Source organism: Ziziphus jujuba, chromosome 4, assembly GCF_031755915.1.
Source record: "Ziziphus jujuba cultivar Dongzao chromosome 4, ASM3175591v1".
In the NCBI taxonomy this organism is placed as follows: Eukaryota; Viridiplantae; Streptophyta; class Magnoliopsida; order Rosales; family Rhamnaceae; genus Ziziphus; species Ziziphus jujuba.
Window position 1 is genome coordinate 26,847,443 of NC_083382.1, and position 72,089 is coordinate 26,919,531.

Sequence of the window (72,089 nt, forward strand, 5' to 3'; positions counted from 1 at the left end):
TATATATTGTGTCAAATATGGACTAATGTTTTGAAAAAATTGGCAAACCATTTTTTTAAATTAATCATAAAAATGTTAACTTGAAAACAAACATAAATTATACTTAAAAAAAAACCTTGTTTGTATATAAAATGTTTAAATTTAGTTTTTATTTTTTTTTTCTAAAAGTATTTGAAAAATTAATTAGCTAGATGGCTAACTAATGCTATAAGGTAAACTCTTTGAAATGAAATAAAATGGTTGTTTTGAGATGATGATGATGATCATAATAATAATAATAAAGTGTTGCTTTTTTTTTTCATATTTATATTTTATAAGTTTAGTGATTGTAACGTGCATTGTTAATTGATATAACAATTTAAAATAATTATAATTAAAATTTTATTCTTTTTAAAAATATATCTTCGTAATTTGTTTAAATTTTTTAATATTTATAGATTATTTTATTATTATTATATTCTAATTATTATATTTTTATATTATTTTATTATATTAATTATTTTATATATAAATATTTATATTTAAAATTAAATATTTATAATTTTTATAAATTTATCAATATTTTTATTAATATTTTTATAAAATTATATTTTTGATATTTTATGTGTTGTGTGTTGGGTCGACTCTTTGAATAATCTTTTAAAAAGTGGATATAAAAAAAATAAATGACATACAACTAATGTCTTTACTAGTTGGCCCAACATTACCCGTTCCCCTCTGCTTTTGAGAGAAATTCTTGGGTGCACAATGTGAACCAAGCTATAATATGACTTGGTACACATGGCCAATTGTGTGAGATCCTGTGGTATTAATTGCATGTCATTTAAACAAAACAGCAGGATCGACCGCCAAAGTTTAATGCCGTTCTGTTCGGTTCCTTGATTCGATTTTTAATTTTCTTTTCCCTTTCCGATATACACCTTCTTCTTCATATCTTTGTCAGAAAATAGAAATCTCCAAGTATGACTGAAAAAAAAAAAAAAATTGGTAGAAAGCTAACGAACCCACCACATCTATTTGTAGAAATTGCTAATATGATTTCCAGTAAGTCCCATATGAGTTTTGATGTAGATTTTATATGTTGGACACTGTAAAAAAAGATGATAGAGATAGTCGCATGATGATAAATTAGATAGTTTTTAAACTCCTACATAATTATAAATCTACAACGGTTAATGGTTCACAGTTTCTTAAAGTCTAGACCAAAAAAATCCATCTTTTATTTATCAAAAAAATAAAATAAAATAAAATAAAATCCACCACATGAGTGAACCGAAGGACAGTGTTACTAGTAGCTAAAGCCCTCCATAGTTTTGGAATCTCATGAAATAAAACTGCATACAAAAAGCCAAATTGTTTATACGAAGCCTGGTTTAGGATTAATGTGTAAAAGATTTGGGTTTGTCTGGTTTCTAGGAGATAAAAGGAAAAAAAGAGTTGTTCACTTTTCTCTTATTTTTTAGATTTATAGATTAAGAGTCAATTTGATTCAATCAATAGCAATTTTTTTTTTTTTTTTTTGTTTTTTTTCATCTATTTCAACATCACACTTATGCTCATAATTTGATCTGGCATTAGTTTATGATAGGATCACGAGCTAATGCATTGGTCTTTAATGATGCCGACTGGACAAACCTATTGTTGAACAATGGAGGTTCTTGTTTCATTTTGCAGCAGAGGAGGAGGAAAACAGCCTAGCGGTAACGGAAATAAGACAGAAACGTTAAAAATAAATAAATAAATAAAATAAAAAATCTTTAAGAATAAAGGGATTCGCTGACATTCTGTATCCAAGAATTTCTTATGTTCATCATAAATGATACACAATTGATGATACCATATATAAAAATATAAACAGTTAATGCTAAAAACAATTAATACTGTTCCATTTCTTTTCTTATATATTCTCTTCATGTTTAATCTTTTTAAAAAGTTCTTAATTTTTGTAATTGCAGTAACCAAGTTTAAACAAACTAATAAATTATCTCTACAGTTCTAATATGGTAAAACCGTAATAAGGATATTCTATTCGGCAATATACATCATCTAAATGTCATTTCATTTAAAATGTGTATTGAATATTTTTTAAATTTGATTATTAATTTATTTTTTTATATGGCAATTAACATGAAAAACATGATTTTGTCATAAACTAAGTTATGTATTATGTAATTGTTTTTTTTTTCTTTTCTATAAAAATTACTTTATAACTGTTGGCGCATTATAGAATTGAATAATATTAGTTTTATTTGGATTTTCTATTTTTATCAATTTTAATTTGTCCTTATTATTTCCAAATCCTAGCTCTGGGCTACTAACTTTTCTTCTTTTACTTGTTACATCTTGAAAATTGGCACATCAAATCCCTTAAAAATAGTCCAGATAACATGGATCATTTTTTATAACTCCTAGATTCTGAACTTGATTTCAGTTTGTGAATCCAACACAATACTAGAACAAATTGCTTTTGACTTTCTTTTTCTTCAAAACAATCTTTGACTTTTTTTTTTTTACAACCATACAAGTTTATTTTTATTTAAAAATTTACCAGCATGGTACATGATAGAAAGAGATTTGGGTCTTAATATTATGCGAACTGTGATCCATGAAATTACCGATTTTTCTTGATTGAGGCAATCAAATGTGTTTTCATCAAGAACTGCGTAAACGTCAAAAACTGGTTGTAGACTAGATAGAAATACGCTGTGAAAGCTAAAGCTCAAGCTCCTTTATATTAATGAGTTGGAGTGCATTACCATGGTGAACCGTACAAGTAAATTTTAGTAATTTTATTAAATTGAGCTGCATCTATCAAGGTGAATCTCTAGGCCTGTTGGCTCTGGTTTTCTTTGAACACTTGCCCTGCTTGATGCAATCTCTATTACTCATACTTCATTTCAAATTTAATAAAAGCATGAAAGAAATTAATGCTCCTTTGAAAACAGATAAACTAGTGTGCATTTTTTGTTTGATATATGTATGTTGAAGTTCCAACAAATTTATGATATTTGTGGAGTACCAATTCCTTTCTCTAATATACTAATGGGATCCACGTGAGACCGGAGTATTGTAGATTTTTTCATTGACGTTCCCAAGCATCTAAAAGAAATGAATTAGCTTGACATTTTTATTAATTTACTACATGAAGCAGCATTTCGTCGTCTCTTGTATAATAATGTAGAGATTTTTTTTTTTTTTTGGGCTGAAACTGGGAAGTCCAAGAAAGATAACGAACAGGGGAAGAGTTTATTGAACCTAATTAAATGGTCAGCAGGTGAAAAATGGTGCATCAAGATTTTGGGCTCAATTCCTTATTCCCATAACTTATTTTCAATTCATGATTCGCCAACAAAAATTAAAAAAAAAATAAAAAATTATTTTCATATTTTTTTTTTTAAACAAGCCTATTTTCATAATAGAATTAACGTAAGGATTATAAAGAAATTAATCGAAGAAAAGAAATCATATTATAATATAATCATATTAATTGAATTAACGTAAGGATTATATGTACATCAGTCCTTAGAGAAAAACAAAAACGACAGTCGCAATAGGACTAGCCTCAAACATGTCACCTCCAAAATAGCTGATTCCATTACATAGATGGGTACATGGGCGTCGTGGCAATGAAACGTGGCAAATCGAAGTTGATGCCTGTAGACTGCCCCCAAGATGATCTTGACCGCACAGGCCATAGAAGTTAGAACAATGTTAAGATGCGATTAACGAAATATTTATTTTCATTGGTGTGGCAATCTTGATCTATCATTGTTATAATATTGTATCACGTTGTAAGTGATTATAAAATATTAAATCTTACAAAATTTTCTCCATCCAAACCTCCCTCTTTCTGTATTCATCTTCCATTCCTTCTCCTTTAAACGTAGAATTGAATGGCTGCATGAGTTTATAAAATTAAATGCAAACTGAAAAGTAAATGTAAAGGCATCTCCATTCCCCTTTTAGAGTGCATAATTTGTTCTAATTAAATCTGATCTGGGATTTTCAATACATTGAAATTCATTTATTCGCAGGAATAAATTGAAGTAAGGACCAAGTATTTATAACACGAACAACATTGAACCAGCAACATTGGGGATTATTATATATATATATATATATATATTTTTTTTTGATGAATGGGGATTATTTTATATATATATATGTATATATATATAACGTTGCATCTCATCATTCTGGATAGGCTTCAATAATGGATGCAACCGCAGGAATGTTGATGATTTTATAACGGGGGAAACCTCCCTCTTTCAATATCTTCTTCCATTCCTTGTCGGTTCTCTCTTTTCCACCTTCGGTAAGTGCTAGCGTCACCATATCAAACATCATTCCTATCTCATCAAAAATATTGTCGTTCCCTTTTGCTTTCAAAACCATGTCTATTATTATAACTTTGCCACTCTTTTCTGGTACAGCTTTCCTACAATTTTTCAAGATCTTTACGCAGTATTCGTCGTCCCAGTCGTGCAATATCCACTGCAATATTAATTCAAAAACATTAACAAAATAGATGGTTAATTCATCTTCTTTTTGTTGATTTTAATGATAATTTTATTATTAGCTAGCTAGCTAAAAACATGGCCTTGCCTTGATGAAAACAGCATCAGCATTTGGAATGCCCTCAAACATATCACCTCCAATGTGGGACACCCCATCGTAGGCAGGAGCTGTGGCGATGACATGTGGCAAATCGAAGTTGATCCCTTTGATGTGGGGATACGCTTTCACGATCTCAGCCATGGTCCTTCCGGTCCCACCACCCACGTCCACCAGCGATTTCACACTGCCAAAACCATCTTTGTACGCTGAGACAATTGCCTTGGACATGATCCTAGACGAGCACTCCATGGCATCATTGAACAGTTTGTTGAAATCAGGATTCTGAGACGCGAAGGCCCAGATGCCACTGCCATGGGCCTTGTTGAAGGCAAATCCACCTTCCTTGACGCATCCACTAAAACAGTGCCATGGAACCAATAAATTTGCATGGTTCTGCATTAAAACCATTGGAGCTAGACTGAACTCCGAGTCATGTAGAAGCCATGTGGATGAGTGGGTCAGCCCATAGAAAGTAGTATGGTCTCCACCATCCGATTAATTGTGATCATGATGTTGCGTGAATATTTTTCTACTGACTAACAACCTCATGATGCGTTCAAGAGCGTTGATGTCAGGAGAGGCTGAGTTGGTATCTAAAGCAGAGGCAATTTGGGACAAAGTGACTGGGCCAGAGTGAGAGTGTATAATATCAGCAATACGGAGCTCCACCGCACATTTCAATGCCATGGAATCTACAAACCCAAACATGTATTTCCATATATCTGCTTGCCCTCTAAGCATTGCCTCTTCCGCTTCTCTATTTGCTTCCATTCTTTCTTTCGGCGAGAAGAAAGTGTGTACAATATGATCTCGATCTGTTTAGGCCTGGGTGTTCTCTCTCACTGGATTTATAAAGGTGCGAATTAATTTGATGGAATTTTGGTGGACTACGTGAGGACAAAGTGCAATCAAAGAGGTTCAGCGCATGTGGGGCTACTAAATTAATTTTATTATTGTTCAAGAAAAAAAAATAAAAAAAAACATTAATGATTCTTCTTGTTTGCCTCACTTTAAAGATCTATCTTTATTCATAGTGTAAAAAAAAACATAAAAATTAAACAATTTTAAATTCCATCATTTGTGAGTTTACCCCATTTCTCTTTTTTAGAAAAAAAAAAAAAATTACATTCACCATAAATGATTCAAAACAAATGCCACCATAAAATATACACAAGTAAATGCTAAAAGAATGACTTTCAATTTCTTTAATTTTTTTCTTCATGTTTAATGTGTTAAAAAAACAAAATCTTCTTCATTATTTATTTTATACAAATTTCTTTACTCAAAATAAATTTTAAAAATATTTTATTAGAATAATCCACATTTATTTTGAATTTAGACCATATTTTTATTATTATATGCCTAAATCTTTTTAAAGGTTTTTAAATTTTTGATTAATTCTATTTTATTTTATTTTCAATTATTATTTTCTTTTATTTCAATATTTTAAACTCATAACCTTTGCATTATGCTTTATCACCTAAAAAAACTTCACTTAATTAATTAATTCTAGTTAAAAATTGGTTTTCATATTGCTAGTAAGCATATCTTAGCGAACTAAGTTATATGTATATATTGTCGTAAACTAAGTTATATAGATATTACATGACTGTTTGTTTTTCTTTTTTTTTTTTGGAAAAAAAAAAAATTTACTCGAAAATTCGTACATTACATGCAGACAGCTTGGAAGGCTTACTACTCTTGACATAGAAAGCCATAAACGTGCACGCAACATTTTGCTTAGCGATTTCTTCTTTTTCGTTTTTTGGGCAAACATTTTAGGCTTTGTTTCAGTTTTTTGGCAAACTATTTAGGCAGATACGACGATTCACCTAAAAAAAAAAATAAAAAATTAGGCAGATATGACAACAACTTTTGGTTCCATAAACTTAACAGGAGAGGAGCCGGATTTTGAGAGAGTGGACACAGATTAACGGTATATATATATATATATATACATATATATACAAAGACATTTAATAACAGAAATATAGTTTAAATCAAAATAAATGTGACAAATTTCAATAAAATACCTTTAAAATGTGATTTAGTCAAGAAATTTGTGTAATATGAAAATATGATTTAAATTCAAAGTAATTGTCAATAATTTTATAAAATACTTTTGAAAAATTACTTTGAATAAAGAAATTTGTGTAAAAGTAATAACAATTAAGGTTAAAATTTCTAATTATTTTATAAAAAATGTTTAACTGTAATATTTAATAAAATTAGCTAACAATGTGTAGCTATACTAATTTTTATTATACATTTAATACCTTAAGCAAATAGCAGTCATTCATATTTGATAAATAGTTTCAAGTATATTTCTGTAATCTCGATTCAGTATTTTACAGATTAATTTTACTTTATGATTTTTATCATTTATATACCAAAGAAAAAATTTGCCTCACTCATTCAAAATCCTGGCTCCACCCCTATTAATATATACACAAAGTTGTTTTAGGTAGCTGAGAAGAAGAAAAAGAAAAAAAAACAAAATAAAAGTTTACTCTTAGCAGGCCATAATAATGGATATCTGGTTTGGGATGTATTATTTCTTTGTATAATGATTCAAATTTCAATTCCTTTACCCTTCATTATTAAAAAAAAAAAAAAAATGATGGAAAACCTCCCTCATTCATTTAAAATTTAACAAAGTATTACAAAGGTTAAAATTGGAACACTAAGACAACGTATATCATTGTCCCACAGAGCAGCCATTCAAATTCTCACATCTCAATATCAAATATATTAAATTATATATGAAATAATATGCAAATAATATGACATATTTTTTTTTTAGTTTATATTAGTGATTCATTGTTTATTTTAAGATTTACTTAATCTATATTTATAGTTTTTTTCAACAAATAAAATTATTTTAATACAACCAATTAAGTTGATTAAGTGCTTTAACTTTGTCCTAATATAATTAGATAAGACTTTTAATTGTAAATCCAATTTATGATAAATAAGAGGACAGATATGAAATACTGAGAACTAAATACTATTTTGCTGAAATGCAAGAGTAATTTATTTAATTTTATAGAAGACTTGCATCTCCAATCAAAAGCGAGCCAAAATTTTATTTTTCCAAGAAATGTTTTAGAATTTTCGATACCCAAATTCTTTAATTATTTTTGGAATATACTGAAGTGAGACCATGATGAATTTAATATCCATGACAGTCATTTTTCCAGATAGGTTTAGATAATGAAAGCAACCGCTGGGATTTTGATAGGAAAGCTGGCATCACTGAATCAAACGCCATTCTTGTCTCATCAAACATGGCATTACCGTCTTAAATTTAAGGTGTAGACTATGCCGAGAAGCACTTGCAACGTTAATCAACAATACCAACTTTGTTTTTGTCGTCTGTTCCAGATGTCTACATGAAATTTCGTGTATCACATGCACATTTGTAAGGCTTACTCTCAGATGGCCATAAATACAAAATATTTTAGGCCGAGGTTCTGTTTTCTTTTTGTTATTTCTTTTTCGTTTCTCTTTTTTTATTTTTTATTTTTATTTTTTATTTTGGTGTAACATTTTAGACCGACATCGATTTCTGCTACTTCATGATTCCTGAACTCAACTAAAATTATAAAATTAGAAGTTGAAGGTAAAGATCTAAGTTAGACTTTCATAAAAGAGTTTTTGATATCAAATACTTTGGTATAAAATACTCTACTCTGCTTTTTGGTATGCTTAAGTAAATGGATAAGAGTATAGTCTTTTAAGTATAGACTGTTTCCATATGCTTAACAAATTAAACCATTAACACTGCATACTCTTGATTTCTATTGATAATGTAAACCTCAGCTAAATCTTAACCAGAAACACTAAGAACAAACGAAATTAAAACAGTGTTCAATATTTATATACGTTAAATTACATGAAAAAAAAATCAACAAACTACTTAATTATGCATTAAGGATAAATAAGTAATTAAGGTTGAACCTTATTTTTATGAAAATTTTTGGCTGTTGTGGTTACAAATATGTTGGGTGAATTGGTGTTAAACCATCCAAGCTGCACCAAGGGGGGCCTCTAAAATGGACACTTGGTTTCTCCCGTGGAACATGGAAGATTGAAGAACTCATTGCATGGATGGATGCCCTGGTAATGACACGTGGCAAATTAAAATTGATCCCTTTAATTTGTGTTATGTTATTTGGCAAATCTTATACATAGCCCCACCTATCTCACCTCCCATACAAATTTAACCACTAAAATCTTGTCCTGAACGCTTAGCAAATGAAATTATCATACTTGATGAGTTACAAGATTAAACAAGAAGTCCAGAAGAGCCACCAAGTACCAACACGTATAATATTACAGCAATTTTCATCATTGAACTAGAATAACTTAAATAAAATTTAAAGCTTCTTAAAAAAATTTAAATAAAACTTAAAATGTTTTTGTTCGTTTTAAGTCTTTTTATTTACTAGAACCTTGGTTTTGTTAGAATTTTGGATGGTGGTTGTAGAGATAGCTTACCATAAACTTTACACAATATTAAGATTATATATTACTATTCGTCACCAATGACATATCAAAAATCTAAATGAGAAAGTAAAACTTTAACATAAGTATTAATAACTATTTCAGCCAAAAAAAAAAAAAAAAAGAACTATTTATAACTAATATATCAGCATGAGCTCGCTGGTATCGGTTACCAATGTGATAAATAATATTTTTCATAAACATTGGTTGATTTAACAATAATACACCTGCTAGGAGCTAAACAACTCTGACACCAATTTGTAGAAAGTCAAATAGCTCATATGTGGGTGGAAGACTAAATATGATAAATAGATGGGCAAATCAACACGCAGAATAATGGAGATGCACATACAAACGGGTAGGGCAGTTTCCTAGAAAGGTCACTTACTTTAGATCTTCAGCAAATTACTTCAACTATATTATAAATTCACTATGTTTAGAATAGGGGATTTACCCCAAAAAAAAAAAAAAAGAAGGTATAAGAGACTCACATTAAATACAGCCAATTAATGCAGAACTAGATCATCTTCAAAATAAATGTATTATCAGTAGAGAAATTTTTCTGTACACAATATGTACTAAGGTGGAATTTCATGTATCATATCCTAATCATTTTTAAAAAATCCACATCATATTTTTTTCATATTGCAAATACCGTTTACTTTTTGTTATCCCTTTTTTATTTTATTTTATTTTTATTTTTTTACTTCTCTCCCATTTTTGTTTCATTCCATGCCATTTGTTTTGCCCAGAAAACTAGAACCTTTACCCTATCACTATAGCACAAATATATTGAAAGCTTTGCAGCCAAATTTGATACCAAAAAATCATTTCTAAACTAGAACCTTTACCCTATCACTATTGCACAAATATATTCAAAGCTTTGCAGCCAAATTTGATACTAAAAAATCATTTCTACTTTAAAACATGTTTTAACACATAAATAATTAACCACCAAGCTTTGATTTCGCACTCAACATGACACATTATCTCCAAGAATCATAACTAATTAGCTCACCAAATTAGCAACTTGAGTACCTAATGGAGTTGCTAGTGATGTCACACTTTAAATCTTCAACAGTTCCACTAATAATAGCCTTAATACACACTTTTTGCTCACCAACAAAAAATGCACAAAACAAATCAAAAGCATCAAAAACCTTGAGTTTCAAGCAAGAAATAAAGCTACTTAAGGATAAATTAGTGAGTTTTAGCCTACTTATCATGCTTTCCTACAAATTTTAAGATCTTTACATCTTCCCAATCATGCATCACTGATTGAATGGGGAAAAAAAGAGTAAAAAATATATAAATAAAATTATAAATTGGATTAAATAATGTGACAATGTATATTTATATATATATATATATATTTCTCCCATCCAGGATTTTTTTTTTTTTTTTTTTTATATAGAATATGTATAGGATTCACCTTATCACTAGTAATAGGGCTATAAAATGCACCTTTGGCTATGGGTTAGAGTTGAGGTAGGAATGTGGATCATATTCCTCACCCCTATGTAACATCCCGTTCCAAACTACATCGGAATTCTTGCACGTTGATCGAGTGGGTCAAAAAGTTGACTTTTTGTTCCGGGTGAAATTTCTAGTTGACCGTGGTACGTAGCGAAGTATATGATGCCCCGAGTTCATAGACTAGTAGCACATCCGAATCGGAGTTACCGTTTAAAAGTTATGGTCAAAATAAGTCGAGATCCAAACTGTCCAAAGGTGCCGGGAGTTGACTTTTTCTGGTTGTAGAATTTTGTTTTGACTTTTATATGGTTGTAAAGTACTCGTTGATACAAGTTCATAAACTAGCGGCACACTTAAATTGGACATCTGGTTAAAAAGTTATGGACTCGCAAAATTTTTCGTATACCGTATTATTTTATATTATTTTATTAGTGTGTAAAATTGGAGGCCACGTGTCAAGTCCTTAGCCATTCCCGTGAGTTCATAGTGGCACCCATGGGATGGCTTCTTATTGGCTCAACTCGCGTGGGAGCCGTGTGAAGAGAGAGGGGAGGAGAGAGAGAGAGAGCTAGAGAGAGAAACCAATCGGCCACCACCGATTAGCCATTTTTCGGCCACCCTTTCCATACACGCGCCACCCCACCTTGAAGACCACTTGAAAACCGGCAGGCCAGCCAAAAATCACGGCCAACCGACCGTCGACGAGCCTGGATCGAGACTTTTTCCGGCGGCGGCGTTGATTTCTTCAAACCCAGATTTCTCCCTACTCCGGCCTCCGTTTGCCTCACCGCCGGTCCCATTGAGTCATCCATTCCCCGATCTACCTTCCCACCAAAAATCACCGCCAATGGCCACCGGATGCACCGCCGGCGGTGATGGGTTCCGGTGACTACGGCGGCTCACCGGAAAATTGACTTTCCGGCGAGTTTCCAGCTACACCGCCCATCCTTTCCCACTAATTCCGACCCTCTAAATCCAAATCCGGTGTCCATTTTCCTCAATTCTTAACGGATTGTGAGAATCGAGGGTCTAAACTCCGAGAACTTTCCGGCGAGATTCCGGCCACCTCGGGTCCGATCTCCGGGAAGTAAGACCAGATTCGTAATCCTCATTACACAAGCTTCGATTTGGTATATTACTCGTAAATTTTGGTTGTTGTTTGTGTTCGCTCCCCGGGTACCCATTTGGGAGTTACCCGATTAAAATATTAAAATAATTAGTTTTGTGTATTGTGGATATTTTAGGTGCACGTATGGGTAGTGGAGTTGATCCTGCAGAAGATCTCGATTGATACACGTGCTTGAGGTGAGTGACCCACCTTCAAAATTATTTTGGGATGTTAAAATATATATATTTTGTGTTAATTGGTTATTTGAAAAATATGTTTGATGTGTTGAATATTTAGTAAATTTATATTTGGAATTTTGATGCCAAAATTGAATGGAATTAAATATTTGTACATTATAAAATATTTTGGTTTTAAGGAATTTGAGATTTTGGTAATTATTATAAAATTTCATTGTTGGAATATTCATAATGGAATATTTCAAAAATATGTTTATGTGTTCAATATTATGAGAATTTCTATCTAGAATTGTATTGCCAATTTATAATGTTTTTAATATATGTTTTGGTGCCAAAAGAATATATTTGGGAATTAAAAGAAATTGTGATTTCAATTTTCTTTTATAATTGTTATGTTTATCATGTGATTTAATTATATTTTGAAGTTTGAGGAATTGAAGGAATATTTATTTTAAATTATTGTTGAAATTGATGGAATTTATTATTGATGGATTTATGCCGGTGATATTGAAGAAAAATATGGGAATATGAATTTGAAAAGTGATATAATTCTCACGGTAAGTTTTGGAAAAATTGTTATTTTTAAAGAATAATATGGTTATTTGTTTTAGACACTCATACAGTATTGGTGTTCTGTACTGTATATGTGGATGAGCGCGCAAGTTATGATGTCTCCCGTGAGTTGCCATCGGATTGAGGGCAGGCAAGTTTTAGCTAGTGCACATAAGCCGCCCCCCTCCATGGCCGGGTTGACGGTTTAAGCAGCGATGCTGTCGGGACGCCGAAGCTACCGTATCCAAGTTTCTCTCTTTAACCTCTCCCCAGATGGTGCTCGGGACGCTGGGTATCATAGGGCATCACTGGTATATAGTGTGGTGCGTTAAGTTATTTCCTCGATACGAATTTCAAACCAAGATGCTTTAAAATCGTATTTAAATTAAATGTAGTTAATTTCTTTTATCATCTATTTCCAATTAGTATTTTTTAAAATATAATTATTCATATTTTATGTCACTTATTTTAAATCAATGTTTTTAAAATACATCTTGCCGTATTTTTATTATATAGATTGGTTGAATATTTTAAAATGAATTTTTATAATATTTTTACCACTTATTTTACAGGACTGTTTGTAATTATTTAAATTATATTTTTGATACTGTTTATTTTAGTTTATTAAATCAAATTTTATGAATTATATATTGAATTACTTTTATGTTATATTTCTTTAATGCAAGTATCCTGAATTTATTTTATTATATTTCATTCGTATTTGGATTATTTAAATTTTATTAAATTAATTATTACTTGATTTTTTGGGCATAAAATATTAGGTTTTACTAAAATGTTTTAAAAGGGGAACCTTTCCAACGGAGTGAATGGTGAGGGTTTTGAGAGAAAATATTATTTTCAATTAATTATTATTTATTTACTTATTTATTCTTAATTAATCAAATGTGCTATAATTATCGTTATTATTATAATTTACAGTAGATAGTGTCACTTACTGAGATGATTAGCATCTCACATTTTAAATTCCGTTCCCCTAGGTACAAGGATTGGGAGACATTTTTCTAGAGCGAGCTTAATCTTCGTCACTGTCGTATTTCGAGAAGTTCTCTTTATTTTCATTTATTTCTATGGTAATATTTTTTTCATCCTTGTTGTATAATTTCTATACTTAATGGTACTTTATGAAGCTCTGTATACTATTTTGGACATTTATTTATTAATTATGCACTGATTTCCTATTATTAATTTGAAGTGCTACAAATTTGTGGAATTAAATTGTAGTAATGTGGGAGGAATAAGGTGGTATATATAGAAGTGTGTTTTCAGTGCAGGAAAATTTTGGTAAGTTCAACCCTTTGGGGAGATTCTGTCGGATTTTCCATTGGAGAATCCGGTAGGGTTTCCCTGGGATCAGGGCTTGTCTAGAGTTCTGGTGAAGAATTTTGGACCGATCCTGACACCTAAATATGAATATGTAATATATTTTTAAAAATATATTTTTTGTTGAAAAAATATTTCTATTTAATTTTTTTTTAATAGTAGGGAAACAACAAATCCTCACATGCCCTTAAAAAAAAAAAAAAGAAAAAAGAAAAGAAAAGACATTGAATGTGGTTAGGAGTACTTTTAGGAGGCAAGGTAGGGTACGAAGGAGGCCAACCTCTACCCCATCCCACCACGTTGCCACACTTAAAGAGATGGAATCACTAATAAAAAGATTTGGTGGAGACTTAATGGAGATTCAAAGCTATTTATGGCTTTAAAATCGTCAGATTCTACTTGCAAACCTAAGGAGATTGAATGGCTAAGTTTTAGGAAGTTTAAAAACATTAATATAGCCTTGTTGGCCAAATTGGTTTGTAAATTGGCAAAAGGGAGACAAAGGTTTATGAATTGAGGTGTTAAAGTCTAGATACTTCAACAAAATTTTATTTTTTTGAATGCCAAGTCAAACCTTGAGATTCCCTTGTCTAGAGGAGTATTTTGAGTTCCAAAGATGTTGTTTTTAAAGGAGCTTGTTATAGATTTAGAGATAGTTGTAGTATTAACTCTTGGATATGGTTTAAGGTTTCAATAGAAAGTAATCCACCATTCCATTATAATAAAAAGATTTAAGTAAAACACTACTTAAATCAATCATAACACCATTACAGATAGTAATACCAACACGAACTTTTCCATAATAGTTATAAGTCTTATAATCATAAATATCTCTACGTGATCCTCTTTTTAACTCACCCATATATCTCCTATATTCCAGCTCCAACTTAAGGGAGAAGACAAGATAGTCTTGAGAAGAATGGGAGGGTTTTAAGTCCTATGAGAGAATGCTCATCACCCTCACATAGATTAGTGGAAGTTCCCTTTCAATGAAGTCCATTATCACTTTATTTTGATGTTGCATCCTAGTGGAGGAGTACATCCTCCACTGGATCCTCTGAGCCATAGTAATTCTTATTAAGAATCAATCGACACATTTTTTTCCTTCTTGTATTAGCTCCAAAGCTACAGTTTTCTTAGACACTTTGTCCATCGATTGGATGATATCTTCATCACTTTGAGTGGACTTTACCCTATCCGATAGGTCTTTTCCATTCTCCAATGAAAAGATGGCCAACTCCATTAGCTATTGGTCTACCCTTATAGATTTGAAAGCTTCATGAAGATTGGGTTCTCCAAGTAATCTCAATAAGATTTGATAACATCTTATTCCAGAAAAAACCATCCCTTAGCATGCTCTGATTAGTATAATCCAACAACCTATGATACATGTTCTTCTAAATGTCAATCTCATCATACGGTGAATTAGGTGGAACATGAAACTTCTTCAACAATAACTCAGATAGCTCATCCAAATTTTCAAAGTCAACGTGTAGTTTTCTGAAAATATCTTCAATCACGGCATCATGATCTATGATTCCAAAAAATCCCCTTAAAATATGCTCAGGCCCAATAATCCACTTCTATCTATAGCAATAAAAGACACCTCGTCAATAACCCTAGAAACACTAGAGCGCATCTGATAGGTAGCCCTCTGTGACAATGGAGAAGCAAATAAAAGAATATATAAATCACAAGCAGGAATAGAAAGTTCAATTTTGTTTTGATTTTTTGGTTTAAGGCATAGACATACCTCCTCTACAATGCTGCAAGTAGCCCCAACTAAGTCGAAGACTTTATAAGCAAAGGTGGAGTAGGTGAGTACAAAACTAAGGTGAATTGCATTTGTTAGAAGCAATCCTAATTCAACTGCAAATTTATGTCGAAAGTAATCCACCATTCCATTATAATAAAAAGATTTAAATAAAACACTACATAAATTAACCAAAACACCATTACAGATAGTAATACCGACCTATTTTTCGTAATATTTATAAGTCTTATAATTAGAAACATCTATATTTGATCATCTTTTTAACTCACCTATATACATCCTATATTCCAGCTCCAACTTAAGGGAGAAATTAAGATAGTCCCTAGAAGAATGGGAGGGATTAATGGAAGTTTCCTTTCAATCAGGTTCATCATTACCTTATTTTTATGTTGCATCCCAGTGGAAACGTATATTCTCCATTGAACCCTCCTAGCCATTGTAACTCTTATATAAGAAGCAATTCACATATCTTTTTTCTTCTTTTGTTAGCTCCTCAGCTACTGTGGTCTTAGACACTCTGTCAATCAATTGGATAAAATCTTCATCATTTTGAGTAGATTTACCCTATCCAGCAGGGCTTTTCCATTCTACAAGGAAAAGATGGCTAGTTCCACTAGTTTTTGGTCTATCCCTATAGATTTAAAAGCTTCTTAAATATTAGGTTCTCCAAGTAATCATTTAGCATGCTCTGATTAGCATAATCTAGCATCCCATGATACCTCTTCTTCTGACTATCAATCTCATTATATGGTGAACTAAGTGGAACATAAAACTTATTCAACAACAAATCAACTACCTCATCCACTTTTTGAAAGTCAACATGTAGTTTTTTGAAAATCTCTTTAATTACAGTATCATGATCTATGAAATGTCATCAATAACCCTAGAAACCTTAGAGCCCACCTGATAGTTTGGTGCCTGTAAAAGAGAAAGAAATAATTAAGGGATGAAAGAAAAGCGAGTAAGAGCAAAACCATAAAAAGTAAACATTAAAATAAGGTGGCCACACCAACACTGGAGCAAGCAAAAAAGAAAAAACACATAAATCACAAGCAGGAATAGAAAGTTCAATTTGGCTTTTGATTTTTTGGTTAATGGCATAAACATACCTCCTTTACAATACTACAAGCAACCGTAACTAAGTCGAAAACTTCATAGGTAAAGGTGGAGTAGGTGAGTGCAAGCCTAAGGTGGATTGCATTTTTTAAGAAGTAATCCTAATCCCATTGTAAGTTTTTGCAGAAAGTAATCTACCATTCCATCATAATAAGAAGATTTAAATAAAACACCATAAAAATCAACCATAACACCATTATAGATAGTAATAAGGTGGAGTAGGTGAGTGCAAGCCTAAGGTGGATTGCATTTTTAAGAAGTAATCCTAATCCCATTGTAAGTTTCTGCAGAAAGTAATATACCATTCCATCATAATAAAAAGATTTAAGTAAAACACCACAAAAAGCAACCATAACACCATTATAGATAGTAATAAGGTGGAGTAGGTGAGTACAAGCCTAAGATGGATTGCATTTTTAGAAAGCAATCCTAATCCCATTGTAAGTTTCTGCATAAAGTAATCTACCATTCCATTATAATAAGAAGATTTAAATAAAACATCATAGAAATCAATCATAACACCATTATAGATAGTAGTACCAACTTGAACTTTTCCATAATATTTATAAGTCTTATAATAAAAAACATCTCTATATGATCCTCTTTTTTAACTTACCCATATACCTCATATATTCGAGCTCCAACTTAAAGGAGAAGACAAGATAGTCCTGAGCAAAATAGGAGGGTTTTAAGTCCTATGAGAGAATACTCATCACCCTCATATAAATTAGTGAAAGTTCCCTTTCAATCAGGTCTTTCATCACCTTATTCCTATGTTGCTTCCCAATTGAGGAGTACATCTTCCATTGAGCCCTCCTAGCCATAGTAACTCTTTTATAAGAAACAACACACACATTTTTTTTTTCTTCTTTTGTTAGCTACGCAGCTACTGTAGTTTTAGACACTTTATCCATCAATTGGATGTTCATCACTTTAAGTAGACTTTACCCTATCTAGTAGGTATTTTTCATTCTTCAAGGAAGAGATAGTCAGCTCCACTAGCTTTTAGTCTATCCCTATAAATTTGAAAGCTTCTTGAAGATTGGATTTTCCAACAAATACCAATAAGATGTGATAAGTTCTTATTCCAGAAGAACCATCCTTTAGCATGCTTTGATTAGAATTACCCAACACCCTAAGATGCCTTTTGTTCTGAATGTCAATCTGATCATATGGTGAACTAGGTACAACATGAAACTTATTCAATAATAACTCAGATAGCTCATCCACTTTTTGCAAGTCAACATGTAGTTTTTTGAAAATCTATTTAACCACGGCATCATGATTTATGATGCCTAACAATTCCCTAAAAATAAGCTTGGGCCCTATATTTAGACTTCGATTTTGAGTAATCAAAAACACCTCGCTAATAACCCTAGAAAACCTTGAGCCATCTGATAGTTTGGTGCCTGTAAAAGATAAAAAAATACTTGAGGAACGAAAGTAAGAATAAATAAGAAAAACATATAAATCACAAGCAAGAATTGAAAGTTCATTTTTGCTTTTGATTTTTTTGTTAATGGCATAGACATTTATCCTCTACAACAGTGCAAGCAACCCCAACAAAGTGTAAAGGTGGAGCAGCTCAGTGCAAGTCTAAGGTGGATTGCATTTGTTGGAAGTAATCATAATCCCGCAGCAAATTTCTGCATAAAATAATCCACCATTCTATTATAATAAGAAGATTTAAATAAAACACCATATAAACCAACCACAACACCATTACAGGTAGTAATACCAACCTGAACTTTTCCATAAGATTTATAAGTCCTGTAATCATAAACATCTCTATATGATCCACTTTTTAACTCACCCATATACCTCTTATATCCAGCTCCAACTTAACGTAGAAGACAAAATAGTTCCAAAAAGAATGAGAGGGTTTTAAGTCCCATGAGAGAATACCCATCACCCTTTCATAGATTTGTAGGAGTTCCCTTGCAATCGGGTCCATAATCACCTGATTTCTGTGTTGCTTCCTTATGAAGTAGGACATCCTCCATTGAGCCCTCCTAGCCATCGTAACTTTTATATAAGAAGCAATTCACATATTTTTTTTCTTCTTTTGTAAGCTCCTCAGCTCCTATGGTTTTAGACACTTTGTCCATCAATTGGATGATATCTTCATCACTTTAAGTAGACCTTATCCTATCCAGCAGGTCTTTTCCTTTCTCCAAAAAAGAGATAGCTAGCTCCATTAACTTTTGGTCTATCCCAATAAATTTAAAAGCTTCTTGAAGATTGGGTTCTCAAGTAATTCCAATAAGACATGATAAGTTCTTATTCCAGCAGAACCATCCCTTAGCATGCTTTGCTTAGAATAATCCAAACCATCCCTTAGCATGCTTTGTTTAGAATAATCCAACATCCTAAGATACCTCTTGTTATGAATGTTAATCTCATCATATGGGGAATTAGGTGGGACATGAACTTGTTCAGCAACAACTCAAATAGCTCATCCACTTTTTGAAAGTCAACGTGTAGTTTTCTGAAAACATCAATCATGGCATCGTGATCTATGATGCCTAGCAATCTTCTCAAAATATGCTTGGGCCTCATAATTCCACCTCTATCTTGAGCAACCGAAAATGCCTCATTAATAACCCTATAAATACTAGAGCTCATCTAATAGTTTGGTGCCTTGTAGAAAGAAAGAAATAATTGAGGGACAAAAAAGAAAAATGCAAATAAGAACAAAACCATAAGAAATAAACATTAGAAAAAGGTAGCCCTCACCAATAATGAAGCAAGCAAATAAGAAATGGACATAAATTAGAAGCATAAATAGAAAGTTTAGTTTTACTTAGTCCAAATTTTATTTGAGGTTAAATGCATTTTAACCTTAATCCAAATTGCATTTGGAGTTAAATGCATTTTAATATTCTTTATTTTGGAAAAATTTTGGATTTTCAATTGTAAAATATTTCAATTTGTACTTTTAAATTTCAATTTGTTTCATTTTGTTCAGATAGATTTTTGACTAATGACAATAAATAGTTTGGGATATTAAAGTGCTTTTAAAAAAAAATAAAATAAAATATTCAAGGTGTTATAAATTAAAACTAAAGTATCTAAATGACAATAAATTATATTTTAATATTGTTTAAATATTGCAAAATTATCGACCATCTTTAGTCAGAAAAAATTAATTGGATATATAATTGTAATAAATTATTGAAACCTGAATGCCTAAATTATAAAAACAGAAAATAAAACGGTCCAAAAGCGCAAACTACTAAAATGTAATTAATCTAACATTAGGGATCATTAATCTCATTTTGGATAGGCCTTAATAATGGGTAAAATCGCTGGAATTTTGATGATTTTGTAAGGAGGGAAACCACCAAATTTCAATATCTTGTCCCATTCATTTTGAGTTTCTCTCTTTCCCGCATGTGCTAATAGCAAGCATTGTTAAATCAAACATCATTCTTGCTCATCAAACATGCAATTACCTTGTGTTTGTAAACCCGTGCGTATGTTATAATGGGTTCCCACTTTTTTCTGGCATTGCTCTCCTAAAGTTTTTCAGAATTTTCACATTATTTTAGCTATTCCAATCTTGCTCTATTCACTGCATTTCCAAAAAATTACTAATAATATGTATTTTATGTATGTAAAAAAGATAATCAAACTATAGTTTAGGATTTTCCCTTCATGAAAACTACATCGGCATTCGAAACCCTTCACACATATCACCTGTTACCAAAAAAAAAAAATATATGTATATTCAAACATATCACCTCCGATGTGGGACACCCCATGGTACACAGGAGCTGTGGCGATGACATGTGGCAAATCATAGTCGATCCTTTGATGTGCGGATATAATTTGACGATCTCGTGTATGATCCTTTTGGTCCCACCCCTTCCACAAGTGATCTCAGGCTTTCAAACCCATCTTTGTACGCTGAGACAATTGCTTTCAAAGCGATCCTAGCCTACAACCCATTCCATCATTGAACAATTTGCTGAAATCGGGATTCTGAGATGCGAATTCCCATATCACACAGCCATGTATTTTTTCGAATGGAATTCCAGCTTCCTTGACACATTGCCCTAAACAGTGCCATGGAGCCAATAGATTTGTATGGTTTTGCATTAACACAATAGGAGCTAGACTATACTCCGAGTCACGTAAGACCACCTGGACGAGTGGGTCAGCCTGTAGAGAGTACTAGTATCTCCGACATCTGATTGATCATGATCATGTGGTACAAATCATGATCATGAGACACAAAATGGATACAAATTATGGTGACACTAGCTAGGCCAATTAGAAGAACATGCAATGTTAACTAACAATACTAACTTATTTTATTTTATTTTATTTTTTGTCTTCTGCGCTTGACGTCTACTTCAAATGTCGTTGAAGCATGTGCTAGTTTTTCATTCCTGTACACAACTTTTGGTAATGATAATGTTGGAATTGTCCTTTATAAGGGAAATAACCTCTTTTCGGATAGTGAATGAAATTCTCTGAATCACCTTTAAATCAAGTTCCTTACTTTATTAAACTTTTTTCATAACGAATGGCAAATTTGTTACTATGCTTTTGTCTCCAGCTATCTCACATGCTTGGATTTTGCATAATATTAATTTTAGACAGATTAAATGCTCACCTAGTAAGGGAGATAAATAAAATACATGAAAACCAATTAAAACTCATTACTGGGAACTCAAAAGACGACAATAATATTTCGCGTAAGTTAATTTTACTTGATGGAAAATACCAAAAAAATTGTTAAATTAATTAGAATTTAAAGCTGGCAGAGGTATAAATATGACTCGTTATTATAAGTTAAGAGTTTTGGGGATTAACTGTTCTAATTGGGTTTGTCCTGCATCAATTATAAAATAAGATCAAGAAAATGCATGAGTTCAGAGATTGTTTCCACATGCTTAAGAAATTGAACCACTGACGACTACAGTTTTTATATCTAATCATGCAAACCTAGATTAAATCTTAGCCATGAATGTACAGCCAGTTTAGACAAGCTATAAGAACAAACAAGAAAGTCGAAACAGAGAGTTTCCACGCTAATATTTCATAAAATTACTTAAATAAAACTTCAATAAACTACTTAATAATACAAGTAAAGAGTGAAATGGAACCAGAATCACCATGAACGTAGTACTATGCCGGGATTACCAAAACATATCCTCAACCAAATTAAAATAAAACAATAAAGTTAAAAAAATAAAATAAAATAAGTCATTCTGGATAAGCCACGATAATGGAGAGTATGGCTTGAATTTTGATAATTTTATAGAGAGTAAAACCTCTGTCGTTCAATATTTTCTTCCACTCCTTCTCAGTTCTCTCTTTCCCTCCAGAGGTATGTGCAAGCATTAATAGATCAATTACTATTCCCATGCCATCGAAAATCTTGTTACCATCAGACTTCACAACAATGTCCACAACAATAACTTTTCCATTTTTTTCTCCTATTGCTTTCCTGCAATTTCTCAATATCTGCTTGGCCTCTAAGCTCTGCCTCTGCTTCAAAGTATATGCTTTCTGTTTCTTTAAACCAAGTGGTGGACTAAGCCATTTAAGCTTTCATTTACTTCCACTAGTGTGGTGATCTACAACTACTTAATAATAATTAAGCAGCCAAAATTAATTTAAGCTTTCTTTTGCTTCCACTAGTGTGGTGCTCTAGATCTACTTTAGTAAAAAATATATAAATTTATATATGCGGCCCACAATGGTAATAATAAATGGAAATTGTATTCTATTATATTATATATTCGTTGTACATTTGTTGTATTTTAACTATATCTTTTTCTTTCTTCTCTCTCTTCCTTTTTAATTATTAGCTGTCTTTTAAAATCATAACCAAAGGAAGTGTTCAATGGCGAACGCAAGTTGTCGAATTAATCAAATATCAAATGAAAAAAAAATAATAATTGTCTAATTAATCATTAAATCATTGTTTGGACAAAACAAAAATTTAACCCAATCAAAAGAATTAATATTAGATATATAACAAAAGAGCAGCTTTTATTTATGTATGCTTTTTTTTTTTTTGTTTTTTAAAATGCATGTTTAACTAATTTATTTTATTGACAAAAAAAAAGTTTATTTATCTGAGCTCCCAACTACCCCTCCATTTCCTTGTCCTCTGAATTGAACCTAATATAAGTTGATGATTTAATAGGAGAGAATATATTTTGAAGCAAATAGGCAAATGTGAAAAGTTGTCCCTATTTTAGTTTTGACGAAGGTTGGTCTCAATTCTTCAAGTAACTCAACTCGGAACAATATAAAAGCAATATTGTTAACAGAAAACATGCTAGCTTATATATAAAAAATAAGTTTTAAAATAAAGTGAAATACATACTATATAATAACTTGGTGACATATTGCAATGATGTTTACCAATTATTGTCCATTTCTACTACCAACTCCACCATGGTCCACAGAAGTAAAATGTTTCATTCACAAGTGGTGAATATTCACGAGTGACATGGTATAAATCTAATTGGTTGGCCTGCTAGCAACTTTCATGCATATCATTTGTGAAAACTCTTAATATGTGTATAATATTCTTCCCCATTAGAAAATGTGAAAACTGTTTTCCAATATTAAATATTCAGCAAGTTAATTGATCCTTTAAAGCTAATAAAGGTCATGTAGATGTAGACAATCACATGCTCATTTTTGGTTGTCTATCAAAAGATTATGGATTTACATTAGAGTTTGATTATCACTTGATCTTTTTTAATATTTTTGAATCGATGCCACTATGTCAAATGAATAAGTACATAAGTTGTTTGGAGCATTAAAGGATTAAAATTATTAGACGAAACAGAAACATCATCTTTCTAGAAAATATATATATATATATATATATATATATTTATTTACAGAAACATCATCTTATTTATTGGATTAAAATGCGGTACCAAACTAAGATTGCAATATTAAACATACTGCACAATGTCCTTTCTTTTTATTATTTCAAATTAATATTCTACTAATATATATTAAATTCCAGGACTCTCACTGTGGATAGGCCTCAATAATAGATAGTAAGGTTGGGATCTTGATAATCTTGTAGCTAGGAAACCCTCCTTCGTTCAAAATCCTCTTCCATTCCATCTCTGTCCTTTCCTTTCCTCCTGAGGAATGTGCAATCATATGCAGATCAAATGCCAAACCAATCTCATCCAAAAGTTCATCTCCTTGTGCCTCCAAAACAACTTCCACTACAATTATTTTCCCACCTTTCTCTGGTATTGCTTTCTTGCAGTTCTTCAATATCTTCACACAATCTTCGTCGCTCCAATCATGCATTATCAACTGTATCAAGAATATAATATGTTATATATGGTTTTTTTTTTTTTCCCTTTTTTCTTTTCTCTCTATTTTGATATTTTGTATAAACACGCGTGCATCATAATTAATCATTAAATATTTCAATTTCCGAACGACAATCTAGTAAAAGAAAAAAAATGTACATAGACAGTTGCATTTTTACTTTCTTTATAGAGCTTGCATAACCTTTTTAATGTTATTTGTCATTTCAAAATAAAATATAAGATATGAAAAAATGGTAGAACTTTATTTATTATTTAGGGATGTCAATTTGCCCCGCCCATCCCCGAAACCGCGGTGCACCGCCCCTGTGCACCGCCCCTAAAGGGGCGGTTTTTCCCCGCAAAAACGGGGTGACGGGGCGGGCTTGGGCTTACTCTCTTAGACCCGAAGCGGGGATGGGCCGGGACTGGGTATTAAAGACCCCGGCCTGAACCCGGCCCGTATAGATTACCTTTTTTTTTTTAATATTTTTTTTAATATTTTGAAAATTAAAATTAAACTTATTCGATTGGTTATGGGCTGAAATTAATGGTATGAAAAATTAAATTTTATATTTTTTTGTGTTTAATAATTTTTATATTTATTGTTAACTAATTAATCTCATTTTTGTTAGCTTCATCTTCTTCACCGTATGTTGGAGTTTGTTCTTCTACTATGAGTGACATAGAAATTGATAAGGAGGTAAATTGAATTTATTTATTACAAAAAATGTTTATATTAAATTGTTTAAAATTTTTTGATATTATTTAATATTTTTGTCTATTTTTGTAGCAATCAACTCTTACGGAACATTCTTTCATGGAGACTTAAGGAAATGAGAAGTAAAACTTTATTATGTGTGCATGTGTATTTTTATAAATTTTATGTTTATGTATTTGGATTATATTATATTGTATTTTTTGAGAATGTATGTTATTAAAATTATAAATTTGAACTTTGATATCTTTTATTGTATTTTTATTATATTTTTGGTCATTTTATTTATATTTTGCTTATAGAAGAAATTTTTTTAATATAAATTTATCAAAAAAAATTATATTAATTATATGAAAAAAAACAAATGGGGAAACCGTCCCCGCACCGCCACCGATTGGGGAATCCCCGTCCCCGCCCCGCTTCTAAAAAAACGGGGAAAATTGCGGGGATGGGATGAAAAATCCCATACGGGGATGGGGACGGGATTTTAAAAACCGGCCCCGCCCCGCCCCGTTGACATCCCTATTATTATTTTCTTTTCTAGGTAGAATTTAGGTCGAGAAAATAATCAAAGTACCAAAATATAGGAGGTCAGTCACATCAAAACTATAAAAAATTATAACTCTTTTTTTTTTGGGTAAATATAAAAATTTATAACTCTTCTGTATGCATATAATTTTGGATCAATTATACTTTGATATTCTCCGTTTTCAGTTTTAACTTTATCAGATTTTACCCTTTATTTTTTATTTAGCATACACTAGGCCTTCTATAAATTTAATAGTTATATTTTTTAACCTCTAATGCAATAATGGAGTATAGGCTGCAATTTAATAGTTATCGTTTTTAACCTCTAATGCAATTATGGAGTATAGGCTGCAATTTAATAGTCATAGTTTTTAACCTCTATACAAATTGAATTAGATATTTTTATATTTTTCCGAGTTATATAAAGCATCCTAAAGATAATCATTTATTGGTTGGTATTAAAGAATTTGGTTTTTGATAAATCAGCACCAAAATAAAAACTAGAAGTCTTAATATGGTGGGTTTTAAATTAATGGTCTGAATTTCAACGTCTTGAAATTATAAAAATATTAAAATACAATTAATTTTATAATTTTTAAATATTTTTGGTTTCAAAAATGGGTAATGGGAAACACAAAATTAGGTATAGGGTATATAAAATTAAATTTATTTTAAGAGTTAATTACATTTTAATGCTTTTAATATATAAATTTTTTTAATTTAAACTGTCAATTTTTAAAAATAGTAATTTAGATCTTAATTTTTAGACTTATTGTAACATAGTTTGTTTTTTCAATTTTAACCAAACAAATTGATATATATATATATATATATATATATATATATTTAATCACAAAACCTTACAGATTTAAATTACCAAAATGTACTTAGCCCTATCTCTAATAATGCGTTGAATTAGACTTTCAATTCAAATATTCTCATGTTTTGGGTGTAAACTCTATTCCCAAATTCCCACATTATTTATGTATTCTCCTATGGGATGTTTGGTAAAAGGGAAAGTATTAAAAGAAACTGATTCTAGTTTCTTGGAATTCAGTTTCCTGAGAATAAGTTTTCTTGGGATTGTTTTTATAGTGTTTAGTTAATTATAAAGAAAAATAGGACTTACAAGTAATTAAATAAATTTATACACTAAAATTAAAGGATAAAATTGTATTTAGAAAAATACGTAATATCATTTTCTTAGCGATTTTTAGAATGACACCTCTTTTATAAGATCTATTTTCCCTATCAGTTTCTCACAGTACTAGATCTATTTTCTATTGGAGCTCACAAATTTCTTTTCTTAAAAATTATCCAAACATGAGAAAATTTTACTTTCCTAAAAAATTTTAGATTCCCACTAACTTTATCATTACCTAAACATCTCCGAATTTTCATTTCTTGTTTCGAGGTCGTTGCGATTAATAATAATAATAATAAATTAGAAAAAAATAATAATGATAATAATTCCTACAGCCACTTTAAGGTTCGTCATTACGTGAACGTAACTTCTTCTGACTTTGAAAATGTGGAAAGAAGGGTTGAATTTTGATTTACAAATATTAACCTAAAAAATAACAATAAATAAATAATAACCGGATGGTGAGAATGGAACTTGCCTTCAAGAAAAGCGCATCACCACTAGGAACACCCTGAAACATATCACCTCCAACATGGGAAACACCAGGGTAGGAGGGAGCTGTGACAGTGACATGTGGCAAATCAAAGTTGATCCCTTTGATGTGCGGATACGATTTCACGATCTCAGAAATTGTCGCACCGGTCCCACCACCGACATCCACCAATGATCCCACATGGTTGAACCCATCTTTATATTCCGAGACAATCGTCCTCATCAAGATCCTGGATATACATTCCATCCCATCGTTGAACAATTTGTTAAATTCTGAATTTCGAGACCCAAAGTCCCAAATCTCACGGCCATGGGCTTTCTTGAAGGCAATGCCACCTTCTTTAACGCATTGACTAAAACAATGCCATGGAGACATTAGCCATGGATGGGTCTCCAATACAAACATCGGAGCCAGAGTTAAGTCCGAGTCATGTAGTATCCATTTGGAAGAGTGGGTCAGACCGTAGAGAGTTTCTCCGCCGTCTGACTGATCATGTTGTGCGGTGAATATGTTTCTGCGAACCAATAGCCTCATGATGCGTGCAAGGCAGTTGATATCAGGAGATGTGGAATCAGGAATGTTAGAAACAATCTGAGACAAAGTGATTGGACCGCCATGAGAGTGTATGATATCAGCTATGCATAGTTCCACAGCACATCTTAAAGCCATTGAATCTACGAAGCTGAACATGTATTTCCATATGTCTGCTTGCCCTCTTTGCATGGCCTTTGCTTCTTCTTCTTCTTTTGCTTCCATTTCTCACTCTCTTTCTAAAGAGATTTCTTGTTCTCTCTTTTGGACCACTAAAAGTAACTGTAAATGCACATCATAGCATATTTGGGAGAAACATTTTCTTCATTATCTCTCTAATATTCTCCTACTCTCTCTTTGCTTCTCATGCCAGCCAAGAAATGTAATACAAAGGAAAGACACAAATATTTAGGAAAGACCATTTTTAAGTCTCTCTCTCTTTCTCTCTCTTTGTTTCCATGTTGTCTTGTACATGAGAATGAATTGAGCCCTTCTTCAAAATGGGATGATTATCAAAGTGAGAAGATGTGCATATTTATACATGCATATGGGTAGTAGACTTCAAATTGAATTGAATTCTCCTGAGGTGGAGTTCAACTTGAATTTGAATTCTCTTTTAGTGGAATTCAAATTGAAATTGACTTCTCCTAAGATGGTAGAGTTCAAATTGAATTTGTCCTCTATCTTGCTACCTTTCCGCTTGCAGTTGTCAACGATCTCTACAGGCCTGCACTGTCAAATTGATGATGTGCGGTGAATATGTTTCTTCTAACTAGCAACCTCATGATGCGTTCGAGATAGGTGTGATCTGGAGAGGGAGAGTCAGCAAAACGAGAAGCAATTTGGGACAAAGTGATTGGGCCAGTGTGAGAGTGTATGATGTCGGGTATGCGAAGTTCCACAGCACATTTCAAAGCCATGGAATCTGCAAAGTTGAGCATGTATTTCCATATATCTGCTTGGCCTCTGCGCTTTGCCTCTGCTTCATAATTTGCTTCCATGTTTTCGATCACTTTTGACTCTCAAAGTATATGCTTTCTGTTTCTTTAAACAAAGTGGTGGACTAAGCCATTTAAGCTTTCATTTACTTCCACTAGTGTGGTGATCTACAACTACTTAATAATAATTAAGCAGCCAAAATTAATTTAAGCTTTCTTTTGCTTCCACTAGTGTGGTGCTCTAGATCTACTTTAGTAAAAAATATATAAATTTATATATGCGGCCCACAATGGTAATAATAAATGGAAATTGTATTCTATTATATTATATATTCGCTGTACATTTGTTGTATTTTAACTATTTCTTTTTCTTTCTTGTCTCTTTTCCTTTTTAATTATTAGCTGTCTTTTAAAATCATAACCAAAGGAAGTGTTCAATGGTGAACACAAGTTGTCGAATTAATCAAATATCAAAAGAAAAAAAAAATAATTGCCTAATTAATCATTAAATCATTGTTTGGACAAAACAAAAATTTAACCCAATCAAAAGAATAATATTAGATATATAACAAAAGAGCAGATTTTATTTATGTATGCTTTTTTTTTTTTTTTTAAATGCATGTTTAGCTAATTTATTTTATTGACAAAAAAAAGTTTATCTATGTGAGCTCCCAACTACCGCTCCATTTCCTTTTCCCTTGGGCTGAATTGAACCTAATATAAGTTGAAGATTTAATAGGAGAGAATATATTGTGAAGCAAATATGTAAATGTGAAAAGTTGTCCCTATTTTAGTTTTGACGAAGGTTGGTCTCAATTCTTCAAGTAACTCAACTCGGAACAATATAAAAGCAATATTGTTAACAGAAAACATGCTAGCTTATATAGAAAAAATAAGTTTTAAAATGAAGTGAAATACATACTACATAATAACTTGGTGACATATTGCAATGATGTTTACCAATTATTGTCCATTTCTACTACCAACTCCACCATGGTCCACAGAAGTAAATTGTTTCATTCACAAGTGGTGAATATTCACAAGTGATATGGTATAAATCTAATTGGTTGGCCTGCTAGCACCGATCCCACCACCGACATCCACCAATGATCCCACACGTTAGAACCCATCTTTATATTCCGAGACAATCGTTATCAGGACTCTTCCAAAATTACTCACTGGAATCCTAGACAAGTCCTGATTCCAAAGAAAACCTACCAGACCCTCCAATGAAAAATCTGGTAGAACCTCCCCTAAGGTTGGACTTACCATAAAATTTTATCTGCCCGAAAAACACTTCTAGAAACATCCTCTTATTCCTCTCACCTTACTATAATTTGTTTCCACAAATTTACAGCACTTCAAATAAATAATAGAAAATCAGTGCATAAATAATAAATAAATGTCCAGGACAGTATATAGAGCTTTATTGAGATACAATTGAATGTGAAATTTAATACAATATAAAATAAAAAGAAATAATACAAGATAGTGAAGAAAAGTAAGTAAGGCTCCTTGAACTTTCAGCAACGAACAAGACATCCAACTTGCCTCCGGACGATCAATGTCTACTAACCTGGATCTAGAAGAATGGAATTTAAAAACATGATATGCTAATCATCTTAGTGAGTGACCCTAACTACGACACAATAATAATAATAATAATAATAATAATATGACGATAAAATGAACTTGATTAATTAATAATAAATAATCAAATAAATAGTAAGTAGTTGAAATATTACTTTCTCTCAAAACCCTCACAGTTCACTCAGGTGGAAAAGTTTTCCTTTTAAAATATTTTCACAAAACCCAATAATTGAACCCAAAAAATCGAGGAATAATTAAATAAATAAATTATAAATAAAATACATTAAATTAAAGATCTAGAATGTATAATAAGAAACAAGAATAATTTTAATAACAATTATTAAATTGTACACAAAATGTCATAAATAAAATAAGGAAAATCATAATAAAATTTACATAAAAAAATAACCAAGGAAATGTCAAATTAAACAGAATGCAATAATTTAGAATGCACATAAATACAAATATTAATTTAGAACTCAATATATACATTGAAAACATTTTAAAAATCCAATAATTAAATTTAGAATAAAACATTACTAGATAAAATAAATAAAATCATAAATAAACTTGTATTAAAGAAATTTAGCATAAAACAAAAATAAACTCAGTATATAAATTATAAAATTTATTGTTTAAATCAATAAAATAATCAAGGAAACATTTTAATAGATTTTAAATCTAAATTTAAAATAGATAAAAGAATACAATAAAATTCATGTTAAAATTTCAAAATCTAAATAAATAATATCAACATGGTAAAATAAAATTCTAAAACACCAATTTAAAATAATTGATAAAAACATGAATAAATACATTTTAGAAAATATTAGTTTGAAATAAGCAATAAAACAAAATTAAATATGTTTAATTTTAAATATGATTTTAAAGCATTTTGGTTTGAAATTCATATCGAGAAAATAACTTGACGCACCACACTATATACCAGTGATGCCCTATGATACCCAACGTCCAGAGCACCATCAGGCGCGGAAGGTTAAAGAGAGAAACTTGCATATGGTCACTTCGGCATCCCGACAGCACCGCAACTTAAAACGTCAACCCGGCCATGGAGGGGGGCGGCTTATGGCCAATATCAAACTTGCCTGCTCTCGGTCCAATAGAAACTCACGGGAGACATTATAACTTGCGCGCTCATCCACATACGCAGTACAGAACACCAATACTGTATGAGTGCGTCTAAAATAAATAACCATATTATTTTAAAAATATAATAATTTTTCCAAAACTCACCATGGGAATCAAATAATTTTTCAAATTCACAATCCCACATTTTATCTTTAATATTTCCAGCATAAATCCATCAATAATAATATACAAATGATTTTTCCCAAATCATAAAATCAATCCAATAATATTTCAAGTGCATAAATATATATTTTGAGAGCACCATAACTTAAACCAATATTTTTCTTGAAATATTTAAAATCAAATCATGCCAAAAATATTATTAAAACTACATGAAATTCATATATTCTCAAAATAATGTAAAAGCATTTGTTATGCATTATAAAATCAACATCAAACTCAACAATAATTAATTAAAAACCTTAAACCATAATTCCTTTAAAATCCCAAATACATTTTTGGCAACAACACATATATTAAAACCATTATAAAACGGCATTGTAAAATTAAATGGAAATTCCTTCAAATATTAGACATATATTAAAATTCACATGAAAGCATTTCTAATTACATAATATTCCAACAACAAAATTTAACAATTATTAATAAAATTCCATATCCATAAAATGCTTGAAATCAAAATATTTTTTGATGCATAAATAATTATAATTCATTCAATTTTGGCATCAAGATTCCAAATATAAATTTATTAAATATTCAACACATCAAACATATTCTTCAAATAACCAATTAACACAAAATATATATATATATATATATTAACATCCCAAAATAATTTTGAAGGTGGGTCACTCACCTCGAGCATGCAATTAACCCAAGATCCTTCATGGGATCAATTCCACAATGCACACGTGCTCCTAGAACAACAATATTATATAACTCAAATAAATTAATATTTTATTCGGATAAATAGTACCCCGATACCTGGGGGTTTAACACAAACGTTAACTAAAATTTGTGAGTAATATATCAAAACGAAGCTTATGGAACGAGGATCGCGGATTGAGGCTTACCTCCCGGAGATCGGACCCGTGATGGCCGGGATCTTGTCGGAAAGCTCTCGGAATTCAAATCCTTGATTCTCTCAATCCTTCGCGAATTGGAGGAAAGCGACCTCGGATTTGGGTTTAGGGAGGTTGAATTAGTGGGGAAGGATAGGTGGGGTGATCGGAAACTCACCGGAATTGGGTTTTCTGGTGAGCTGTTGTGGTCATCGGAATCCGCCACCGCTGGCAACGTCCGGTGGCCACTGGCTGTGAAACTTGGTGAAGTGGTAGATCTGGTGATGGGTAACTCAACTAGACCGGCGGTGAGGCAAACAGAGGTATGGTTTGGGAGATATCAGCGAGAGAAGGAAATCGACCACTCGCCGGAAATTGCCCCGATCCCGGCACATCACAGGCAATCTGGCCGTTATTTTTGGCTTGCCGGCCGGTTTTTAGGTGGGCTTCAAGCTAGGGTGGCGCATGTGGCTTAAAAGTGATCGGACGGCGGTCAACGGTGGTGGTGGCTTCTCTCCCCCTCTTTCTCTCTCTCTCTCTCTCTCTCCACCCTTCTTTCTTTCTCTTTCCCCCGACTCACGTGTTTTGGCCAAAATAAAAGCCACCCGTGGGTGACACTGTTCACTCACGGGATTGGCTGAAAAGACGACAGGTGGCACACACAGTATTCACTCAAGTCAAAATATATTAAAATATTACAGTGTTCGGAAAACTTGGCATGTCCATAACTTTCAAACCACATGTCCAAATCGGACGTACCGCTAGTCTATGAACTCATATCGATGAGTACTTTACAACCATGCATGAGTCAAAACTAAACTTTGCATAAACAAAAAGTCAACTTCGGCACCCCTTGGACAGTTTTGACCTCAACTTGTTTTGCTCATAACTTTCAATCTGTAGCTCTGTTTTCAACGTGCTACTAGTCTATGGACTTGTGACAATGTGTACTTTTTAACGGTACCTCGGTCAATGTGAAATTCCATCAGGAGCAAACAGTCAACATTTGACCCCTTCTCGATCAACAACGGTCAAACCCAGTCAACCTCGATCAAATTTGAGAAATTTCCGGTGTACTTTGGGACGGGATGTTACAATCGTCCTCATCAGGATCCTGGATGTACATTCCATCCCATCGTTGAACAATTTGTTAAATTCTGAATTTCGAGACCCAAAGTCCCAAATCTCACGGCCATGGGCTTTCTTGAAGGCAATGCCACCTTCTTTAGTGCATTGACTAAAACAATGCCATGGAGACATTAGCCATGGATGGGTCTCCACTACAAACATCGGAGCCAGAGTTAGGTCCGAGTCATGTAGTATCCATTTGGACGAGTGGGTTAGACCGTAGAGAGTTTCTCCGCCGCCTAACTGATCATGTTGTGTGGTGAATATGTTTCTGCGAACCTTTTTGGAATTGTTGTTTGTCATTTGGGTTCCTCGATGAAGATTGAAAGATTTTTTGGTAATTGTTGCATATGTAGGAAAGAAACTTGGTTGTGTAAACCTTTTTTTTTTTTTTTTTCTCTCTCTCTCTCTTATATATGTGGATAATTTGGATTATCATATGTACCTTTGTTTATCTTTTGAATGGTTGATACCAATCTATTAACGAAATCAATTTTAAATTTTTATTATTTGTTTTTGAATGTATTACTTATAATTGTTGTTTTTCACTATTATCAACTTTAAATTTGACATAACTTTAACTTAAAAAAATAAAATAACCGTAGTGCTATAAATTAAATTCATAAAACTTAATAAAAATATTATTAAAATTAAAATTTTAAATCCTCTTATAGATAAGGAAATTGATTTTTATTAGTTAAAATGATTTAAATTATTATTATTATATTTTTTGCTAACATTTGAGAATTTATATTCACCATAAATGATACAAAACCAATGCCACCATAAAATATACACAAGTAAATGCTAAAAGAATGACTTTCAATTTCTTTAATTTTTTTCTTCATGTTTAATGTGTTAAAAAACAAAATCTTCTTCATTATTTATTTATACAAATTTCTTTACTCAAAATAAATTTTAAAAATATTTTATTAGAATAATTAACATTTATTATGAATTTCGACCATATTTTTATTATTTTATGCCTAGATCTTTTTAAAGGTTTTTAAAATTTTAATTAATTCTATTTTTTTCAATTATTTTTTTCTTTTATTTCAATATTTTAAACTCATAACCTTTGCATTATGCTTTATCACCTAAAAAAATCACTTAATTAATTAATTCTAGTTAAAAATTGGTTTTCATATTGCTAGTAAGCATATCTTAGCGAACTAAGTTATATGTATATATTGTCGTAAACTAAGTTATATAGTTATTACATAACTTTTTTTTTTTTTTGAAAAACAAAATTACTCGAAATATATATAGTTATTAACGGTATATATATATATATATATATATATATATATATATATATAAAGACATTTAATAACAAAAATATAGTTTAAATCAAAATAAATGTAAAACATTTCAATAAAATACCTTTAAAATTTGATTTAGTCAAGAAATTTGTGTAATATAAAAATATGATTTAAATTCAAAGTAACTGTCAGGACCCGTCCAGAATTCCTTCCCCGGAACCCTAGACAGCCCTGATCCCAGGGAAACCCTACCGGACCCTCCAACGGAAAATCTGGCAGAGCCTCCCCTAAGGGATTTAATTACCACAAACTACCTGCACTGAAAACACACTTCGAAAAACATCCCCTTATTCCTCCCACAAACTACAAATTGATCCACAAATTTCAGCACTTCAAAACAAAACAACAGCAGCAAACCAGTGCAATAAAAACAACTACACGTCCAATACAGTATACAGAACATTATACAGATAAACGTGAAATTTATAAAATGACAGATAAGAAAGCAATACAGGATAGAGAGGAAAAAGGGAAGAAATACTTCTTGGACTTCGGCAACGAACTGAGACGTTAGGCTCGCCCCGGACAATCAACGTCTCCAACCTGGACCTAGGGGAATGGAATTTAAGAGTGTGAGATGCTAATCATCTCAGTGAGTGACCCTATCTACTATACAATATAATACCACGGTAATAAGTATATACATAATAATTAATTGGAAATAATAATTTCTCTCAAAACCCTTACAATTCTCTCAGTTGGAAAAGTTTCCCTTTTAAAACCTTTTCACAAAACCCTTGTTCGTAATCCCCGAAAACCAAGACATCAAATAAATACCAGAAACGGTAATAATTGTATTTTTAATTTCAATACAGCTTTAAAACATTTTATTTTTTAAAACACAGTTCCGAAAATCAGTTGATGCACCCACTATATACCAGTGGCGCCAACAGTACCCAGCGTCCCAAGGTACCGCCAGACAGGAGGTTATAGAGAGAAATCGGCATACGGTCGCGTGGCGTCCCACTGCGCCGCTGCTAACCTGGTGTCCCGGCCAAGGGGGGTGGCCTACCCTCATCCGATGGCAACCACAGGACAACCTCATAATATCAACCGCGCGCTACTCACACCCACCTGCGCGCTAATCACATCACCTGCGCGCTAATCACACCCACCTGCGCGCTAATCACAACCGTGTGCACACTAACCATATCACATATAATCAGAACACCAGTACGTACACGGTGCATCTAAAAATCATAAAATCCATAAATTTAAATTATAAAACAAATTTCACATTTTTCATAAACATAGCGGGCATAATCCATCCGCTTGAACCGGGAAATTCTCCACAATTTCTTTATAATCAATACCATAAATTCCATGATTTTCAAATCCACCAACTCCCAAAATCCATCAATTCAAATATCCACATTTTTCCAAGCATAAATAATTTCTCGAAATATCATAATCAAATCTCATAATATTCTATGGGCATATTTTATAAAAATTGAAATCACCAACATAACCAAATATTTTCTTTGAAATATTTGAAAATCAAATCGTGCCCATTTTTACTATTAAAACCACACCAATTTCAAAATCCTCAAATCCATAAAATAATTTCACATGGCATAATTTTATAAAATGCACATTTTCTTAAATCCAATAAATTCATAAATAATTCCGCAATAAATTGAATAAATATTTGGCACATAGAATTTAAATTCCAAATATTTAAATCACACACATATTATATTCACCAATTAAATTCCCAAATTTAATTTGAAGGTGGGTCACTCACCTGGAGCACGCAATTAACCCACGATCCACTATGGGATCAATTTTACGACTCACCGGTGCTCCTAGAACAAAATTCACAGACAGTCAAATAAATTAATATTTTAATCGGGCAAATAATATCCGGTACCCGAGGGGTCAAACACAAACTTTAACCAAAATAGGCGAATGATATACCGAATCGAAGCTCGTGGGACGACGATCACAAATCCGGTCTCCATCGACCCCAATTCCGCCGGAGGTGGCCGGAATTTGGTCGGGAAGCTTCGGCCGGTTTTGATCTTGAGAGATCTTTCAAACGGTGGGGATTTTGGGCAAACTAACCCCGGAAATGGACTCAGAGGGGTCAAAAATGGTGGGATAGAGGTATGGGACGGGCTGGATTGGTCGGAAACGGCGAGAATCGCCGGAAAAATTTCACCTCGCCGCCGTGTGAATTTTGGTCGGGCTGGTCGGGAATTTTGGTGGCTGAGTTCGCGGCGGGACGGGCTACACCGGTGGCCGGCGCGTGTGGCACTCCGACGACTGCAATCCGGCGAAACGCCGGTCAAACAGAGAGAGGCAGAGAGTCAAAGGAGAGAGAAAGAGGGAAAGGTGTTGCTGCGTTTTGTTTAACTCGGTCGGGCTCGGGGAAGAAGGGAAAAAAAGAAAAAAAGAAAAGGAAGGGTGTTTTCCCACGTGGGGAAAAGAAAAAGAAAAAGAAAAAGAAAAGAAATAAAATAAAATATATAAAAATAATTAAATACTAATATTATTATTTAAAATAATAATAAAAATAATTTGATTTTACACATGGTTGACATGTGGCATTTCACCATGGTGACACATGGCCACCTTCATTGAGTCACATGTGGCACATCGTTATGCGTGTAAAAATAATATTAAAATAATACGGTATTTGAAAAACTTTATCGGTCCATAACTTTCAAACCACATGTCCAAATCGGACGTGCCGCTAGTCTACGGACTCGTATCGACGAGCACTTCACAACCATGCATGAGTCAAAGCTCAACCTTGTATGAATAAAAAGTCAACTCTGGCACCTCTTGGGCAGTTTGGACCTCAACTTGTTTTGCTCAAAACTTTCAAACCGTAGCTCCGTTTTCAACGTGCTACCAGTCTACGAACTCGTGCCAACGTATACTTCGTAACGGTATCTCAGTCAACCTAGAATTCCAACCGGATCAAAAAGTCAACTTTTGACCCCTTGGGTCAACGGTCACGGTCAACGTGCAAAAATTTCCGACATGGTTCGGGACGGGGTGTTACAGTAACTGTCAATAATTTTATAAAATACTTTTGAAAAAAGAAATTTGTGTAAAAGTAATAACAATTAAGGTTAAAATTTCTAATTATTTTATAAAAAATGTTTAACTGTAATATTTAATAAAATTAGCTAACAATGTGTAGCTATACTAATTTTTATTATACATTTAATACCTTAAGCAAATAGCAGTCATTCATATTTGATAAATAGTTTCAAATATATTTCTGTAATCTCGATTCAGTATTTTACAGATTAATTTTATTTGATGATTTCTATCATTTATATACCAAAGAAAAAATTTGGCCTCGCTCATTCAAAATCCTGGCTCCACCCCTATTAATATATACACAAAGTTGTTTTAGGTAGCTGAGAAGAAGAAGAAAAAGAAAATAAAAGAAAATAAAAGTTTACTCTTAGCAGGCCATAATAATGGATATCTGGTTTGGAATGTATTATTTCTTTGTATAATGATTCAAATTTGAATTCCTTTACCCTTCATTATTAAAAAATAAAAATAAAAAAATGATGGAAAACCTCCCTCATTCATTTAAAATTTAACAAAGTATTACAAAGGTTAAAATTGGAACACTGAGTCAACGTATATCATTATCCCACGGAGCAGCCATTCAAATTCTCACATCTCAATATCAAATATATTAAATTATATATCAAATAATATGCAAATAATATGACATATTGTTTTTCAGTTTATATTAATGATTCATTGTTTATTTTAAGATTTACTTAATCTATATTTTTAGTTTTTTTCAACAAATAAAATTATTTTAATACAACCAATTAAGTTGATTAAGTGCTTAAAATTTGTCAAATTAGATAAGACTTTTAATTGTAAATCCAATTTATGATAAATAAGAGGACAGATATGAAATACTGAGAACTAAATACTATTTTGCTGAAATGCAAGAGTAATTTATTTAATTTTATAGAAGACTTGCATCTCCAATCAAAAGCGAGCCAAAATTTTATTTTTCTAAGAAATGTTTTAGAATTTTCGATACCCAAATTCTTTAATTATTTTTGGAATATACTGAAGTGAGACCATGATGAATTTAATATCCATGACAGTCATTTTTCCAGATAGGTTTCGATAATGAAAGCAACCGGTGGGATTTTGATAGGAAAGCTGGCATCACTGAATCAAACGTCATTCTTGTCTCATCAAGCATGGCATTACCGTCTTAAATTTAAGGTGTAGACTATGCCGAGAAGCACTTGCGACGTTAATCAACAATACCAACTTTGTTTTTGTCGTCTGTTCCAGATGTCTACATGAAATTTCGTGTATCACATGCACATTTGTAAGGCTTACTCTCAGATGGCCATAAATACATAATATTTTAGGCCGAGGTTCTGTTTTCTTTTAGTTATTTCTTTTTCGTTTCTCTTTTTTTATTTTTTATTTTTTATTTTTTTATTTTGGTGTAACATTTTAGGCCGATATCGATTTCTGCTACTTCATGATTCCTGAACCCAACTAAAATTATAAAATTAGAAGTTGAAGGTAAAGATCTAAGTTAGACTAAATATGTGGGTGGAAGACTAAATATGAAAAATAGATGGGCAAATCAACACGCAGAATAATGGAGATGCACATCCAAACGGGTAGGGCAGTTTCCTAGAAAGGACACTTACTTTAGATCTTCAGCAAATTACTTCAACTATATTATAAATTCACTATGTTTAGATTAGGGGATTTACCCCAAAAAAAAAAAAAAAAAAAAGGTATAAGAGACTCACATTAAATACAGCTAATTAATGCAGACCTAGACCATCTTTAAAATAAATGTATTATCAGTAGAGAAATTTTTCTGTACACAATGTGTGCTAAGGTGGAATGTCATGTATCATATCCTAATCATTTTTTAAAAATCTACATCATTTTTTTTCATATTTTCATATTGCAAATACCGTTTACATTTTGTTATCCCTTTTTTATTTTATTTTATTTTTATTTTTTTACTTCTCTCCCATTTTTGTTTCATTCCATGCCATTTGTTTTGCCCAGAAAACAAGAACCTTTACCCTATCACTATAGCACAAATACATTGAAAGCTTTGCAGCCAAATTTGATACTAAAAAATCATTTCTACTATAAAACATGTTTTAACACATAAATAATTAACCACCAAGCTTTGATTTCGCACTCAAGATGACACATTATCTCCAAGAATCATAACTAATTAGCTCACCAAGTTAGCAACTTGAGTACCCAATGGAGTTGCTATTGATGTCACACTTTAAATCTTCAACAGTTCCACTAATAATAGCCTTAATACACACTTTTTGCTCACCAACAAAAAATGCACAAAACAAATGAAAAGCATCAAAAACCTTGAGTTTCAAGCAAGAAATAAAGCTACTTAAGGGCTAAATTAATGAGTTTTAGCCTTCTTATAATGCTTTCCGGCAAATTTTAAGATCTTTTACATCTTCCCAATCATGCATCACTGATCGAATAGGGAAAAAAAGAGTAAAAAATAAATAAATAAAATTATAAATTGAATTAAATAATGTGATAACATATATTTATATATATATTTTTCTCCCATCCGGGATTTTTTTTTTTTTTAATAGAATATGTATAGGATTCACCTTATCACTTGTAATAGGGCTATAAAATGCACCTTTGGCTATGGGTCGGAGTTGAGGTAGGAATGTGGATCATATTCCTCACCCCCTAGATATGAATATATAATGTATTTTTAAAAATATATTTTTTGTTGAGAAAATATTTCAAAAAAAAAAAAAGAAAAAAGAAAAGAAAAGACACCGAATGGGGTTAGGAGAACTTTTAGGAGGCGAGGTAGGGTACGAAGGAGGCCAACCTCTACCCCATCCCACCACGTTGCCACACTTAAAGAGATGGATTAACTAATAAAAAGATTTGGTGTAGACTTAATGGAGATTCAAAGCTATTTATGGCTTTAAAATCGTCAGATTCTACTTGCAAACCTAAGAAGATTGAATGGCTAAGTTTTAGGAAGTTTAAAGACATTAATATAGCCTTGTTGGCCAAATTGGTTTGTAAATTGGCAAACGGGAGACAAAGGTTTATGAATTGAGGTGTTAAAGCCTAGATACTTCAACAAAATTTTATTTTTTTGAATGCCAAGTCAAACCTTGAGATTCCCTTGTCTAGAGGAGTATTTTGAGTTCCAAAGACGTTGTTTTTAAAGGAGCTTGTTATAGACTTAGAGATAGTTGTAGTATTAACTCTTGGATAGGGTTTAAGGTTTCAATAGAAAGTAATCCACCATTCCATTATAATAAGAAGATTTAAGTAAAACACTACTTAAATCAACCATAACACCATTACAGATAGTAATACCAACATGAACTTTTCCATAATAGTTATAAGTCTTATAATCATAAATATCTCTACGTGATCCTCTTTTTAACTCACCCATATATCTCCTATATTCCAGCTTCAACTAAAGGGAGAAGACAAGATAGTCTTGAGAAGAATGGGAGGGTTTTAAGTCCTATGAGAGAATACTCATCACCCTCACATAGATTAGTGGAAGTTCCCTTTCAATGAAGTCCATTATCACTTTATTTTGATGTTGCTTCCCAATGGAGGAGTACATCCTCCACTGGGACCTCTGAGCCATAGTAATTCTTATTAAGAATCAATCCACACATTTTTTTCCTTCTTGTATTATCTTCAAAGCTACTATTTTCTTAGACACTTTGTCCATCGATTGGATGATATCTTCATCACTTTGAGTGGACTTTACCCTATCCAACATGTCTTTTCCATTCTCCAAGGAAAAGATGGCCAACTCCATTAGCTATTGGTCTACCCTTATAGATTTGAAAGCTTCATTAAGATTGGGTTCTCCAAGTAATTTCAATAAGATTTGATAACATCTTATTCCAGAAAAAACCATCCCTTAGCATGCTCTGAGTAGCATAATCCAACAACCTATGATACATTTTCTTCTGAATGTCAATCTCATCATATGGTGAATTAGGTGGAACATGAAACTTCTTCAACAACAACTCAGATAGCTCATCCAAATTTTCAAAGTCAACATGTAGTTTTCTGAAAATATCTTCAATCACGGCATCATGAGCTATGATGTCAAAAAATCCCCTTAAAATATGCTCAGGCCCAATAATCCACTTCTAGCTAGAGCAATAAAAGACACATCGTCAATAACCCTAGAAACACTCGAGCTCATATGATAGGTAGCCCTCAATGACAATGGAAAAGCAAATAAAAAATATATATAAATCACAAGCAGGAATAGAAAGTTCAATTTCATTTTGATTTTTTGGTTTAAGGCATAGACATACTTCCTCTGCAATGTTGCAAGCAGCCCCAACTAAGTTGAAGACTTCATAGGCAAAGGTGGAGTAAGTGATTACAAAACTAAGGCAAATTGCATTTGTTAGAAGCAATCCTAATTCAACTGCAAATTTATGTGGAAAGTAATCCACCATTCCATTATAATAATAAGATTTAAATAAAACACTACATAAATTAACCACAACACCATTACAGATAGTAATACCAATCTAAAATTTTCCGTAATATTTATAAGTCTTATAATTAGAAACATCTCTATTTGATCCTCTTTTTAACTCACCTATATACCTCCTATATTCCATCTCCAACTTAAAGGACAAAGTAAGATAGTCCCGAGAAGAATGGGAGGGTTTTAAGTCTCATGAAAGAATACTCACCCCCTCACAAATTAATGGAAGTTCCCTTTCAATTAGGTTTATCATCACCTTATTTTTATGTTGCATCCCAGTGGAAAAGTACCTCTTCCATTGAGCCCTCCTAGCCATAGTAACTTTTATATAAGAAGCAATTCACACATTTTTTTCTTCTTTTATTAGCTCATCAGCTACTATGGTTTTAGACACTTTGTCCATTAATTGGATAAAATCTTCATCATTTTGAGTAGATTTACCCTATCCAGCAGGTCTTGTCCATCTACAAGGAAGAGATGGCTAGTTCCACTAGTTTTTGGTCTATCCCTATAGATTTAAAAGCTTCTTAAATATTAGGTTCTCCAAGTCATCACTTAGCATGCTCTTATTAGCATAATCCAGCATCCTATGATTCCTCTTCTTCTAAATATCAATCTCATCATATGGTGAACTAGGTGGAACATGAAACTTATTCAACAACAAATCAGATACCCTATCCACTTTTTGAAAGTCAACGTGTAGTTTTTTGAAAATCTATTCAATTACGGCATCATGTTCTATGAAGCCTAACAATCCCCTCAAAATATGCTTGGGCCCCATAATTCCTCTTCTATCTTAAGCAATCAAAAATGCCTCGTCAATAACCTTGGAAACCTTATAGCCCACCCGATAGTTTGGTGCCTACATAAGAGAAAGAAATAATTAAGGGATAAAAGAAAAGCAAGCAAGAGCAAAACCATAAAAAGTAACCACTAAAATAAGGCACCCACACCAACATTGAAGGAAGCAAAAAAGAAAAAACACATAAATCACAAGTAGTAATAGAAAGTTCAGTTTGACTTTTGATTTATTGGTTAATGGCATAAACGTACTTCCTCCACAATACTGCAAGCGACCCTAACTAAGTCGAAAACTTCATAGGTAAAGGTGGAGTAGGTGAGTGCAAGCCTAAGGTGGATTGTATTTTTAGGAAGCAATCCTAATCCCATTGTAAGTTTTTGCAGAAAATAATTTACCATTCCCATAACAAAAAAATTTAAATAAAACACCACAAAAATCAACCATAACACCATTATAGATATTAATAAGGTGGAGTAGGTGAGTGCAAGCCTAAGATGGATTGCATTTTTAGAAAGCAATCCTAATCCCATTGTAAATTTCTATAGAAAGTAATCTACCATTCCATTATAATAAGAAGATTTAAATAAAACATGACAGAAATCAATCATAACACCATTATAGATAGTAGTACCAACTTGAACATTTCCATAATATTTATAAGTCTTATACTCAGAAACATCTCTATATGATCCTTTTTTTAACTTACTCATATACCTCATATATTCCAGCTCCAACTTAAAGGAGAATACAAGATAGTCCTGAGAAAAATGGGAGGGTTTTAAGTCCTATGAAAGAATACTCATCACCCTTATATAAATTAGTGAAAGTTCCCTTTCAATCAGGTCCTTCATCACCTTATTTCTATGTTGCTTCCCAATTGAGGAGTACATCCTCCATTGAGCCCTCTTAGCCATAGTAACTCTTATATAAGAAACAATACACACATTTTTTTCTTCTTCTTTTGTTAGCTACTCAGCTACTGTGGTTTTAGACACTTTATTCATCAATTGCATGTTCATCACTTTAAGTAGACTTTACCCTACCTAGTAGGTATTTTTCATTCTTCAAGGAAGAGATAGTGAGCTCCACTAGCTTTTAGTCTATCCCTATAAATTTGAAAGCTTCTTGAATATTGGATTTTCCAACAAATCCCAATAAGATGTGGTAAGTTCTTATTCCAGAAGAACCATCCTTTAGCATGCTTTGATTAGAATTATCCAGCACCCTAAGATGCCTTTTGTTCTGAATGTCAATCTCATCATATGGTGAACTAGGTACAACATGAAACTTATTCAATAACAACTCAGATATCTCATCCACTTTTTGCAAGTCAACATGTAGCTTTTTGAAAATCTATTTAATCACGGCATCATGATTTATGATACCTAACAATCCCCTAAAAATATGCTCGGGCCCTATATTTAGACTTCTATCTTGAGTAATAAAAAACACCTCACTAATAACCCTAGAAACACTTAAGCCATCTAATAGTTTGGTACCTGTAAAAGAGAAAAAAATAATTGAGGAACAAAAGTAAGAACAAAACCATAAGAAGTAAATATTAGAATAAGGTAGCCCCCACTAATAGTGGAGCAAGCAGATAAGAAAAACATATAAATCACAAGCAAGAATTGAAAGTTCATTTTTGCTTTTGATTTTTTTGTTAATGGCATAGACATTTATCCTCCACAACACTGCAAGCAACCCCAACAAAGTGCAAAGGTGGGCTAGCTGAGTGCAAGTCTAAGGCGGATTGCTTTTGTTGGAAGTAATCATAATCCCGCAGCAAATTTCTGCATAAAATAATCCACCATTCCATTATAATAAGAAGATTTAAATAAAACACCACCTAAATCAACCACAACACCATTACAGATAGTAACACCAACCTGAATTTTCCATAAGATTTATAAGTCCTATAATCATAAACATCTCTATATGATTCACTTTTTAACTCACCCATATACCTCTTATATCCAACTCCAACTTAACGTAGAAGACAAAATAGTTCCAAAAAGAATGAGAGGGTTTTAAGTCCCATGAGAGAATACTCATCACCCTCTCATAGATTTGTCGGAGTTCCCTTTTAGTCGGGTCCATCATCACCTTATTTCTGTGTTGCTTCCCTGTGAAGTAGGACATCCTCCATTGAGCCCTCCTAGCCATAGTAACTTTTATATAAGAAGCAATTCACATATTTTTTTCTTCTTTTGTAAGCTCCTAAGCTCCTATGGCTTTAGACACTTTGTCCATCAATTGGATGATATCTTCATCACTTTAAGTAGACCTTATCCTATCTAGCAGGTCTTTTCTATTCTCCAAAAAAAAGATAGCTAGCTCCATTAACTTTTGATCAATCCCAATAAGATATGATAAGTTCTTATTCCAGCAGAACCATCCCTTAGCATGCTTTGCTTAGAATAATCCAAACCATCCCTTATCATGGTTTGCTTAGAATAATCCAACATCTTAAGATACCTCTTGTTCTAAATGTTAATCTCATCATATGGTGAACTAGGTGGAACATGAACTTGTTCAACAACAACTCAAATAGCTCATCCACTTTTTGAAAGTCAACGTGTAGTTTTCTGAAAACATCAATCATGGCATCATGATCTATGATGCCTAGCAATCTTCTCAAAATATGCTTGGGCCCCATAATTCCACCTCTATCTTGAGCAATCAAAAATGCCTCATTAATAGCCTTAGAAATACTAGTGCTCATCTAATAGTTTGGTGCCTGGTTGAAAGAAGGAAATAATTGAGGGATAAAAAAAAATGCAAATAAGAACAAAACCATAAGAAATAAACATTAGAATAAGGTAGCCCTCACCAACAATGAAGCAAGCAAATAAGAAAAGCACATAAATCAGAAGCAGAAATAGAAAGTTTAGTTTTACTTAGTTCAAATTGTATTTGAGGTTAAATGCATTTTAACCTTAATCCAAATTGTATTTGGAGTTAAATGCATTTTAATATTTTTATTTTGGAAAAAATTTGGATTTTCAATTGTAAAATATTTCAATTTACACTTTTAAATTTCAATTTATTTCATTTTGTTCAAATAGATTTTTGACTAATGACAATAAATAGTTTCGGATATTAAAGTGCTTTTTAAAAAAAATAATAAAACATTCAAGGTGTTATAAATTAAAACTAAAGTATCTAAATGACAATAAATTATATTTTAATATTGTGTAAATATTACAAAATTTTCGACCATCTTTAGTCAGAAAAAATTAATTGGATATATAATTGTAATAAATTATTGAAACCTGAATGCCTAAATTATAAAAACAGAAAATAAAACGGTCCAAAAGTACAAACTACTAAAATGTAATTAATCTAACATTAGGGATCATTAATCTCATTTTGGATAGGCCTTAATAATGGGTAAAATCGCTGGAATTTTGATAATTTTGTAAGGAGGGAAACCACCCAAATTTCAATATCTTGTCCCATTCATTTTGAGTTTCTCTCTTTCCCGCATGTGCTAATAGCAAGCATTGTTAAATCAAACATCATTCTTGCTCATCAAACATGCAATTACCTTGTGTTTGTAAACCCGTGCGTATGTTATAATGGGTTCCCACTTTTTTCTGGCATTGCTCTCCTAAAGTTTTTCAGAATTTTCACATTATTTTCGTTATTCCAATCTTGCATTATTCACTGCATTTCCAAAAAATTACTAATAATATGTATTTTATGTAGGTAAAAAAGATAATCAAGCTATTGTTTAGGATCTTACCTTCATGAAAACTCCATCAGCATTCGAAACCCTTCACACATATCACCTATTACCAAAAAAGAATATATGTATATTCAAACATACCACCTCCGATGTGGGACACCCCATGGTACACAGGAGCTGTGGCGATGACATGTGGCAAATTATAGTCGATCCTTTGATGTGCGGATAAAATTTGACGATCCCGTGTATGGTCCTTTTGGTCCCACCCCTTCCACAAGTGATCTCAGGCTTTCAAACCCATCTTTGTACGCTGAGACAATTGCTTTCAAAGCGATCCTAGCCTACAACCCATTCCATCATTGAATAATTTGCTGAAATCGGGATTCTGAGATGCGAATTCCCATATCACACAGCCATTTGTTTTTTCGAATGGAATTCCAGCTTCCTTGACACATTGCCCTAAACAGTGCCATGGAGCCAATAGATTTGTATGGTTTTGCATTAACACAATAGGATCTAGACTATACTCCGAGTCACGTAAGAGCCACCTGGACGAGTGGGTCAGCCTGTAGAGAGTACTAGTATCTCCGACATCTAATTGATCATGAGATACAAAATGGATACAAATTATGGTGACATTAGCTAGGCCAATTAGAAGAACATGCAATGTTAACTAACAATACTAACTTATTTTATTTTATTTTATTTTTTGTCTTCTGCTTTTGACGTCTACTTCAAATATCGTTGAAGCATGTGCTAGTTTTTCATTCCTGTACTCAACTTTTGGTAATGATAATGTTGGAATTGTCCTTTATAAGAGAAACAACCTCTTTTCGGATAGTGAATGAAATTCTCTGAATCCCCATTAAATCAAGTTCCTTACTTTATTAAACTTTTTTCATAACGAATGGCAAATTTGAGAGAAATTGTTACTTCAAATGTTTATTTATTTATTTATTTAATTATTCGGTATTAATTTATTAAATTCCTTTATTTGATATATTATTAATATTATATTGTACAGTAGATAGGGTCACTCACTGAAATGGTTAGCATCTCACACTCTTAAATTCTGTTCCCCTAGGTCCAGGTTGGAGACGTTGATTGTCCGGGGCGAAGGAATTCTGGACGGGTCCTGACAGTTGGTATTAGAGCTCTAGGTTCTAGTATTCCTAAGGGACTGTGCTATCCGTGTCTAATCTCTCGTTTTACCCGTCTTAAAGCGTTCTTTCTGTTTGTCTCGAAGCAAATTCGTTGCCTGAGTTTGAATAACTCCAATCTTCGAAGGCGTCAAAATATTTTTCCGATCGATTATCAAAATTAAATGCTTTTCAAAGTGGTATTTGAAATTAAAGGTGTTTTATTCAAGTATTTTTGTTTATGTTCGTACATGTATTTGTATGTTATATTGTTTGATATTATACTGCACCATATGGAGGCGGCGAACCAATGTGGTCCATGTAGAGCTAGCCCCATAATCATGTTGCCTACAAGTCCAGGGGATCGGACGGCCAATATAGGCAACCACCCTGGTTTGTATTGGTAGCAGAGTGTCGGCGACAGTTGGAATAATGGATTATGTAGCATGTAGAAGGTGTCGTACGTACCTCCATTACAAGCGTGCATATTTTATTTTATACTATGAATTTCAAGATCTGATTTTATGCATTTATTCATGTTTTTATTATTGTTCCAATGTGGAGTTTTAACAATTGCCTATGCAAGTTAGTATTTTCGGGAAAGCACGCTCAGCGACTGATGTTCTTATACGTTCAGCGACGTAAGAAATTTCGAGGATGAAATTTTTGTAAGGGGGGAAGGTTGTAACACCCTGTCCCGAACCATGTCGGAATTTTCGCACGTTGACCGAGGTTGACCGTTGACCGAAGGGGTCAAAAGTTGACTTTTTGACCCGGTTGGAATTCTAGGTTGACTGAGGTACCGTTACGAAGTACACATTGGCACGAGTTCGTAGACTAGTAGCACGTTGAAAACGGAGCTACGGTTTGAAAGTTAGGAGCAAAATAAGTTGAGGTCCAAACTGTCCAAGGGGTGCCGTAGTTGACTTTTTATTCATGTAAGGTTGAGCTTTGACTCATGCATGGTTGTAAAGTGTTCGTCGATACGAGTCTGTAGACTAGCGGCACGCCCGATTTGGACATGTGGTTTGAAAGTTATGGACCTGTAGAGTTTTTCAAACACCGTATTATTTTAATATTATTTTTTTAAACGCGTAACGATGTGCCATGTGTGACTTAATGAAGGTGACCATGTGTCACCATGTTGAGAAGCCACATGTCAACCATGTGTAATATCAAATTATTTTTATTATTATTTTAAATAATAATATTATTATTTGATTATTTAATTATTTTTAATTTATTCTTTTTATTTTCTTTCTTTTTCTTTTTCTTTTTCTTTTTCTTTTCTTTTCCCCCACGTGGGAAAAAAGGCCAGGGGGCCCGATCCTCTCCTTCTTCTTCTTCTTCTTCTTTCTTTCTTTCTTTCTTTCTTTCTTTCTTTCTTTCTTCCTTCCTTCCCACCGCCCGTCTCTCTCTCTCTCCCTGCTGCACTTTTTCCAGCCACTGGAACCGCTCACGCGCCGGCCGACGTGAAAGCCCACAGCTGGGCGACACCGGCAGCCAAATTTACGGCCGAATGGCCAGCGGACGCGCCGGAATCGTCCTCCAACACCGGCGGCCGGTGTGTCGCTGATTTGGCCATTTTCCGGCAGCCACCGGTCGTGCAACTGGTCCTTTCCCACTAATTTGGATCCTCTAATTCCGATTCTGAGCTCCAATTAACTCAACTCCCATCGATTTGCGAGATACAAGGAATTGAAAACCGGCCGAAGCTTTCCGGCCACCTCCGTCGGAATTGGGGTCGATGGAGACCGGATTGGTAATCCTCGTCGCTCAAGCTTCGATTCGGTATATAATTTGTCAATTTTGGGTAACGTTTGTGTTTGACCCCCCAGGTACCAGGTATTATTTACCCGAATAAAATATTAATTTATTTGACTGTGTGTGAATTGTGTTCTAGGAGCACCGGTGAGTCGTGGAATTGATCCCATGGTGGATCATGGTTTAATTGCGTGCTCCAGGTGAGTGACCCACCTTCAAAAATTATTTTGGGCAATTAATTATGTTTAATTGGTATTTAAATTGGTATTTAAATTATGCTCATGTGGTACAATTTAATTATGGTTTTATTGCGGTTTAATTTACTTATCATGCATGAGCAAAGTGTATTTCGGTAATATTTGTACGAGGTTTTAAGTAATATTTTTCGGGCATAATTGGGTTATATATTTTACGAAAATATTTGTTTAAATTTTATAAATTATGCCCGTGGTATTTTTATGGTTGCATCTCGTACTTCGAGAAAATTGTGGTTTGTTTGTTATCGATGGTTCGTACCGATGTGTTTAATAAAAATATGTGGGGTGGTAAATGTGAGAATTTAATGTATTTCCCACGGTAATTTTGGAAAACGGTACGGTTGGTTAATAATGATTATTTTAGACGCACTCATACAGTATTGGTGTTCTGGTGTATGGACACGTGGTAGCGCGCAAGTATTATGTGGTTTAGCGCGCAAGTATTATTTCTCCCGTGGTTGCCATTGGACTGGGCAGGCAAGTTTGATATTGGCCACAGCCACCCCTCCCTTGGCCGGGATGATGGTTTCAGCAGCGGTACTGTCGGGACGCCGAAGTGCCGTTTGCAAGTTTCTCTCTTTAATCTCCCCGCCAGTCGGTGCTCAGGACGCTGGGTATCGGAGGGCATCACTGGTATATAGTGTGGTGCGTAAGTGTAAATTTCAAATAAAGTTTCAAACCCCAAAGAGTACAAAATTATTTATTATAAATTATTGCAGTTTATTTATATTTGGGGTATTTATTTATTTATTGTTGTTTGTTAAATTATTTGGTCCCTTGGTTTTTGGGAAGTACGAATATCGGGTTTTGTGAAAATGTTTTAAAAGGGGAACATTTCCAACGGAGTGAATAGTGAGGGTTTTGAGAGAAATTGTTACTTCAAATGTTTATTTATTTATTTATTTAATTATTCAGTATTAATTTATTAAATCCCTTTATTTGGTATATTATTAATATTATATTGTACAGTAGATAGGGTCACTCACTGAGATGGTTAGCATCTTACACTCTTAAATTCCGTTCCACTAGGTCCAGGTTGGAGACGTTGATTGTCCGGGGCGAGCCCAACGTCTCAGTTCGTTGCCGAGGGTTCAAGAAGTATTTCTTCCCTTTTCCTCTCTATCCTGTATTACTTCTTATCTGTCATTTTATAAATTCCACATTTATCTGTATAATGCTCTGTATACTGTATGTGAAGTGCTAAAATTTGTGGAATCAAATTGTAGTAACGTGGGAGGAATAAGGGGATGTTTTTAGAAGTGTGTTTTCAGTGCAGGTAATTTTTGGTAAGTCCTACCCTTAAGGGAGGTGCTGCCGGATTTTCCGTTGGAAGGTTCGGTGGTATTTCCCTGGGATCAGGGCTTGTCTAGGGTTCCGGGGAAGGAATTCTGGACGGGTCCTGACAATAGGATCTAGACTATACTCCGAGTCACGTAAGAGCCACCTGGACGAGTGGGTCAGCCTGTAGAGAGTACTAGTATCTCCGACATCTGATTGATCATGATCATGAGATACAAAATGGATACAAATTATGGTGACATTAGCTAGGCCAATTAGAAGAACATGTAATGTTAACTAACAATACTAACTTATTTTATTTTATTTTATTTTTTGTCTTCTGCTCTTGACGTCTACTTCAAATGTCGTTGAAGCATGTGCTAGTTTTTCATTCTTGTACTCAACTTTTGGTAATGATAATGTTGGAATTGTCCTTTATAAGAGAAACAACCTCTTTTCGGATAGTGAATGAAATTCTCTGAATCCCCATTAAATCAAGTTCCTTACTTTATTAAACTTTTTTCATAACAAATGGCAAATTTGTTACCATGCTTTTGTCTCCAGCTATCTCGCATGCTTGGATTTTGCATAATATTAATTTTAGACACATTAAATGCTCATCTAGTATGGGAGATAAATAAAATACATGAAAACCAATTAAAACTCATTACTGGGAACTCAAAAGAGGATAATAATGTAACACCCCATCCCGAACCATGTCGGAATTTTTGCACGTTGACCGAGGTTGACTGTTGACCGTTGACCGAAGGGGTCAAAAATTGACTTTTTGATCCGATTGGAATTCTAGGTTGACTGAGGTACCGTTACGAAGTACACGTTGGCACGAGTTCGTCGACTAGTAGCACGTTGAAAACGGAGCTACGGTTTGAAAGTTATGAGCAAAACAAGTTGAGGTCCAAACTGTCCAAGGGGTGCCGGAGTTGACTTTTTATTCATGCAAAGTTGAACTTTGACTCATGCATGGTTGTAAAGTGTTAGTCGATACGAGTCCGTAGACTAGCGGCACATCCGATTTGGACATGTGGTTTGGAAGTTATGGACCTATAGAGTTTTTCAAATACCATATTATTTTAATATTATTTTTGAATGTGTAACGATGTGCCACGTGTGACTTAATGAAGGTGACCATGTGTCATCATGGTGAGATGTCACGTGTCAACCATGTTTAATACCAAATTATTTTATTGTTATTTTGTGTATAATGTTATTTTAAATATTATTTAATTATTTTTATTTTATTTTATTTCCTTTATTTCTTTTTCTTTTTTTTTTCTTTTTTTTCCTTTTCCCCACGTGGCAAAACACCTTTCTCTTTTCTTTTCCTTCCTTCCCTTCTTCTTCCCCGAGCCATCAAAAAAACCAGCAGGTATTTTTCTCTCTCTCTCTCTCTCCTTTGACCCTCTCCCTCTCTCTCTTTGACTGACCGTTTGGCCGGATTTCAGTCGTCGGAAAGCCACACGCGCCGGCCATCGGTGAAGCCCATCTCCTCGCGACCTCAGCCTCCAATTTTCCAGGCCAGTCGCCGCCGGACGCGCCCAGATCGGGCCGGTGAAGTCGGCGGCGGCCGGTTAAGTTTTTCCGACGATTCTCGTCGTTTCCGACCAATCCAGCCCGACCCATACCTCTATTCCACCATTTTTGACCCCTCTGAGTCCATTTCCGAGGTTAGATTGCCCAAAATCCCCACCGTTTGAGAGATCCCTCAAGTTTAAATTCGGCCGAATCTTTCTGACCAAATTCCGGCCACCGCCAGTCGAATTGAACTCAATGGAGGTCGGTAATGTGATCCTCATCTCACAAGCTTTCCATAGACATATAATTTATCAATTTTGGATAACGTTTGTGTTTGACCCCCCAGGTACCGGGTATTATTTATCCGATTAAAATATTAATTTATTTGACTATGTGTGAATTGTGTTCTAGGAGCACCGGTGAGTCGTGGAATTGATCCCATGGTGGATCTTGGATTAATTGCGTGCTCCAGGTGAGTGACCCACCTTTAATAAATATTTTGGGAATTAATTATATTTAATTGCTGTTAAATTGGTATCCGAAATTATGCTCATGTGGCGTATTTTAAATATAGTCGGAAAAAATATTATTTTATATATATTTATCCGTTGGTGCTAAATGGAATTTTGGGGTCATTAAGAAATTTCCGATTCTTATTTTATGGTGATTAAATGGTATTTATTATGCATGAGCAAAGTATATTTCAGTAATAATCGTACGTGGTTTTAAGTATTATTTTTGGGCATAATTGGTTTGAATATTTTAAGAAAATTATTTGTTCAAATTGGTGGTTTAATTTTCATAATTATGCCCGTGGTATATTATTTGTTGAACCGCGTGTTGCGAGGAAAATTATTTTTATCCGTTATCGATGTTTTCGTACCGGTTTGTTGAATAAAAATATATGGGATGGTAAGTGTGAAAATTTGATATATTTCCCACGGTAATTTTGGAAAAAACGGTACGGTTGGTTTAATAATTATTTTAGACGCATTCACACAGTATTGGTGTTCTGGTATATGTATATGTGGTTCAGCGCGCAAGTATTATTATTTCTCCCGTGAGTTGCCATTGGACCGTGGGCAGGCAAGTCTTATATAGTGCACACAGCTGCCCCCCTCCTTGGCCGGGATGATGGTTTCAACAGCGGTACTGTCGGGACACTGAAGTGCCGTTTGCAAGTTTCTCTCTTTAATCTCCCCGCCAGTCGGTGCTCAGAATGCTGGGTATCGGAGGGCATCACTGGTATACGGTGTGGCGCGTCAAGTACAAATTATTCGGATAGAAATTTCAAACCCCAAAGAGTACAAAATTATTTATTATAATTTATTGTAGTTTATTTATATTTGGGCTATTTATTTATTTATTTATTTTTTATTAATTTATTTGGTCCCTTGGTTTTCGGGAAGTACGAATATTGGGTTTTGTGAAAATGTTTTAAAAGGGGAACATTTCCAACGGAGTGAATAGTGAGGGTTTTGAGAGAAATTGTTACCTCAATTGTTTATTTATTTATTTATTTAATTGTTCGGTATTGATTAATTAAATCCCTTTATTTGGTATACTATTAATATTAAAGGTGTACAGTAGATAGGGTCACTCACTGAGATGATTAGCATCTCACGCTCTTAAATTCCGTTCCCCTAGGTCCAGGTTGGGAGATGTTGATCGTCCGGGGTGAGCCCGACGTCTCAGCTCGTTGCCGAAAGTCCAAGAAGTATTTCTTCCCTTTTTCCTCTTCATCTTGTATTGTTTCCGTATCTGTCATTGTATAAATTCCACATTTATTTGTATAATGCTTTGTATACTGTATTGGACGTGTAGTTATTATTTATGCACTGAGTTGCTGTTATTTGGAGTGCTGAAATTTGTGGATTCAACTTGTAGTATTGTGGGAGGAATAAGGGGATGAACATAGAAGTGTGTTTTCAGTGCAGGTAATTTTTGGTTAGTCCTACCCTTAGGGGAGGTGCTGCCAGATTTTCCGTTGGAAGGTTCGATGGTATTTTCCTGGGATCAGGGCTTGTCTAGGGTTCCGGAGAAGGAATTCTAGATGGGTCCTGACAATAATATTTCGCGTAAGTTAATTTTACTTGATGGAAAGTACCAAAAAATTTGTTAAATTAATTAGAATTTAAAGCTGGGAGAGGTATAAATATGACTTGTTATTATAAGTTAAGAGTTTTGGGGATTAAGTGTTCTAACTGGGTTTGTCCTACATCAATTATAAAATAAGATCAAGAAAATGCATAAGAGTTCAGAGATTGTTTCCACATGCTTAAGAAATTGAACCACTAACGACTACATTTTTTATATCTAATCATGCAAACCTAGATTAAATCTTAACCATGAATGTACAGCTAGTTTAGACAAGCTATAAGAACAAACAAGAAAGTCGAAACAGAGCGTTTCCACGCTAATATTTCATAAAATTACTTAAATAAAACTTCAATAAACTACTTAATAATACAAGTAAAGGGTGAGATGGAACCAGAATCACCATGAACGTAGTACTATGCTGTGATTACGAAAACACATCCTGAACCAAATTAAAATAAAACAATAAAGTTAAAAAAATAAAATAAAATAAGTCATTCTGGATAAGACTCGATAATGGAGAGTATGGCTTGAATTTTGATAATTTTATAGAGAGTGAAACCTCCGTCGTTCAATATTTTCTTCCACTCCTTCTCAGTTCTCTCTTTCCCTCCAGAGGTATGTGGAAGCATTAATAGATCAATTACTGTTCACATTTCATCGAAAATCTCATTACCATCAGACTTCACAAAAATGTCCAAAATAATAACTTTTCCATTTTTCTCTCCTATTGCTTTCCTGCAATTTCTCAATATCTGCTTGGCCTCTAAGCTCTGCCTCTGCTTCATAATTTGCTTCCATGTTTTCGATCACTTTCGACTCTCAAAGTATATGCTTTCTGTTTCTTTAAATCAAGTGGTGGACTAAGCCATTTAAGCTTTCATTTACATCCACCAGTGTTGTGATCTACAACTACTTAATAATAATTAAGCAGCCAAAATTAATTTAAGCTTTCTTTTACTTTAGTAAAAAATATATAAATTTATATATGCGGCCCACAATGGTAATAATAAATGGAAATTGTATTCTATTATATTACATATTTGCTGTACATTTGTTGTATTTTAACTATTTCTTTTTCTTTCTTGTCTCTTTTCCTTTTTAATTATTAGCTGTCTTTTAAAATCATAACCAAAGGAAGTGTTAAATGGTGAACACAAGTTGTCTAATTAATCAAATATCAAATGAAAAAAAAATAATAATAATTGTCTAATTAATCATTAATTGATCATTGTTTGGACAAAACAAAATTTTAACCCAATCAAAAGAATAATATTAGATATATAACAAAAGAGCAGCTTTTATTTATGTATGCTTTTTTTTTTTTTTTAATGTATGTTTAACTAATTTAGTTTATTGACCCAAAAAAAAAAGTTTATTTATCTGAGCTCCCAACTACCCGTCCATTTCCTTGTCCCTTGGGCTGAGTTGAACCTAATATAAGTTGATGATTTAATAGGAGAGAATATATTGTGAAGCAAATATGCAAATGTGGAAAGTTGTCCCTATTTTATATTTGACGAAGGTTGGTCTCAATTCTTCAAGTAACTCAACTCGGAACAATATAAAAGCAATATTTTTAACAGAAAACATGCTAGCTTATATATAGAAAATAAGTTTTAAAATAAAGTGAAATACATACTATATAATAACTTGGTGACATATTGCAATGATGTTTACCAATTATTGTCCATTTCTACTACCAACTCCACCATGGTCCACAGAAGTAAAATGTTTCATTCACAAGTGGTGAATATTCACGAGTGATATGGTATAAATCTAATTGGTTGGCCTGCTAGCAACTTTCATACATATCATTTGTAAACCTCTTAATATGCGCATAATATTATTCCCCACTAGAAAATGTGAAAGCTGTTTTCCAACATTAAATATTCAGCAAGTTAATTGATCCTTCAAAGCTAATAAAGGTCATGTAGATGTAGACAATCACATTCTCATTTTTGGTTGTGTATTAAAAGATTATGGATTTACATTAGAGTTTGATTATCACTTGATCTTTTTTAATATTTTTGAATCGATCCCACTATGTCAAATGAATAAGTACATAAGTTGTTTGGAGCATTAAAGGCTTAAACTTATTAGAGAAAACAGAAACATCATCTTTCTAGCAAAAACAAAAAAAAAACAAAAAAAACAGAAACATCATCTTATTTATTGGATTAAAATGCGGTACAAAACTAAGATTGCAATATTAAACATTATGCACAATGCCCCTTTTTTTAGTATTTCAAATTAATATTCTCCTAATATATATTAAATTCCAGGACTCTCACTGTGGATAGGCCTCAATAATAGATAGTAAGGTTGGGATCTTGATAATCTTGTAGCTAGGAAACCCTCCTTCGTTCAAAATCTTCCATTCCATCTCTGTCCTTTCCTTTCCTCCTGAGGAATGTGCAATCATTTGCAGATCAAATGCCAAACCAATCTCATCCAAAAGTTCATCTCCTTGTGCCTCCAAAACAACTTCCACTATAATTATTTTCCCACCTTTCTCTGGTATTGCTTTCTTGCAGTTCTTCAATATCTTCACACAATCTTCGTCGCTCCAATCATGCATTACCCACTGTATCAAGTATATAATATGTTATATATGGCTTTTTTTTTTTTCCCTTTTTTCTTTTCTCTCTATTTTGATATTTTGTATAAAGACGCGTGCATCATAATTAATCATTAAATATTTCAATTTCCTAACGAGAATCTAGTAAAAGAAAAAAAATATACATAGACAGTTACATTTTTACTTTCTTTATAGAGCTTGCATAACCTTTTTAATGTTGTTTGTCATTTCAAAATAAAATATAGGACATGAATAAATGACAGAACTTTATTTATTATTTTCTTTTCTAGATAGAATTTAGGTCGAAAAAATAATCAAAGTACCAGGAGGTCAGTCACATCAAAACTATAAAAATTTATAACTCTTTTTTTTTTTTTTTTTTGGTCAATATAAAAATTTATAACTCTTCTGTATGCATATAATTTTGGATCAATTATACTTTGATATTCTCCGTTTTCAGTTTTAAATTTACCACATTTTACCCTTTATTTTTGATTTAGCATACACTAAGCCTTCTATAAATTTAATAGTTATAGTTTTTAACATTGAATGCAATAATGGAGTATAGGCTGCAATTTAATAGTTATAGTTTTTAACCTCTAATGCAATTATGGAATATAGGCTGCAATTTAATAGTCATAGTTTTTAACCTCTATACAAATTGAATTGGATATTTTTATATTTTGCTGAGTTATATAAAGCATCCTAAAGATAATCATTTATTGGTTGGTATTAAAGAATTTGGTTTTTGATAAATCTGCACCAAAATAAAAACTAGAAGTCTTAATATGGTGGGTTTTAAATTAATGGTATGAATTTCAACGTCTTGAAATTATAAAAATATTAAAATACAATTAATTTTATAATTTTTAAATATTTTTGGTTTCAAAAATGGGTAATGGGAAACACAAAATTAGGTATAGGGTATATAAAATTAAATTTATTTTAAGAGTTAATTACATTTTAATGCTTTTAACATATAAATTTTTTTTAATTTAAACAGTCAATTTTTAAAAATAGTAATTTAGATTTTAATTTTTAGACTTATTGTAACATAGTTTGATTTTTCAATTTTAATCAAACAAATTGATATCTTTTTTCTTTTTCTTTTTTTAATCACAAAACCTTACAGATTTAAATTACCAAAATGCACTTAGCCCTATCTCTAATAATGTAACACCCCGTCCCAAAGTACAACGGAAATTTTCCAACTTTGACCGTTGACCGTTGACTTTGACTTTGATCGTTGACCAAAGGGGCCAAAAGTTGACTTTTTGTTCCGGTTGGAATTCTAGGTTGACTGAGGTATCGTTACGAAGTACACGTTGGCACGAGTTCGTAGACTAGTAGCACGTTGAAAACGGAGCTACGGTTTGAAAGTTATGGGCAAAACAAATTGAGGTGCAAGTAGTCCAAAAGGTGCCGGGAGTTGACTTTTTCTTGTTGTATAATTTTGTTTTGACTCTTGTATGGTTGTAAAGTACTCGTCGATACGAGTTTATAGACTAGCGGCACGCTTAAATTGGACATTTGGTTAAAAAGATATGGATGTTTGAAGTTCGCCGGATATCGTAATATTTTATTATATCTGGCTTAAGTGCACAGTAACGCCACGTGTCATTACCTGATGGGTCCACGTTGATGAACAGTATCACCCACGGTGGCTTTTATTTGGCAAAAACGCCGGGGAAGAGAGAGAAAGAGAGAGAGAGAGAAAATCGACGGGCCACCAGAATCGTCCAATTTTCCGGCCGATCCTTGCTACACGCGCCGGCCAGACGGAAGCGGCTTCCCATTTCAGGCCAAACCCCAAAATCTCACAGCCGATGGTCGCCGGGACGCGCCCGGATCGAGACGGCGAAGCTCTCCGGAGATTTTTCCCTCCACCGCCGTTTGCCCTGTTTCCGGCTATTTTTAGGCCACATGCGCCAAAGACCCCTCACCACCTCCTCATTTCCGGCCAGCCCACCAAATTTCATGGCCACCGGACCTCCGACGCGCCGGGATCAGAGCGTTTTCCGGCGAGGCGCCAAAAATCTTCAAACCCCGATTTCTCCGCCGTCCGGCTTCGTTTGCCTCACCGCTGGTCCCGTTGGAATCCTCTCCCCTCGATCTACAAAACCGCCAAAAATCTCAGCCAACGGCCACCGCACGCGCTGCCGCCGGCGACGGTTGCCGGTGACCGCGACGGCTCTCCGGAAGTTACTGTTCCGGCGAGTATCCAGTTGCACCGCCTGTCTTTGTCCACTGTTTCCAACTTCCTGAATTCAAATCCGGCATCCTTTTCCGCCAATTCGCGATGGTTTGGGAGAATTGAGGAGTCGAATCCCGAAAGCTTTCCGGCGAGATTCCGGCCATCTCGGGTCCGATCACCGGAAAGTAAGACCGAATCCGTGATCCTCATCACTCGAGCTTCGATTCGATATATAACTCGTAACTTTTAGTTGTCGTTGTGTTCGCTCCCCGGGTACCCATTTGGGAATTACCCGAATAAAATATTGATATATTTGGTTGGTGTACTGTGGATGTTTTAGGTGCACGCGCGAGTAGTGGAGTTGATCCTATGGAGGATCTTAGCTGATTTACGCGCTTAAGGTGAGTGACCCACCTTTAAAAATATTTTGGGCAATTAATTATGTTTAATTGGTATTTGAATTATGCTCATGTGGTACGATTTAGTTATGATTTTATTGTGATTTAATTTATTTATTATGCATGAGCAAAGTATATTTCGGTAATAATCGTACGTGGTTTTAAGTATTATTTTGGGCATAATTGGTTTAAATATTTTATGAAAATATTTGTTAAATTGGTGGTTTAATTTTATAATTATGCCCACGGTATTTTATCTGTTGAACCTCGTATTACGAGAAAATTATGGTTTATTTGTTATCGATGTTTTCGTACCGGTTTGTTAAATAAAAATATGTGGGATGGTAAGTGTGAAAATTTAATATATTTCCCACGGTAATTTTGGAAAACGGTATGGTTGGTTTAATAATTATTTTAGACGCACTCATACAGTATTGGTGTTCTAGTGTATGTACACGTGGTTTAGCACGCAAGTATTATGTGGTTTAGCGCGCAAGTATTATGTCTCCCGTGGTTGCCATTGGACCATGGGCAGGCAAGTTTGTTATTGGCCACAGCCGCCCCCCTCCTTGGCCGGGATGACGGTTTCAGCAACGGTACTGTCGGGACGCCGAAGTGTCGTTTGCAAGTTTCTCTCTTTAATCTCCCCGCCAGTCGGTGCTCGGGACGCTGAGTATCGGAGGGCATCACTGGTATATAGTGTGGTGCGTCAAGTGTAAATTTTCAAATAAAGTTTCAAACCCCAAAAGTGTTCAAAAGTTATTTATTATGATTTATTACATTTTGATTATATATTGGGGTATTTATTTATTTATTGTTTATCAAATGGTTTGATCCCTTGGTTTTCGGGAAGTACGAATATCGGATTTTGTAAAATTGTTTTAAAAATGGAACATTTCCAACGGAGTGATTAGTGAGAGTTTTGAGGGAAAATTATTATTTCCAACTGTTATTATTATTTATTTATTAATTGTTGGTATTAATTTAATTCCCTTATTTGTTATTATTATTATTATTATTAAAAGTGTTCAGTAGCTAGGGTCACTCATTGAGATGATTAGCATATCACATTTTTAAGTTCCGTTCCCTTAGGTGCAAGGGGTGGTAGACGTTCTTCCGGGACGAACCAATTCTCCGCCGCTATTGTGTTTCGAGAAGTACTTTTGTACTCATTCATTTCAGTTGTATTATTTTTTTCATCTTTGTTGTATTTCTGTTAATTAGCACTTCATAAAAGCTCTGTATACTATTTGGACACTTATGTTTTATTGTACTGGGCTGCTGTTATTGTTGTGAAGTGCTGTAAAATTGTGGAATCGATTTGTAGTTTTGCGGGAGGAATAAGGGGATGAGTATAGAAGTGTGATTTCAGTGCAGGTAAATTTTGGTAAGTCCTACCCTTAGGGGAGGTGCTGTCGGATTTTCCGTTGGAAGGTTCAGTGGTATTTCCCTGGGATCAGGGCTTGTCTAGGGTTCCGGGGAGGAAAAATGGACAGGTCCTGACAAATAATGTGTTGAATTAGACCTTTCAATTCAAATATTCTCATTTTTTCGGTATTCCCAAATTCCCACATTATTTATTTATTCTTTTATGGGGTGTTTGGTAAAAGAGAAAGTATTGAAAGAAACTGATTATTGGGAATCAGTTTCTTGGGATTCAATTTCTTAAGAATGAGCTTTCTTGGGATTCTTTTTACAGTGTTTGGTTAATTATAGAGGAAAATAGGACTTACAAGTAATTAAAAAATTTATACACTAAAATTAAAGGATAAAATTATATTTAGAAAAATATGTACTCAGCAAATTTTAGAATGACACCTCTTTTATAGGATCCATTTTCCTTATCCGTTTCCCACATTACGAGATTTATTTTCCATTGGGACCTACAAATTCCTTCTCCTAAAAATTATCCAAGCATGAGAAAATTTTACTTTCCTAGAAAATTTTAGATTCCCACTAACTTTACCATAGCGAATTCTCATTTCTTGTTTCGAGGTCGTTCTGATTAATAATAATAATAATAAATTAGAAAAAAATAATAATGATAATAATTTCTACAGCCACTTTAAAGTTTGTCATTACGTGAACGTAACTTCTTCTGACTTTGAAAATGTAACAGCCTAGACCGGTTGGAGAGGGACACGAAGCGGTCTTTATAAGGTTGTGGATACCTCTCTCTTCAAGACGCGTTCCTGGGAGGGAAAGTAAAACCGTGAGGGGGGCTACAGCCTGGAATACCCCAAAGCGGACAATATCTTGATTGGGCCTGGGAGGCCCGGGCTAGTGGGACTGGCAGGTTAAAGAGGTGGGACCTCTAACCATCAAGACGCGTTTTAAACCCGTGAGGGGCTAGGTAGCTGGGGCTAGGAGGGCCTTGGGCCTGAACCCGGTGAACCCAAAGCGGACAATATCTTGATGCAGGTGGTCTATGCAGGTGTGCCAGCGAGGACACTGGGCCCCAAGGGGGGAGGATTGTAACATCCCACATCGGTTGGAGAGGGGCACGAAGCGGTCTTTATAAGGCTGTGGATACCTCTCCCTTCAAGACGCGTTCCTGGGAGGGAAAGTAAAACCGTGAAGGGGGCTACGGCCTGGAATACCCCAAAGCAAACAATATACAAATTGAATTGGATATTTTTATATTTTACTGAGTTATATAAAGCATCCTAAAGATAATCATTTATTGGTTGGTATTAAAGAATTTGGTTTTTGACAAATCTGCACCAAAATAAAAACTAGAAGTCTTAATATGGTGGGTTTTAAATTAATGGTATGAATTTCAACGCCTTGAAATTATAAAAATATTGAAATACAATTAATTTTATAATTTTTAAATATTTTTGGTTTCAAAAATGGGTAATGGGAAACACAAAATCAGGTATAGGGTATATAAAATTAAATTTATTTTAAGAGGTAATTACATTTTAATGCTTTCAACATATAAATTTTTTTTAAATTTAAACAGTCAATTTTTAAAAATATTAATTTAGATTTTAATTTTTAGACTTATTGTAACATAGTTTGATTTTTCAATTTTAACCAAACAAATTGATATCTTTTATTTATTTATTTTTTTAATCACAAAACCTTACATATTTAAATTACCAAAATGCACTTAGCCCTATCTCTAATAATGTGTTGAATTAGACCTTTCAATTCAAATATTCTCATTTTTTCGGTGTAACCTCTATTTCCAAATTCCCACATTATTTACTTATTCTCTTATGAGGTGTTTGGTAAAAGAAAAAATATTGAAAGAAACTGATTCTTGGGAATCAGTTTCTTGGGATTCAGTTTCCTGAAAATGAGTTTTCTTTGGATTCTTTTTACAGTGTTTGGTTAATTATAGAGGAAAATAGGACTTACAAATAATTAAATAAATTTATACACTAAAATTAAAGGATAAAATTGTATTTAAAAAAATATGTAATATCATTTTCTCAGCGAATTTTAGAATGACACATCTTTCATAGAATCCATTTTTCGTATCTGTTTCCCACATTACGAGATTTATTTTCCATTGGAACCCACAAATTTCTTCTCTAAAAAATTATCCAAACATGAAAAAATTTTATTTTCCTAGAAAATTTTAGATTCCCACTAACTTTACCATTACCTAAACACCCCATTAGCGAATTTTCATTTTTTGTTTCGAGGTCGTCGTGATTAATAACAATAATAATAAATTAAAAAAAATAATAATGATAATAATTCCTGCAGCCACTTTAAGGTTCGTCATTATGTGAACGTAACTTCTTCTGACTTTGAAAATGTGGGGGTTGAATTTTGATTTACAAATATTAACCCAAAAACTAACAATAAATAAATAAATAAATAACCGGATGGTGAGAATGGAACTTGCCTTCAAGAAAAGCGCATCAGCACTAGGAACGCCCTGAAACATATCACCTCCAACATGGGAAACACCAGGGTAGGAGGGAGCTGTGACAGTGACACGTGGCAAATCAAAGTTGATCCCTTTGATGTGCAGATACGATTTCACGATCTCAGAAATTGCCGCACCGATCCCACAACCGACATCCACCATGATCCCACATGGTCGAACCCATCTTCATATTCCGAGACAATCATCCTCATCAAGAACCTGGATGTACATTCCATCCCATTGTTGAACAATTTGTTAAATTCCGAATTTCGAGACACAAAGTCCCAAATCTCACGACCATGGACTTTCTTGAAGGCAATGCCACCTTCTTTAATGCATTGACTAAAACAATGCCATGGAGACATTAGCCATGGATGGGTCTCCACTACAAACATCGAAGCCAGAGTTAGGTCCGAGTCATGTAGTATCCATTTGGACGAGTGGGTCAGACCGTAGAGAGTTTCTCCGCCGTCTGACTGATCATGTTGTGCGGTGAATATGTTTCTGCGAACCTTTTTTGAATTGTTGTCTGTCTTTTGGGTTCCTCGATGAAGATTGAAAGATTTTTTGGTAATTGTTGCCGGTGTAGGAAAGAAACTTGGTTGTGTAAACCTTGTTCTCTCTCTCTCTCTCTCTCTCTCGCTCTCTCTCTCTCTCTCTCTCTCTCTCTCTCTCTCGCTCTCTCTCTCTCTCTCTCTCTCTCTTATATATGTGGATAATTTGGATTATCATATGTACCTTTGTTTATCTTTTGAATGGTTGATACCAATCTATTAAAAAAATCAATTTTAAATTTTTATTATTTTTTTTTGAATGTATTACTTTTATAATTGTTGTTTTTCACTATTATCAACTTTAAATTTGACATAATTTTAACTAAAAACAAAATAATAATAACCTTAGTGCTATAAATTAAATTCATAAAATTTAATAAAAATATTATTAAAATTAAAATTTTAAATCCTCTTATAGATAAGGAAATTAATTTTTATTAGTTGAAATGATTTAAATTATTATTATTATAATATTTTTTGCTAACATTTGAGAATTTATATTCACCATAAATGATACAAAACCAATGCCACCATAAAATATACACAAGTAAATGCTAAAAGAATGACTTTCAATTTCTTTAATTTTTTTTCTTCATGTTTAATGTGTTAAAAAACAAAATCTTCTTCATTATTTATTTTTACAAATTTCTTTACTCAAAATAAATTTTAAAAATATTTTATTAGAATAATTCACATTTATTTTGAATTTGGACCATATTTTTATTATTTTATGCCTAGATCTTTTTAAAGGTTTTAAATTTTTAATTAATTCTATTTTTTTCAATTATTTTTTTCTTTTATTTCAATATTTTAAACTCATAACCTTTGCATTATGCTTATCACCTAAAAAAACTTCACTTAATTAATTAATTCTAGTTAAAAATTGGTTTTCATATTGCTAGTAAGCATATCTTAGCGAACTAAGTTATATGTACATATTGTCGTAAACTAAGTTATATAGATATTACATAACTGTTTTTTTTTTTTTTTTTTTTTTTTTTTTGGAAGAAAAAAATTTACTCGAAAATTCGTACATTACATGCAGATAGCTTGGAAGGCTTACTACTCTTGACATAGAAAGCCATAAACGTCCACGCAACATTTTGCTTAGCGATTTCTTCTTTTTCGTTTTTTGGGCAAAAATTTTAGGCTTTTTTTCAGTTTTTTGGCAAACTATTGAGGCAGATATGACGATTCACCTATAAAAAAAAAAAAAAAATTGGGGCAGATATGACAACAACTTTTTGGTTCCATAAACTTAAACAGGAGAGGAGCCGGATTTTGAGAAAGTGGACACAGATTAACGGTATATATATATATATAAAGACATTTAATAATAGAAATATAGTTTAAATCAAAATAAATGTAAAAAATTTCAATAAAATACCTTTAAAATTTGATTTAGTCAAGAAATTTGTGTAATATAAAAATATGATTTAAATTCAAAGTAATTGTCAATAATTTTTATAAAATACTTTTGAAAAATTACTTTGGATAAAGAAATTTGTGTAAAAGTAATAACAATTAAGGTTAAAATTTCTAATCATTTTATATAAAATGTTTAATTGTAATATTTAATAAAATTAGCTAACAATGTGTAGCTATACTAATTTTTATTATACATTTAATACCTTAAGAAAATAGCCGCCATTCATATTTGATAAATAGTTTCGAGTATATATTTATGTAATCTCGATTCAGTATTTTACAGATTAATTTTACTTGATGATTTCTATCATTTATATATCTAAGAAAATTTGCCCTCACTCATTCAAAATCCTGGCTCCACCCCTATTAATATATACACAAAGTTGTTTTCGGTAGCTGAGAAGAAGAAGAAAAAGAAAAAAGAAATAAAACAAAACATAAAAGTTTACTCTTAGCAGGCCATAATAATGGATATCTGGTCTGGAGTATATTGTTTCTTTGTATAATGATTCAAATTTCAATTCCTTTGCCCTTCATTATGAAAAAATAAAAATAAAAAATGATGGTAAACCTCCCTCATTCATTTAAAATTTAACAAAGTATTACAAAGGTTAAAATTGGAACGCTAAGACAACGTATATCATTGTCCCCACAGAGCAGCCATTCAAATTCTCACCTCTCAATATCAAATATATTAAATTATATATCAAATAATATGCAAATAATATGACATATTTTTTTATTAGTTTATATTAGAGATTCATTGTTTATTTAAAGATTTACTTAATCTATATTTTTAGTTTTTTTCAACAAATAAAATTATTTTATTACAACCAATTAAATTGATTAAGTACTTTAAATTTGTCCTAATATAATTAGATAAGGCTTTTAATTGTAAATCCAATTTATGATAAATAAGAGGACAGTTATGAAATACTGAGAACTAAATACTATTTTGCTGAAATGCAAGAGTAATTTATTTAATTTTATAGACGATTTGCACCTCCAATCAAAAGCGAGCCAAAATTTTATTTTTCTAAGAAATGTTTTAGAATTTTCGATACCCAAATTCTTTAATTATTTTTGGAATATACTGAAGTGAGACCATGATGAATTTAATATCCATGACAGTCATTTTTCCAGATAGGTTTCGATAATGAAAGCAACCGGTGGGATTTTGATAGGAAAGCTGGCATCACTGAATCAAACGCCATTCTTGTCTCATCAAACATGGCATTACCGTCTTAAATTTAAGGTGTAGACTATGCCGAGAAGCACTTGCAACGTTAATCAACAATACCAACTTTGTTTTTGTCGTCTGTTCCAGATGTCTACATGAAATTTCGTGTATCACATGCACATTTGTAAGGCTTACTCTCGGATGGCCATAAATACATAATATTTTAGGCCGAGGTTTTGTTTTCTTTTTATTATTTCTTTTTCCTTTTCTTTTTTCTTTTTTTTTTTAAATTTTTTTTTTTTGGGTGTAACATTTTAGGCCGATATCGATTTCTGCTACTTCATGATTCCTGAACTCAACTAAAATTATAAAATTAGAAGTTGAAGGTAAAGATCTAAGTTAGACTTTCATAAAAGAGTTTTTGACATCAAATACTATGCTTTTTGGTATGCTTAAGTTGATGGATAAGAGTATAGTCCTTTAAGTATAGACTGTTTCCATATGCTTAACAAATTAAACCATTAATACTGCATGCTCTTGATTTCTATTGATAATGTAAACCTCAGCTAAATCTTAACCAGAAACACTAAGAACTAACGAAATTAAAACAGTGTTTAATATTTATATACGTTAAATTACATGAAAAAAAAAATCAACAAACTACTTGATTATGCATTAAGGATAAATAAGTAATTAAGGTTGAACCTTATTTTTATCAAAAATTTTGGCTGTTGTGGTTCCAAATATGTTGGGTGAATTGGTGTTAAACAATCCAGGCTGCACCAAGGGGGGCCTCTAAAATGGACACTCGGTTTCTCCCGTGGAACATGGAAGATTGAAAAACTCATTGCATGGATGGATGCCCTGGTAATGACACGTGGCATTAAAATTGATCCCTTTAATTTGTGGTATGTTATTTGGCAAATCTTATACATAGCCCCACCTATCTCACCTCCCATACAAATTGAACCACTACAATCTTGACAAAACTGTCCTGAATACTTAGCAAATGAAATTATCATACTTGATGAGTTACAAGGTTAAACAAGAAGTCCAGAAGAGCCAAGTACCAACACGTATAATATTACAGCAATTTTCATCATTGAACTAGAATAACTTAAATAAAATTTAAAGCTTCTTAAAAAAAATTGAAATAAAACTTAAAACGTCTTTGTTCGTTTTAAGTCTTTTATTTACTAGAACCTCAGTTTTGTTAGAATTTTGGATGGTGGTTGTAGAGATAGCTTACCATAAACATTGCACAATATTAAGATTATATATTACTATTCGTCACCAATGATCACCATCCATATTGACATGTCATAATTTAATGGAAATATTCAAATGATTTTTGACTTTTTAATATCAAAAATCTAAATGAGAAAGAAAAATTTTAACACAAGTATTAATAACTATTTCAGCAAAAAAAAACTATTAATAACTAACATATCAGCATGATCTCGCTGGTATTGGTTACCAGTGTGATAAATAATATTTTTCATAAATATTGGTTGATTTAACAATAATACACCTGCCAGGAGCTATACAACTCTGACACCAATTTGTAGAAAGTCAAATAGCTCATATGTGGGTGGAAGACTAAATATGAAAAATAGATGGGCAAATCAACACGCAGAATAATGGAGATGCACATCCAAATGGGTAGGGCAGTTTCCTAGAAAGGACACTTGCCTTAGATCTTCAGCAAATTGCTTCAACTAAATTATAAATTCACTATGTTTAGAATAGGGGATTTACCAAAAATAAAAATAAAAATAAAAATAAAAGAAAGAAGTCTAAGAGACTCACATTAAATAAATGCAGCCAATTAATGCAGAATTAGATAATTTTCAAAATATATGTATTATCATTAGAGAAATTTTTCTGTATACAATGTGTACTAAGGTAAAATATCATGTGTAGCACCATATCCTAATCATTTTTAAAAAATCCACATTATCTTTTTTAATATTGCAGATACCATTTACCTTTCGTTATCCCCTTTTTATTTTTTTTTTATTTTTTCACTTCTCTCCCATCTTTGTTTCATTCCATGCCATTTTTTTGGCCCAGAAAACTAGAACCTTTACCCTATCACAATAGCACAAATACATTTGAAAGCTTTGCAGCCAAATTTAATACTAAAAAATCATTTCTACAATAAAACATGTTTTAACACATAAATAATTAACCACTGAGCTTTGATTTCGCACTCAACATGACACATTGTCTCGAAGATTCATAACTAATTAGCACACCAAGTTAGCAACTTGAGTACCCAATGGAGTTGCTAGTGATGTCACACTTTAAATCTTCAACAATTCCACTAATAATAGCCTTAATACACACTTTTTGCTCACCAACAAAAAATGCACAAAACAAATCAAAAGCATCAAAAACCTTGAGTTTCAAGCAAGAAATAAAGCTACTTAAGGGCTAAATTAGTGAATTTTAGCCTGCTTATCATGATTTCCCGCAAATTTTATGATCTTTACATCTTCCCAATCATGCGTCACTGCTTGAACAGGGAAAAAAAGAGTAAAAATTAAATAAATAAAATTATAAATTAGATTAAATAATGTGATAACGTATATTTATATATGTATACATATATATATATATAATTTTTTTTTCTCCCATCCATAAATTTTTTTTATAGAATATGTATAGGATTCGCCTTATCACTAGTAATAGGGCTATAAAACACACCTTTGGCTATGGGTCGGAGTTGAGGTAGGAATGTGGATCATATTCCTCACCCCTTATATATGAATATATAACATATTTTTTGTTGAAAAAATATTTCAAAAAATATTTTTATTTAAATTTTTTTTTTATAGTGGGGAAACAAGAAATCCTCATATGCCCCTTAAAAACAAAATATATATATATATATATATAGACATCGAATGGGGTTAGGAGTACTTTTAAGAGGCAAGGTAGGGTACGAAGGAGGCTAACCTCTACCCCATCCCACCATGTTGCCACACCGAAAGAGATGGATTTACTAATAAGAAGATTTGGTGGAGACTGAATGGAGATTCAAAGCTATTCATGGCTTTGAAATCGTCGGATTCTATTTGCCAACCTAAGGAGATTGAATGGCTAATTTTTTGGAAGTTTAAAGACATTAATACAGCCTTGATGGCCAAATTGGTGTGTAAATTGGCAAAAAGGGGACAAAGGTTTATGGATTGAGGTGTTAAAGGCTACATACTTCAACAAAATTTTATTTTTTGAAGGCCAAGTCAAACCTTGAGATTCCCTTGTCTAGAGGAGTATTTTGAGTTCCAAAGAGGTTGTCTTTAAAGGAGCCTGTTATGGACTTGGAGATAGTTGTTGTTATGGACTTGGAGAGAGTTGTAGTATTAACTCTTGAATAGGGTTTAGGGTTTCAGTAGAAACTAATCCACCATTCCATTATAATAAGAAGATTTAAGTAAAACACTATTTAAATCGACCATAACACGTAATACCAACATGAACTTTTCCATAATATTTATAAGTCTTATAATCATAAACATCTCTATGTGATCCTCTTTTTAACTCACCCATATACCTTCTATATTGCAGCTCCAACTTAAGGGAGAAGACAAGATAATCCTGGAAAGAATGGGAGGGTTTTAAGCCCTATGAGAGAATACTCATCACCCTCACATAGCTTAGTGGAAGTTCCTTTTCAATTAAGTCCATTATCACCTTATTTTGATGTTGCTTCCCAATGAAGGAGTCCTCCATTGGATCCTCTGAGCCATCGCAATTCTTATTAAAAATCAAATAGTCCTCTGAGCCATAGCAATTCTTATCAATCCACATATTTCTTTTCCTTCTTGTATTAGCTCCACAGCTAATGTTTTCTTAGACACTTTGTCCATCGATTGAATGATATCTTCATCTAAATGGACTTTACCCTATCCAGCAGGTCTTTTCCATTCTCCAGAAAAAGATGGCCAGCTCCATTAGCTATTGGTCTACCCCTACAGATTTGAAAGTTTCATGAAAATTGGGTTCTCCAAGTAATCTCAATAAGATTTTATAAGATCTTATTCTAGAAAAATCATCCCTCAGAATGCTCTGATTAGCATAATCCAACAACCTATAATACATTTTCTTCTGAATGCCAATTTCATCATATGGTGAACTAGGTGGAACATGAAACTTCTTCAACAACAACTCAGATAGCTCATCCACATTTTCAAAGTCAATGCGTAGTTTTTTGAAAATATCTTCAATCATGGCATCATGATCTATGATGCTAAAAAATCCCCTCACAATGTGCTCAAGCCCCATAATCCACTTCTATCTAGAGCAATCAAAAATGCCTTGTCAATAACACGTAGAAACACTAGAACCCATCTGATAGATAGCCCTCAGCGACAATGTAGCAAGCAAATAAAAAAATATATAAATCACAAGCAAGAATAGAAAGTTCAATTTCGCTTTTGATTTTTTGGTTAAAGGCATAGACATACCTCCTTTGTAATGCTGTAAGCAGCCCCAACTAAGTCAAAGACTTCATAGGCAATGGTGGAATAGGTGAGTACAAAACTAAGGTGAATTGCATTTATTGGAAGTAATCCTACTTCAGCTGCAAATTCTGAAAAAGTAATCCACAATTCCATTATAATAAGAAGATTTAAATAAAATACCACATAAATTAACCACAACACCATTACCAGATAGTAATACCGACCTAAATGTTTCCGTAATATTTGTAAGTCTTATAATTAGAAACATCTCTATTTAATCCTCTTTTTAACTCACTCATATACCTCTTATATTCTAGCTCAAACTTGAGGGAGAAAGCAAGATAGTCTCGAGAAGAATGGGAGGGTTTTAAGTCCCATTAGAGAATATTCACCCTCTCACAGATTAGTAGAACTTCCCTTTCAATCAAGTTCATCATCACCTTATTTCTATGTTGTATCCCAATGTAAGAGTACATCCTCCATTGAGCCCTCTTAGCTATAGTAACTCTTATATAAAAAGCAATTCACACTTCTTCTTTTTTCTTTTGTTAGCTCCTCAGCTACTGTGGTTTTAGACACTTTGTCCATTAATTGGATGATATCTTCATCATTTTGAGTAGACTTTACCTTATCTTGCAGGTCTTTTCCATTCTCCAAGGAAGAGATGAGCAGTTCCAGAAGCTTTTGGTCTATCCCTATCGATTTAAAAGCTTTTTAAAGATTAGGTTCTCCAAGCAATCACTTAACATGCTTTGATTAGCATAATCCAATACC

At 32.9% G+C, this 72,089-nt stretch overlaps 2 protein-coding genes and 2 pseudogenes across 2 annotated transcripts; all 4 read right to left on the reverse strand.

Moving 5' to 3' along the window:
• Window positions 1-3,462: 3,462 nt before the first annotated feature.
• Window positions 3,463-5,454, reverse strand: LOC107416639 (xanthohumol 4-O-methyltransferase-like). The gene is made up of 2 exons (XM_060816247.1): window positions 4,606-5,454; window positions 3,463-4,494 (listed from the first exon to the last, which is right to left on the reverse strand). Exons 1-2 carry the CDS (start codon window positions 5,023-5,025, stop codon window positions 4,192-4,194), a joined length of 723 nt encoding a protein of 240 aa, XP_060672230.1. The 5' UTR covers window positions 5,026-5,454; the 3' UTR covers window positions 3,463-4,191.
• Window positions 5,455-20,389: 14,935 nt separating this feature from the next.
• Window positions 20,390-20,898, reverse strand: LOC132803581 (desmethylxanthohumol 6'-O-methyltransferase-like; annotated as a pseudogene).
• A 2,616-nt stretch (window positions 20,899-23,514) lies between these two features.
• LOC107416547 (xanthohumol 4-O-methyltransferase-like) lies at window positions 23,515-27,918 on the reverse strand. Its single transcript, XM_016025051.4, has 2 exons — window positions 26,860-27,918; window positions 23,515-23,995 (listed from the first exon to the last, which is right to left on the reverse strand). Exons 1-2 carry the CDS (start codon window positions 27,628-27,630, stop codon window positions 23,696-23,698), a joined length of 1,071 nt encoding a protein of 356 aa, XP_015880537.2. The 5' UTR covers window positions 27,631-27,918; the 3' UTR covers window positions 23,515-23,695.
• Window positions 27,919-56,915: 28,997 nt separating this feature from the next.
• Window positions 56,916-64,349, reverse strand: LOC132803582 (xanthohumol 4-O-methyltransferase-like; annotated as a pseudogene).
• Window positions 64,350-72,089: the final 7,740 nt, after the last annotated feature.

Coding starts and splice junctions, on each gene's coding strand:
- LOC107416547 (XM_016025051.4), bottom strand. CDS start 27,630: ATGGAAGCAAAAGAAGAAGAAGAAGCAAAGGCCATGCAAAGAGGGCAA. Junction 23,996..26,859: donor GTGATGCGCTTTTCTTGAAG/GCAAGTTCCATT, acceptor TTCTTGATACAG/TTGATAATGCATGATTGGAG.
- LOC107416639 (XM_060816247.1), bottom strand. CDS start 5,025: ATGGTTTTAATGCAGAACCATGCAAATTTATTGGTTCCATGGCACTGT. Junction 4,495..4,605: donor CTGATGCTGTTTTCATCAAG/GCAAGGCCATGT, acceptor TTAATATTGCAG/TGGATATTGCACGACTGGGA.